At 53.1% G+C, this 70,520-nt stretch overlaps 1 protein-coding gene across 1 annotated transcript; it reads right to left on the bottom strand.

Moving 5' to 3' along the window:
* Positions 1–9,692: 9,692 nt before the first annotated feature.
* TRIM29 (tripartite motif containing 29) lies at positions 9,693–33,299 on the bottom strand. The gene is made up of 9 exons (XM_035008735.1): positions 32,499–33,299; positions 24,464–24,559; positions 23,428–23,661; positions 22,085–22,283; positions 19,384–19,485; positions 16,950–17,042; positions 14,762–14,857; positions 11,967–12,043; positions 9,693–9,755 (listed from the first exon to the last, which is right to left on the bottom strand). The coding sequence occupies exons 1-9, from the start codon at positions 33,297–33,299 to the stop codon at positions 9,693–9,695; spliced, it is 1,761 nt and encodes a 586-aa protein (XP_034864626.1).
* Between the last annotated feature and the right edge of the window lie 37,221 nt (positions 33,300–70,520).

A 70,520-nucleotide genomic window follows, 5' to 3' on the forward strand; every position in this document is an offset into this window, starting at 1 on the left:
AGAGCACCCGAGTCCGCAGCCCCCCCCTCCAGACATGGTGGGAAGTCCGCCGGCCTGCAGGAATCATCCTGCCCCAGCCACCTCACCACAGCAGGGGTCCCAGCGCAGGGGCCCCCTTCGGTCTGCCTGTGAGGAGTCAGGCTGGGTGGGACAGGCTGGGACTGCCACCTCCTGCCTCTGGGACTGAGACCCTGAATAATCCAGGGCCTCCGGCCGCGTGCTGGATGCCGAGGGAGCTCCCCCCTGACACCGGGAGCCTGGAGAGCCATCGGTTCCAACAACACCCACCAGTCAGTGTGACAGTCGCGAACCTGGGGCGGAGGTCAGGGAGAGCCGAGCTCGAATCCCGCGCCTGCAAGTTACTTCACTGCCCTGGCCTCAACTCGCGTGTCTGTAAAGTGTGGATGTGTGATGCTTACCTCATCACCTCACAGGAGTCCTTCAAGCCAATCCCAAAAGCCGACATACCCTGTGATTCTAGATGTGTGATTGCTTACCTCGTCACCTCACAGGAGTCCTTCAAGCCAATCCCAAAAGCCGACATACCCTGTGATTCTATTTGTTTGGCATTCTTAAAATAGCAAAACGAAAGGAATGGAGAACAGATCAGTGGTTGCCAGGGGTCAGGGAAGAGGGGGGAAGGGGAGGTGAGGGTACCTACGGAAGGACAACAGAAGAGACCCTCGTGGAAAGAATGGAAATCAAGAGGGCGCCTGGGTGCTCAGTCCATTAGGCATCTGCCTTCAGCTCAGGTCATGATCCCAGCGTCCTGGGGTCGGGCTCCCTTCCCTTCTCAGTGGGGAGTCTGCTTCTCCCTCTGTCCCTCCCCCCACCCCCATGCTTGTGCTCTCTCTCTCTCTCTCTCTGTCTCTCTCAAATAAATAAATAAAATAAAATTTAAAAAGAATGGAAACCAAGGAAATGCTCTGCACCTGGACCACATCACTGTCCATAGCCTGCTTGTGATATTGTATTTGGGTTTTGCAAGATGGTGTTATTGGGGGCAACATGGGATCTCATTGTGTTATTTGCTACAACTCCATGTGAATCTTCAACTGTCTCAAAAAGCTCAATTTTTAAAAAATAGTTATTTTATGTCTGGCGAAGATTGAGCATCTATAACATTCACTATTCGTGCTCCCTATCCCCTTGTGTTCCTTTATGAACTGGTGGGCCTGGGGAATTGGCATCATATAAAACTGTCATGGCAAACAGGGGGGTAAGAAGAGCCTGACTAGGTGTTTAGCATTTTTTATTTCCCTGCCCTCCATGAGTGCCTAATAAATGCGCAGGTGATGGAATGAGTAAGTGAGTGAATGAACGAATGTCCATTACAGCAAGACAACTCATAACCTTTCAGGAGATGAAATGAAATGGATTTAAAGCAAGAGGTACTTAGGATAGACACAGGAGGGATCTTGCAGCCCCGAGACTGGCCAGCCCGAGTCCCTGCCTGGCTGTGTCCACCCCGGGCTGCACCATGGGGCGTGTCAGGGGAGGGGAAGTGGGCGGCGGGCCTCCGAGGACAGGAGCGCGACACACTTTAATTAGCCCAAGAGTAAATTACATCAGACGTAGAGAGCCCCGACTTCTCCCGACGGCTTGGGGAAAATGGAAGCCTAGCATTTTCAATTTAAGGTTTAGTTAGATAATACCTATTGGTGCCAGTAGATTACAGAGTGGATATTAAATCCTTCAGGATTTGGAATCAGAGCGTACAAATGGAATCCATAAGTAGGCGGAAGCTGCCAGAAGGAGCGGGCCCTCTGTCCTCAGCTAACGAGAAAGCCTCTCTGTGAAGGCTCAGTCAGCACAGACCGGGGTCCTAAAGCTCCTACCAACGGCTCCAGGGCGGTGAGGGAGGGTTGGTGATCATTCTGGGGGCTCCCTGAGCAAATTCTTCCCACGTTACAGGCACGGATGCCGGGCCCCCGTGCACCCCACATTTTAACAATCAGAATTGGAACTCACACCTCAGCTCCATCCAGCCCTTCCTCTCCTCTTCATCTGGTCAGCTCCTACACTACCTTCAAACTGGCTCAAGCCTCCCTCCTCCAGGAAGCCCCGAACTCCACTCAGATTCCTCCCTGAGCCCAAGGAGCCTGGACTTCGGGGTGTTGCCTTCACCGACGGTTATCTTCTTCAAGGACGACCTCGTGCCCTCACCTCTCAGTCTTGGAAGGGAGTGACATGATCTATTCTGCACCCTCACTCCTAGGTGCACAGCGAGATCCAACACACATGAGCTGCACAAAAGGGGTGTTTACGTTACATTTGTATTGATTTTGGGGCAGCTGATGCATTTTGAATATGCAATACATTCACAGCCTTTGAGACTCAGAAAGTAGAGAAGGATCTGGGGCAGAAGGCTCCCTCCACCCTGCTTTGCAGGGCCCCAGCTTCTCCCCCGGGTAGCCAGTCTCTGGTGTATCCCTCTGGGCTCCAACCTCCAAGCAGATCGGGATGTCCCTTTGCCCCTTTCTTAACAAAACAGTAGGACACATTCCACGTTATTTCCCTCACCACCTTTCTTGGAGACTGTCCTCATTCCTGCGGGGGATATCTTCAGGTTTCCATCATCTTTGAACCAGGAAGACCCTGCAGCTCCAGGACGGGGAGCCAGTGGGACAGGGGGCTGTGAGGATGGACTCCAGGGTCCCCCCCTCTGCCCCCAGATGGGCGTGAGGTTGATGGGGCGCCTTGAGATGGCCTCTGAAGCTGACCTGGACCAGCAGGCTTGGGAGCATGAACACAGGGCCTCGGAGCCTTGGGCAGAGCCCGTGGGATGGCAGTGATGGTGTCATCATGGCTGGATGACATCCCTGGCAGGCCCAGCACGAAGTCTGGGGCTCGGTGAAGAAGGAGGATACAGCAGCTTATTAGTTTAAGCAGGATGAAATGTGTAAATTAATTACCCCGGCCACCCATGCGTGTAGTGGCTGGCCCCGCACTTGGGGAAGACAAGCATTAGCGTCCGTTCCTGCGGCCTGGTAACCCTGGCAGACGCGGCTAGGAGGGCTCCTGGCCCCCTGCCCACCTGGGGGAGGAAGGGTCCCAGCTCAGCCCTGCCGCAGGAGCTAGAGCCGGGTGGTCCTGCCGGATAATCGGGTCCTTCCCTGGGATGGTGAGCTTGAATTCTGCCTCCACCAGCAGCAAAAGCAGGGGTCAGAAGAGAACGGGCAGAGGGGGTAAAGGGCCCACCCTCTGTCCTGTTCTGGGCACCTGAGCTCTTATTTATCAGGTGATACAAGGTGCCAGTCACTGTGGTGACCCTTTACTAGCTTCCTTTCATCTGATCCTCACAAAAACCCCGAGTGGACTCCATTATGAGCCCCATTGCACAGACGAGAAAACCGAGGACCAGGAAGAATAAGTAACTTGTTCTACTGACCCAGCGGCCAACTGGCCGTGTCGGGATTCAGATCCAGGACAGCACACGGCCTCCCAGGGGGACAGACAGGCAAGGAGCCATCTCCGGGGTCATGTCACCCAAATGTGCCCTCCCTGCTTCCACACCCCTTGGCAGGAGTCCCTCCCCACCTCCACCGTAGCCCGGAAGCCCCCGCTGTTGAGCTGTGGCCTCCCTTCCCCCACAGCTGGGACCTGCTCGCCCACCCACCTCACCAGCCCAGGGGCCCTCTGCTCTCAGCCGGTTTCCCAAACTGCCTCATCCTCCTATACTCCTAGCCTCCATGGCTCTGCCCGTTCCTCCACCCGGACGGTCTACCCGCCACAATTGGCCCCATCGTCCGTGTCTCCGGCCGCCGTCATTGTCCAGCTGGACCTCCACTGTCCACAGCATCACCATCCATCCCAGAGCCCTCTTCTTGGGGCGCTAATCTGATCCCTCACCATCCTGCGGTGGCAACACCACACTTACAGGAAACCCCAACTCTCCGTGAGAGTTGTGTGATGGGACCCCGCCTCCCTCACCGCTGCCCAGTGTCCCCTCCTCAGCACCCCCAGCCAGCTGACCCCTGCCCTCCCCACACTTGCAGAAAACACTCTCCAACGCAGGTCCCCTGCTGGACGATCCTTACCCCCAGGTCCACCGCCCCCCCAGGAGAGCCCGCCTCCCTCAGCCCTGCTCCCCCATGTCCCTCTGCAGGGTACTTATCACATCTAAATCAGCCCGCATTCATTTATGACTTTATCCTCCGCTTCCCTGACGGGCAGTGCCTCCTGTCTCCCCGTGCCGAGGTCTTGGCACGCCATGAAGATTTAGGAATGGACAAGGAAACCCCCTCTGTCCCACCATCCTGAATCCTCAACCCAGCCCTCTCTCTCACCTGGGCTTGCACAGTGGACCCAATCCTGGGCTTCAGGTTATCTGGTCCACGTCCCCCTCTAGGCAGGTCCCCACCTGAGCCATCAAAGACCCACAACCTCACCTCCCAAGGAATAATCATGAGTCCTTCTCAGGGACAGGCTCTCAAGGCCACGCCTTCCACTGATGGATCCGCCTTCGGCAAGTTGCCTGTAAGGACCAGGGTTTGCAGTCCACTAAGGGTCTTAACACGAAGATGGAACCAACCTCAGAGAAATGCAGTTTGCCCCCCCCCAGGCCAACCAAGAAGCCAGTGGGGAAACAAATTATCAGTCCACTTAGGATTAATTTCTTCACCATGTGTGAGCCAAAGACCTCCCCAGCCTGGCTTCTGTCCTCCCTGGAGAGCCCCAGGGACTAGGGTGTCGTTCTCAGCCCTGGGGAGGGTTCCTGCCTCCCCACCACTCTCCCTCTTGCAAGAGGGTCTAGTGGTTCCCACGACCCTCAGCCCCACCCCCTCCTCCTTGCCTTTGCCCTTCTCAGCCTCCGCCTTGGCAGGGTGATGGGTTAGGAACCAGGGGCTGGCCCACGCACCCAGCAATTAGTGTTTATCTCCCTCGTATATGCGGCTGAACAACAGTTCATTTTCAAACTTAATAGTCAACATTCAGAAAGATAAAACTGCCTGGGTCCCTCCTGGGAGGCAATTTGAGGATTTGGTGGGAAGACCTGGATAGGAGCTGGGCTCACATCTCTGCCTCCAAGACCCTGCCCCCTCTGGACGTGCGTCCTGGCCCCAGCTTTTACCCTTCTGATCTCCCTGCACAATCAGGAGCAAGATACCGATCTCCCCACCTTGCAGGCAGGAAATCTGAGGCTGAAGGAAGCCAAGGGACTCTGCCCCTCAATTTTCTCCTGCCTTGGATTTTGAGGACTCTGGCTTTCTATTTACCACCTGGCTTGGTAGGCTGACCTGTAGAGTCCCCTCAACCTTCAGGGGCTGCAGGACTCAACCTGACATGGCCACCAGGCCCCCTCCCTCAGCATGCCCGCCTGCAGGGAGAGTCCAAGGGTAGCAGCCCCCCACATGGATGAGACCCTTCCCATGCCCCACACTGCAGTCCCCATGCCAGGCTGGGCGGGGTGTGGTGGGGTGAGCAGCAAGCCTCTCATTCCTGCTCGGCTGGGGGACTGCCGGCCTGTAATCACACATTCCACAGCCTGGGGCAAGATCTATTTAGCTAATGAAGAAGGAGTGGAGAAAGGGGCTCCCCTGGTGGGAGGGCTGTGGGGCCCCGGTCCTGACAGTGGCTTGGGGAGGGAGGTTGAGTGCCCATAAACTGCAGCGAAATGCTGCCACCTGCTGGCCATGTCTCAGACTACAGGGAGCTGTGGAGCTGGTTCCGGGGCTGGGAAAGTGGAAACTGGCCCCCTTCCCCCAACCCCCCCATGGTCCCGAAAAGGCTGGGGAAATCGAGCTTGGTCCCGGGTTGGGATGCTGTTGTTGCTGCTATTGTTGTTGTTAGTCCGACAACAATAATATTACTGTGCCTCAGTTACTGAGCACTTGCTGGGGCCAGGTGCTTTGCACATTGTTTTTGTGTCCCCAGCAATCCTCTAAGATGCTGTTTGCTTCTGACAGGCTGGGTAGCTAGCCGAGGTCACACAGCTGGTGAGTGCCACAGGCGGGATTCTAACTCAGGCAGTCTGGCTCCAAACTGTCGCCCAAAGTCTGAATTCCAAGTGTCAGCTCCCCACAGGAATGTCCCGGATTACCCGCCCCCCCCCCCCATAACTGCTTCTTAGCCTCCAAGGCCTGCCCACATGCCCACACCCTTCTAGAACAAAAAGGAATAACCCCTGACGTCATGGAGTCCATATTGCAGTGGGTCCTGGAGATCCAGGCCCAGAGCAGGACTCAGATGTTTCTGAGGCCCCCAGGCCCCCTCACCCCCTGCCCTTGTGAGCAGGGGAGGCTTCTGCTTGGGGAGGGGCCCAATCCCTGACTGGCAGGGCGTGGAGCTGAGGAGGGGCAGCTGGGCTGGGTAAGGGGCGCCTCGGGGATTTGAGAATCCAATCCACCTGGCTCTCAACCCCGTCCTGGTCACGGAGCCCCAGCTGGGATGGGAGCTCAATTTTCCAGTCCCTCCCAACCACCCTTGCTGCTGTGATCCTTACCCCACAAACTATTACAGCTGGGAGAGGACCTCAGGAATGATCCAGTGAAAACACCACCAACTTCTGTTGATGGAGAAGGAATGATCCAGTGAAAACACCACCAACTTCTATTGATGGAGAAGGTCAGGCCCAGAAAGGGCAAGCGGCTGGCTCAGATCACACAGCCCAAAGTGACTGAGCCAGGAAGAGAACTCCCAACTACCTGGCTAGGGCTCCCTGCTGAGCCCTAGTTCTGCTTCCCTCCTCCCCCAGCCCAGCCCCCTGAGGGTCCTCCCCCATCTGCCAGCAGGCTGCCCACAGCATGCCTGGAATTGCCTAAAGCCCAGAGCTAGTGGGGACCAGACACAGGGGAGCATGGACCAGGCTTGGCTGGTGCTGAGAGGAACAAGAATGGAAACAGTCTTGCTTCTCTCCTTTCTCTCCCTTTCTGGGGAGAGATGGCTCCCTTCCCCTCGACTCCCATCCCGGAGCCTGCAACGGTCCGATGTTTTCACTCGCTGAGGAGGGAGGCATTCGCAAGAAATGGAAGAAAGGATTCCCCCAGTTGCTTTCGAATCACAGCTCCAGTGGTAATGGAACTGGCGGGGAATGATGGGGAGAGCATGGTGCTCAGGGGACATCTCCACCCAGGCCCCAGCCAGGGGCCCAGGGCCCCTGGACGCGGCGGTCCTCCTGTCCTCCCACCATGCCAGCCTCCGCACTACCAGTAGTTCCTGGTGAGGCCCCGGCCCAGGACAGGCAGGGGTCCAGGGAATTCAGCTGGACTCGGTCCCTCCCCTTCTTCCCTCCTCTGGAGCCGCGGCTTTGGGAAGGGCCCCAAATGTGGGGGGGCCAAGGCCTTTCCCCGAGAACTGAGCATCCCTAGAGCCCAGGAGCGTGACCCTCCTCCGCATCACAGCCACGGGGATTGCAGGTCCTAAAGCAGGTCTGGGAAGCTGCAGGGCACCGAGTGCTGGCCTGGGGAGGTGCTCCAGAGAGCATTGCTCATGGAACCAGACCCGGAGCAGGGGCTGGGGAAACAGCAGCAGCCGATCCAGGGGACACTGTCCTCACAGCTCCCAACGGAAAGCACGGGGGGGGGGGGAGCATGCTGGTTCCATGGGAGGCAGCCTCCTTCCTGATGGCGCTGCACTGGGCCCCCTCACCATCCTCTCCTCTCCTACCCGCTCCCCTCTGCCCTCTTCGTCTGGCTCATTTCTCCCTTTCCTTTTCTGATCCCAAGGACCCCCCACCTCTACCTCCGGAAGCCTGGCCACTGGCCCAGCAGGGTGGGGAGAGGGAGGAGGGAAGGGGGTTGCCCCTCCACGATGCGCCAGCAGCTAGCTTATTTAGGTACTTTTACTAGGTGGCAGGGGAGAGGGCTGCTCCCCTGGTGTGGTTTGGCCTCAGGTGAGGAGCAGAGCAAGGAAGGACAGTGAGAATGAAGGGGCCTGGGGGGGCGGTCCTGGCCACACCAAGGAAAGAGTGCGTTTTGCTTGCACCCTCTTTCCCTCTCTTCCAAGTCATGCTTCCTCCTGTCTTGCTTACCTCTTCCAGGAAACCTTCCCTGACTACCCCTCCAGGCCTCTCTGGGCTCCTCTCCTTCCTGCATGCCCCAAGCCCAGGAGGGTGCTGCCCTCAGGAGCCTGGTGGTTCTTCTGCCAGGCCTTGGCTGTGGGGTCCCCCTGCCCAGGAAGCTCTCCCCACCACAGAGAAGCCCCTGACCAGTCTCCACTCCAGCCTATACACAGCCATTCCTGGGGTCCTGCTCCCTGCCGGGGATGGGGACAGGGACAGGGGATGGGGACAGGGGACCCAGGATGGGGACAGGGATGGGGGTGGGGGATGGGGACAGGGGACCGAGGATGGGGACAGGGGATGGGGGCGGTCTGAGCACTCACAGGCCTCAGGGTATTCAGCGTACCCCAGGGTGCCCTACTCCCCCCATCCTCGCTTCTGTTCACTGTTAGTGAGGCCCACCAAGAACAAAGGTCCAGTCTCCTGCACTGCACCCCAGGGGCTCTGATGGGGTGAGAGGGAGACTTGATGGAGCCATGTCTTCTGGAGGAAAGAGGAAAGATGACCCCACACTAATCAGTGGTGGGAAAGTGTCCTGAAGACCTGCAACCAGTCCCTCTGGGGACCCTCTAGACATGTTTGTTCAATACAAAAGAAGTCCATGATCAATGGTTTATTCCAGAGGGGAAAGCCCAAGCTGAATGCCCCCCTTCTCCCCCTGGCCAGCTGGCCCCCGCCTCCTTGCCCCCAGGGCCCTTGGGAGGGATGGTGAGAGGAGGAAGGGCCCCACCTTGCTGCTCTTACTTTGGTCCCTCTCCAGGCCCTGCGCCCCATGACAGCGTGTGACATGGAAGGTAGTCAGAGGGAGGAGGAAGATGGATGGGGGCAGTGGATGAGGGTGGGCGGCGGTGGGTAAGCTACCCTTAGAAATAACAGCAGCAGTTACCTGGAAATTGCAAGTGACCAGCCGAGACACACCGTCCCCGGCCTGCTCACTTGCCGTCGCCAGGGAGGACACAGAACAGCAGAACAACCAGGATTCCAGAGGAAAATGGCATGTCCCTTGGGCAGCTGGGCCAGGAACTATGTTCATGGATGGATTATATCATGTTGAGGGAATTGCTTATCTCAGCAGGTAGAAGAGGGACCTATCTTGGCTAAGACCATCCTTGCAGCCAGGAGAGCCCATCCCCAGGGACCTCGGGACTCCGCGCGGTTACGGTGACGCCCGGCAAGGTGGGGATGATGCTGAGACCCTGAGAGCTTCCCCTCCACGGCGGCCCAGGGCTGCAGGCTCGGCCTCCTGTTGGGGCCGGGCTGGTGGGAAGGAGAAGTTGGGCCCACGTGGATGAGAGACGGGCAACTATCCTGGCCAAGCACCTACTGACCACATCACGGGGAAGAAGCCTTGGAGAGAAACGGCCAACAGGCCTCATGACAGCAGGGGCATGGGTGGGAGAGGCAGGCTGCCACCACGTGGGCCCCAGCAACCCCACCCAAGAGGAGGGTGGTGGATTAGGGGAGAGAAGCCAACCTATCTCCCACCCCTGCGATGGCTGGTCTCTGAGCACAGGAGAGATGGTGACCATTAGAAGTCCCAAAGCTGGAGAGGGGCCTGGATGGGGCCTGGCTGACGGGGGGACGGAGGAGGGGGTCCCCCTTCCACGCAGATGAGCACAGTAGCGAGAGCAGCAGGATCAGCCGGGGAGGGCAGGGGTGCCAGGGCCTCGGTGTGCTGCCTGTCTGGAACTCACGGGGCCTCGTTGGACCCCATCCCATTGCCTTTGTTGACATAGAAGGGCCGGTAGTGAGACTGTCGGGGAGGGGAGGGAAACAAGAGTAGTTAGGGAGGGCAGATGGCAGCAGAGCCGACCAGCCAGACCCACCCTAGCCTCACGTCCCCCCGGGGAAGCAGCGGTCCTCTGAACCCATGGTTCTAGGGGCCTGTGGCCCAACCCGCAGGCTCTATCTACCCAATATTATCAGAGTCTCCGGGTTCATATCCCACTCAGAGTTCATTCCCGCCAGCCGGCTGATGAGCATGAACCTCAGCCCCTCATCCAACCTTCTCTCCATGGCCTAGGAGCCCCCCTCCCCGCCCCAGCACCACCAGCTCCCTTTCGCACAGCATTGTCACCTCTCCAGAACTGCGCTGTGCTGTTACGTGTGCCCTGTATGGAAGGACTCGTGGGGTTTTTACAGCCGCCCAATTAAGTGGGTTCCTATTACCATGTCCATTTTATAGATGAACAAATCAAGGCACAGAGAGGCTAAGAAACTTGCCCGAGGCCACCCAGCTGGTGAGTAGGGGAGCTGGGATTCAAGCCCCGGCAGTCCAGCTCCACAGCTCCCCCACGACCCCCCGACCCCCACAACCCCATCCATGTCTCCAGATTGCTCCTTGAGTCTCAAGGGCATCAGGCATTTGCTTCTGGGCTCTCCGCATGATTCCTCTGACAGAGAGGGTGAAGAGAAGGCAAATAACTGCTCAGCCCAACACGGAGGTGGGGTCCCCAAGCCCAGGCCCTTCGCCTCTCTCATCCTGGCCCCTCATTCAGGAAGCAGTCTCAGCACAGAGCCGGCAACAACCTTCCCAGCTCTGCTCTGCTCCCAGTCAGCTCCCTGGTTCAGGGTCATAGCACGTCAGAGCTGGATGGGCTATAGAATTATCCAGGCCCCCGACTCCTGTTACAGTTGTGAGAACTGCAGCAGAGGAAGAAAGGCTCGCAGGAGGCCACACAGCAAGTGGGTACAATGGTGAGGGCCACACCCCAGGCATCCTGACTCCCAGGACAACCTCCCTCCCACGCGAGCACCTGCATCCATTCTTCCGGCGCTGCATGCTAGCCACAGACATGGGAACCCTGCCCTGCCAAGCAAGTGTCTCAAGACGGTAATGAGCTTTCTCTGCTGAGACCCAGGCCCTGGGAGGTGGAAGAGTGTGTGGTAGGGAGGGCAAGGACTGAGTCCAGGAGCAAAACACCTCTTTTTTTCCTCCCCATATCTGCTTTTTGCAGTCCTGCTCTTGCAACGCCCCTGGGCCCAGCTCCAAATTACACACGCAATCACTTAGCTCCCATCACCAGCAAATTAAAGATTCTCTCCAATTAAACCAGCCCCAGTCGCCATGGCCCGGAGCAAATCACCTCCCCATGCTCTGACCTCCAAATGCAAAGATGGCAGGGAACTGGGGACCTTAGCCCCTGTCCCCGGCTGAGCCCCTGCTGCCACCCATATCCCCCGGCAGCTGTCTGTCTGCCTCGGCCCCAGGAGAGAAGCTTTCAGGGCAGTGGAGTCAGCCTGTGAAGGAAGGCCCTGCTCACTGAGGTCCTGGGTGGGGGTCAGGTCGGAGGGGCATCAGGGACCACCGTATCTCAGTACTGCATTACAAAACTGCAGAAACAGAGTCTCAGAGAGGGAATCTGACTCACCTAGGATCCCCTGAGCTGGCCAGACCCCAAGGCCACGCTCCCCTCTTGTGTGGTTCTTCAATTCCCAGTTCAGGGACATTAGCCATTGAGCCCCTAAATATCTCTATTCCTGACTTTACAGGCTCTGCCTCACCATGTTATCACCCCAACGTCCTCTGTGCTGTCAGAGCTGGGGAATGGCCCCAGGAAGGTGGGACCCATCATTAGGATGTCTGTCCCCTGGACTGAGCATTTCACACTCGCAGAGCTGATGGGGACAAAGTCCCCATTCAGCAAGTACAGACACCCAGCAACCATTTGCCAAATTAAAGAATCAGGGCTGCCCACTTTACAGATTAGAAAACTGAGGCCCAGAAAGGGCATGCTTACCCAGATGCACTGCCTGTTAGCCCTGGGTCTCTGCTACCTTTCACTGAATGCAGGAATTCAGGCCCTGCTGCCCCCTCCCTCTGTCCGATGGCCCGGGGAGGTCACATCCTCCCACCACCTCCCCTGGGTGATTGATGACCAGCTGCCCCCCGGGGAGCCCCGTTCAGTGCCCATTCGGGACATGCCTATGCCCAGACAGGCTGTCCTGGCAGCCCTTCACTCACCAGCAAAGTCTGCTTGCCAGATTTCCAAGTCTGGGGCTGGGCCTTGGGGCTCTGGCTCCTGATGAGGGAAGGATAGCCTGCAGAGACAGGAGGCACTGGTCGGAGGAAGGAGGGCTGGCTGCTGGGGCCTCCGGGGAACACAGCAGCATGGGTACCATCTCCAAAGTGACCACCAAGCTCCAACCAGCCCACTACCAAGGGCAGCGACCCCTGAAGAGATGTGCAGCAGCTGGGGGGTGGGCACCGGGGGAAATCCTGGGGAGGCTGGCCAAAGGGAGGAGGCACCCAGGCAAACAGAGGGCGGAGGAAAAGGCCAGGTGGGCTGGGCCAGGCGGCAGGGGAGTGTCGCCTCCAAATCCAGGTCCGGATCAGGATCACATTATTCCGCAAGGATGTCCCCCCATGAGCCCTGAAGGTTCAGACCGCGGACCCCGCCCCTTCCCATGAGCACAACTGGCCAGGGTCTCCACCAGGAGGCGCCCTTTCCGACGGACTATGCTGCACGGCCAGGGCTCCCCCTCCCCACCGTGCAGACCTTCGCACAGGTCTTCTCGTTAACCCTCACCCCGTTTCTGGGAGAAGTTTGCCCTGAGCTGCACCTCCAGGAAGCGGCAGTCAGGATGCGAACCCAGGTTTTGCTGGATGCTGAAGCCCATCCTCATGTTCCTCCTGCCCGGTTCCAGGGCCTCTCGCCCGCCCGTTCTAGGAGCAGGAGGCTGGGGCCAGGGACAGGCAGTCACTTGCCATGTGGCTCAGGTCCACGGTTAAGACCACAAGCCCACGGGGCCCGGAGCACGTGGGTGCTATCTGGGCCTGGTCCTCCCACCTGCCCTGCTCCCCCTCAGCCCAGTGGGATCTGTAAGGAGCTCTGGGCCACAGAACTGTGGAAAGCACTCCTGGTCTCAGCCATGGGCCTGCAGGGACAGGCCTCGGGGCCTGGGAAGGAACAGACTATGACCCCGACAGGAGAAGCTCAAGAAATAAATAGGGTCTGTCCTTGGTTGGGGCAGCCCAGAGCCCCGTTCCGGCTGCTCTGAGGGAGGATGAGCCAGCCAGGCTGACCCTTCCCACCGTTTGCATTTAGCAAGAGGGTGGAGACGGAGCAGAGAACCCGGGTCTCTCCCTGCATTGGGGGTGGGGGGGCAGCCTTGGAAAGAGGGTTTCATGGGTCCTGAGTGGGAGGTGGAGAGAGGAGGAATTCAGATCTCAATTCGCAGTTCCCAGAAAGAAAAACCCACGCCAGCCACGCAGGAGAGGTGAGGATGGGGATGGGGGCAGGGGGTGGTCCAGAAGACCAGCCTTGTGCAGCAGACAGAAGTCCAGTGGAAGGGTGAGCTAGGGATGGTGCTGGGGGTGGGGGGGATGCATCCCTCTTCCAGCAACTCTGGGGAGGAGGACCAGGACACCCTAGAAGTGGCAGAGAGCCCCAGAGGATGTCCCATCTGCCCTGCTGTGGGAGAGAGAAGGGGAGGGAAGACAGGCAGGTACCAGGATTATTTTTAAACCGCCCACTGCCGTCCAGTGGTTTGGAAAACTCTGTGGTGGCCTGTCCCAAGGTGGTGAACTGATAGGGGGCTTTCCCAGTGCCTGCTGGGAGAGAGAGAGGGATTAACAGCACAGCCTGGTCCCAGAAGGGGCCAGCAGCAGTCACACCTCAACCTGGGGTGCTGAGATGCGGGAGCCTCCCTCCAGGACTGCTGGAGTAGGAACAGGTGGGGGCCAGCCTCATGGGCGGGGCTCGGTGTATTTGAGGAGGGGCTCTCCTAGGGCAAGGTCTTTGCGGGGCGGGGGGCGGGGGGGCGCTGCAAGCCGATGGGGAGATACTCTGGAGCGTGAAAGCTCCAAATCACACCGGGGGTGACCGTCTTCCCTGACCTGTAGCCTTTGATCTAGGCTTGACCAGAGAGCAGGGAGGGACTGCTGGGAGCCAGACAGGTCAAGGCACGTGCCAGAGTTTCCCAGGCCTGGCTTGGGGAGAGGACATCCCCCGGGGGTCTTGCAGGCTGGGTCCCTCCAGTCATATTCACCTTCTAAGGTGAGCAAGGTGAGCTGGTCCTTCCAAGAATCCCTGCCCTGGGGATAGGCTGGGATTCCAGCCTGGAAGGGACAACTGAATGATAAAGCCACCTTCGAAGGCCACTGCTTGGGGGCCTGCCTGCCCTGCCCTCTCTCTTCCCTCTCCCTGACCCCAGCCAGCCCGGTATCCTTGCATCCAGGCCAGATGTCTCGGGCGTCAGAAGACAGACTGGCTAACACCACAGCCCACAGAGCTGCCCCTAGGGCCTTTCAGAAGAGACAGGAGGGGCCTGGCCAACTCAGCCTGGTCTGGGGAGCTGAGTCAGACTTGGGAGGCTTTAGAGATCTAGTCTAGTCCTGCCTTTCTGGAAAAGGGCCTGACAGGACTCTGGCTCTGCAGGATGTGGCAGGCTGCTACGTGGCCACAGTGTTCTAGAGTCAACGGAGGCCGGCCGGCACTGGCTGAACAAAGCTAAACTTTCTGCAGCAGGAGGACTCAGGCCTGATGGAAGCCCGCTGGGGATGTCAGGGGCAGGGGTGGGGTGTGGCGTCCCCACCTCCCTGACAATGCAGCTCATTGGGACCAGCATTCGCTGAAACAAGCCCTGGGCCCAGGCTCCCCTGACAGCTGAGACTCGGATGGAGGAGGCAGCTCCCTGGCTCTCAGGCCGGGCGGGGTCTGTCCCCTCCAGGGTGGGTGGCTGGTGAGGGAGGGAGCGGAGGCTAGAGCAGAGCTTGGAGAGGGACAGGAAAGGCAGGACGGGGCGGGGAGAGCTCACCTTTCAGGGAGAAGGAGGAGCTGCCTTGGACTGCAGGCCCCTCATCAGAGTTCTGAATGGTGGAGGAGTATTCCCAGACCCTGGAGCTGTAGTTACCTGGGGGGCACAGCAAGGCGCATCAGACCCGCGCAGCCTGGCATGGGGGTGGCGGGCAGGGCGAGACCATTTCTGTGAATCTGCCCAGCCCCTCGGCACGCTTCCTGCCAATCCTTCCCACCATCAAAGTTGTCCTAAACCACCAAGTGTCGGCCAGTCCCTGACGCCCCTGAAGGCCCACGGTGCTCAGACTCAGGTACCTAGTCCTTAACCAGCACACAGCCGATTTCGGGGGCTGCTGCCTGCCTGCCCCCCTCACCACCACCTCCACTTCCTGGCTTCACCTCCCTCAGCTCCCCTCCGACACCCCACCTTCCATCCGGGCTGCCTCTGAGCTCCCGCCAACACCCCAGGCTCTCTCTTGCCCTAGGCACGATGCAGATACTCCACCTGCTTCCCATCCTTAACAAATGTGCTGGGTCTTCTGGTGTCAGCTTCCCTGTCCTCTTCCCCCAGTCTGTGTGTGCCTCAGCCCCAGGCCTCACGTCACTCTGCTCCCCATTTGTCCCCCCGTGTTATAGTGGCAAGTTTAATTGGGGGCAGGGGACACACCTATCTGGCCCAGCATCACATCCAGCGCCTGGTGTGAAGCCTGGTCCCTAGGAGATTTCATTGTATGGTTGATGGGTGAATGAAAGAACAAATAAATAAATATAAACACATGCTAAAACTTGGGGACAGAGGCAGTTGGTACAAGTCCTGACACTCTGTTTGCCAAGTGGAAGAGGCTGACGAGGGTCCGCTTAGAAGGACGCCCCTGCAGTCTAGAGGAGAGAGGCACTGGGGAGGGTGTGGAAGGAACAGCAGGAGCACCATGAGGGCACTCAAGTCTGGGGGCTTCAGAGCCCCCCACAGATGACGCACCTGCCCCGGGCCCACCCTCTCAGCAGCCCAGAGCACTGGGACTGTCCCCAGTCAGCTCACTCCGTGGCGGAGGGCCCAGTCCTGGTTGGTGGTCCTCTCCCACAGCCGCCTGCAGGAGGGCGGGGGCCTGACATTGGGGCTCAGGAGTCAGAGGCGGCTGGGGGTGTCTGCCCGCCCCACTGTGAACCCCTGCCACATCCCAGTGGGCCCATCCACCCAGAGCTCCAAGGGGCCAGAGGCCCACCCTTTCATTCACTCGTTTGTCCACCCCTCCTCTCTTTTGACTCATGTTCCCTGAGCCCCTCCTTCTGGGCCCTGGGATTGCAGTAGTGAGCCAGAGAAACCCAGCTTCTGCTCTCCTGGAGTGCGCAGCCTATCGTGCATGTGGGAGTAACCATGGGCATCCAACCCTGACACAGAGGCCTGGCCATTGCCCTGTCTACAGGTGCCCCTGACCCTCCAGATCTCTCAGGGCCCGTGTCCTCACTGAAGAAGCCCCCCACTCCCCACCTGCGACCTCCCGGGGCCGTGTCTGGTGGAGCTGCCCCAGGCCCACCCTCCCTGCACATGTCTGGCAGGCACCCCAGAGCCTCCAAAACCCTGGGCTCTTCGAGCGCATGGCCCTACACTTGGCACAAGGGTGCCCTCGCCACACTGGGCAGAGGGGTGTCTATGCTCAGTAGCTCTCCCTGAGGAAGCCACGGCTCCACCCCTCAATCACCTTTTCTGGGTCTTAAGGACGTGTCCCTCACCTGGCATGGCAGCAATACGTCCTGGATCTCCAGGGACGGCCCTGCTTTGTGTCCTACCATCCATCCCGCTTGCAGAAACTCTAGTCTGTCTTAACCATCATGATTTCTCAACACAGACGTGCACCCATCAGCAAAGGGCCCAGGTCCTCTGCAGGTCCTTGGGTCACAACACTTGCTAAACATAACCCCCCCTTCCAGTTTCCCTGACTCACTGTTCAGGGAGAAGAAGATCCTATGGACTCAGGGATTTCCAGGCTGCCTCCCCACAGCCTAACTGATGATGTCACACACCATCACACACACAGACACACACGCACACACACTTTGAGCTCAGTAGGACTCCTCCCTGCCTGTCTCTGGGTCCCTAAGCCCATCCCACCTCTCCACATTCCCCTCACATTGGGGAGTCCAGCCCCCCGGCCCCTGGCCCACCCCCCACAGGCCCTGCCCCTCCTTGTGCTGAGCCACTCTCTCACCTTTGGTGCCATAGAGATTGTTGAAGTTCTTCTGGTTGGTCTCCTTGGAGAGGCGGCTGGGGGACCCCGGCTGGTAGGCTGTCCTGGCCCCACCTGTGAAGCAGATGAGCTGAGTCAGCTTCAAGGCAGGCCCGTGGCTTCTGACTTGAGGGGGTTATGGGGGACTCCTTGTCCCCAGACAGCTCCCACTGCCTGTCCCAGGACCCGGGGTTCCACCACTAAGCTCCTCTGGGTCTAGATTAGGCAGCTGCTTAATTTTCCCTCCTGATCAGGACACTTAAGAGTGAAAGGAAGACTATTAGTAAGTAAGCAGGAGCACCTGGAGCCTCCTGCATAGACAGGGACGTATGGTCACCCTACTTGGGCGGCTTTGAGGATCACCAAGGCTGGAGAAGCCGACACCTCCCTCCTGAGCCAGTTTCTGTGTGACGGAGACCCCAGAGGCTGGGAGATGGGGTGCCTGTGACAAAGGAGGATCATGGCAGCTGTGGGGGGCACAGGTGTTGGGCCCTTGGCCAGGTGAGGGCTCGCCAGTGATGATGAACCAGTGGCCACAAACATCTCCCAGGTGCTCCCCCTCCAGGAACAAGACCTCACATTGCTCAGGAGCCTCCGAATTTGGGTTCTCAGAACAATCTTGAGAGGCTGGCAGAGTGGGCTCCATACTCCCACTTTACAGATGAAGAAGGCATGCTCCCCACATGTGTCCGGGTCCTTCGATCAGCTCCTCCCCTCCCACCTAACGAACACCCCGCTCCCGGATCTGGCCTGCCTGGCCAAGCACCTGCTGGTCCTTCTGTAAGCCTCTGCACCTATGGGTCCTCTCACCTGGGTGGCCTCTGTCCATCACGGTCATGCCTCTTTACTGAGCACACTGCCCGTCTTTCAGGGACCTGGAAACCAGCCTCCACTGGGAAGTCTTACTGCCTGAGCTCACTGCCCCAGAGCCCCCAGACTCATGCCAGTGGCCCTTGGGTGGCCTTATCTCCCAATCCCCTTGCTGACTCTCCCTGGCCCTTCCCTTGCCTCTACCCTGAGCCTGGGAGCTCCCAGAGGGCAGATTTCCTCCTTCCTCCTGTTCTCAATGCAAGGGCAGGGACACCGGATGAACCTGTTTCTTCCACCTACAAATATCACCTCCTGACTCAGTGACAAGCTGAAAGACTTCCTAGCATCTGAGCTGAATTTCTCTCCTCTCAGGCCCAAGGTCCCCAGGTCCTGGCTCAAGGACAATATCTTGGCAGGTGTTCCTCCCTCTGTCCCCTGTTGCTGCTCTGTTCCTCTCCCCACAAACTGCAGTGGAACCCACACCCCCCTCAGTCCCCTACGGAGCTGGGGGAACCAAGCAGGGACCAGCTGAGGGGATCAATGCACATCGGGGTCCTCAGAAGGACCGACCAGGGCAAGGGACACTGGGGAGGCTGGTTAATGCCGCTCACCGGCTCAAGGATTGGGCTGCAAGGACAGCGCCCTGGGAAGGGAAGGGGCCAGGCTGGCTGGCCTGGCCCACGCCAAGAATGTGGGGCAGGGGGGACTCGGCTGCCCAGGTGCCTCACCAGGCCTCTGCCAGGGCCCAGGTGTTGTTTTCAAATTGGGTGGAGCAACAGAGGTTCCTCCCGCTGAGCTCATCTCTAAATCCCCTACGCCCTTCCCATGGTGTGTGTGTGTGTGTCTGAGGTATATGAATCAGCGCTCAGGCCTGGGCGCTCCCCTGTCCCCAGCCCCTTCCCCACATCTCCCTGCCTCCTTTCTCTCTTTTCCCCACACCCCCACTCTTCTGAAGACCACTCCATCACGCGTGCACACACACACCCTCTATCTGAGGGCTGACACACCTGGCTCACCCCCCCACCCCTTATGTAACGGTCATTGTTGTGGTTTGTTGCTGGTGCAAAAAGATGCAATAGGTTTCCCCAGGCCAAGGACAGGCAGGCTCCGGTCTATACTCCACCCAGGCTGGCACAGGCCGGGACCATCCAGGATCCAGAGAGGGAGGGCTAAGGGCCAGGCGGCATGCCGGGAGGGAGAGGTGAGGAAAGGTAGACCAGCTGGCTGTCTCCCTGTCCTTGAGGAGCAGAACGGCCCTCCCCCAGGACTACAACAACGCAAGCAGGAGCAGAACACAGCTCAGGCCCGGCAGATGGTTGCTGGAGAAAATAGCAGCCAGAAGACCCTCTGGAAGGAAAGGGAAGGATGTGTTCAGACTGGAGGCAGGGACTGGAGGGGAGGGAAGCAAGGAGGGGCAGGTGCCGGTAATTTATCTCTAACCCGGATGCTTCTGAGGGAGGAAGAGGGGACTGTTTTTGCTTCCACCGGGACAGCAGGTATGCGCCCGGACTTCCACGGGCAAACCCAGTGACGGTCACTCTGGCACGGCGGAACCCGGCTGAGTCTCCGGGCCCATGGCCCTGAGGGGCAGGCTGCTCTCTCTTACCCTTGGGTGTGAGGTACATGGAGTATCTCTTCATGGTATCAGGTGTGCCCCACTCGCTTGAGTAGCTGTTAGTGTAGGTGCTCATATAGCGGTGGTCAGCCCCTGGGAGAGACAGAGACCGGTCATCAGAGGGGCAGGTGGGGAGAAGCGGGCCCTTGGGGGCACCCTGGGCTCTGCTGAGTCAGCCCACAGCCCCTCAGTCCCAGGCAGAGGCGAGGTTCTCCAAACTCAGAGAAGACCACACCCTGCCCAGCATCCCCTCTGCTCCTGAGCTGCTAGGACGTGAGAGAGGGTCTGCAGGGAGCCATCTACTTCCTTGGGCTGACCCCCATGAGTAAGACCGTAGGCACAGCACCTCGCAGTTTACAAGGTGCCACCGACATCCATCTCTTATTTGTTGGAGATCCTCACGCGTCAGACCAGGAAACTGAGGCTCAAGAGGTAAGTGAAGTTATTTGCCCAATGTCACATGGCCAATAAGGGCAGAGTTGGGGTGTGAGCCCTCATCCCTACATCCTCACTTTGTCCCATCCACTGTCAGCAGCCCACGGGGATGGAATGAGGTCCGAGCGTCGGCCTCCGTGGCCAGGGATCCAGCCAGCTGAGCAGAGGCGCACAGAGGAGAGTGAGCTGTGTGGAGGGGCCCTGACTCTCCCCACTCCACTCCCCAGCCACCAGTATACCCTCAAACCCAGACAAATCGGTGGTGCCACGCTTGCCTTCCCCCAGCTGCCCCGCACCCCATTCCTTCCCCATCTTCCACATTCCCTCTGCCCCTCCCTCTCCCCCGGGCAAGAGAAGGAATGAGTGGCTCGGGCCCTCATCCTTCATCTCCACCACCTGTACCTAGCAGGGGTCTGACACACAGGAGGGCACTCCACGACAAACACGTGTCCTCCCAGGTGTTGGCCCGGCCCTTCCCACAGTGCTCCCCACCCCTGCCTGTCCCACAAGCTCAGGATGATGGTGGTCAGTCCCTGGGCCTTTGGGGTTAGGACTGAGTCCCTGGTCTGATGGGTAGGCTGGCATCCAGGAGGAGAGGAGGTCTGACTCTCTGGCCTCCCATCCCCCCCACCCCGCCCTATAGCCAGACACACTCCCAAGAGACCAACATGGAGGCCCCGGGGCCCCAGGCCCAGGTGCAAGGCTACTGACATGATCAGCACCCACCCTACTCCTCGCAGCGCCTCCCTGCACACTTTGCACAGGGCCCAGGGCCACAGCTGCTCAGAGGCCATGCTCAACACAGTTATGACCTAGAAATGGCACAGCGCATGGGCAGCAGGCAGAGGTCCCCGCAAGGCTCACAGGCCACCCTGGCCCAGTCAGGGCCACCCTCCTCCGTCTGGACAGACCTCAGCGGAGGGGCTCCACCCCTGGGTTTGTACCCCAAGGACCGTGATCCTCACACTCCCCAGCCGCTCCGCTCGGCCACCAGCCACAGCAACTTCCCGGATGGGAAGACACGGGAGGCCGAGGAGCAGAGTGTGAATCCTAACTACTACATCCCCTGCTCAGCTGCGTGCCCTTTGAAAAGCTACTTCTCTGAGCCTCAGGCTTCTCATCTGTGAAATGCGGTGCATCCTGCAGGGAACGTGAGCCACGGTAAGTGAAGCGCTCACACAGAGCCGGCGCACCGGGAGTCCTCGGTCACTGTCGGCCACCACAGCTAATGCCATCGTAATTGTCATCAGAAGGAGGATTTCCGGATCCGAAAGCCACTGGAAGCCTAACGATTGTCTTGCTGCAGTGCCTCAGGGATCCTCAGGTGTGACTGAATGTCCCTCACATTTCACAGGGACACTGTGTGATGTCACCATCACCAGGATATATGGATGCCCCCCTAAGCCCCGGCACATCGGCACACTATTATCCCCGTGTCATCCCCAAAGAATCACACGCTCCGCCTGGAGACAAAACACAGGGACCGCTTCCTTTTGGGTGTTTGGGGCCAGAAGTGTCTTAAAGCCCTGTGCTGGGCCTCGGCCACCGGGTGGGGCCTTGGGGGAAAGTGCTCCAGCTTCAGGCCCTGAAGGGACTGCGCTGGGCTGCTGAGAAAAGACTTAATGGATTAGTTTCTCAGATGAAGAGGCTTTCGGTGAGGTGATTCACCTGGCCTCAGTGGGGGACGGGACAGCGTGACTCAGAAGAGAAACTGTCTTCAGGGGAGCGGGTGAATCACTGAGACACATGTGTCCCATTGTCCCCAGCCCAGTCCGTGAGGCCAGGTCCAGCCTCCGGGTTCAACACCACTCAGTGCGGCCATGGTGACAGGTCAGGTCTCCTTCCCAGCGTGATGCAGTTCTAGGTCACGTCTACTGGAGTCTGCAAAGTCAGCAGGTTAGCACCTGGCCCTTACAAGTGGCAGCATCCACACAGCTGCTGGGCTGGGCCCCATAATCAGATGTAGCTCTGAACGAAATCAGTCCCTGGGTTTGATGGATGACCCACAGAGAGGAGACATCTGTGCAGCTAATGCCCAGATGCTTGCTGCCCTTGGGGGCCCTCGTAACACCACATAACCTTGGCAGCCGGTTCAATGGAGGGTTACAATCCCTGAATCCTAGTCCCAACACCTTGCGTAGGACGGGCGGTTTGGGACAATGAGAGGCCGGCTGGCTAGATGCCAGCCCAGGCAGCAGGGATCGGCCTGGGAGGAAAGTGCCCATGGCCGTGGGGCAGGCCCACAGAGGACACCTACCGTTCTCCATGTGGTTCCTCTCGATGAAGTTACGGCTCAGTTCCGCCTTGCACATCTTCTCAACATGGCGCATGCACACATTGAGCAGGTCATCCTTGAAGTTGCCAAGTGACTGTCCCAGGCCCTCCCCCTCCAGCAGAACATGGTAGGTAGGCAGGGGTGGGGGGAGGGAGTAATTGCTCATCAATGCACCAAATTCCTACCAAGGAAGGAAAGAAGCCATTAACTTTCTAGGTCTTTAGTAGCTACGGGGACACTTCTCTGCAGGGAGCTCTCAGTCCAGCTGGAAGGCTCAACGCTGGGAGCCTTGTGGGTTCTAGACACAGCTCGGCTATGAAGTAGCTCCACTTGTCCTCACCTCATACCTTTCTCCTTCTGTAAAATGAAAGGGTTTGACCAAACTCCACTAGATGCTAACATCCCTGATGGTGCTAGTAGTCAGATATATGACTCCACGGTTCCCACCTCTTCAACCGGACATGTCATCCTACCTCACAGGGGTTTCTGAGAGCAACACAAGCTGTGACATCTTTGGGAGTGAAAGCACTGAGGAGATGCAAGGTATTTCTAGAATGTTCTGGGTCAGTCATGGTGCTACCGCCACCTTTACAAACTACCCTCTAAGCCTGCCTCTGCACTTTGTGCTTCTCGCCTCCCTTCTCCCCTCGCCGGAGAGTCCCTCCTCTTTCTGAAACCTTTATGCGCCTTTAAGACCCAGTTCAAATTCCACCTTCTCCACAAAGCTGTGTTACATTACTCCAGCATGCTTGCCCTTCCCAGAGCTTCCATGGGCACTTATCTCCTGAACCACACGCTTTATCATTTAATTACATACTCTTCTATATTGCTCTCTAATTGTACAGGTCTTATCTTCGCAGCTGGATTGCAGCTCCTTGGGGGCAAAAACCATGTCTTATACTTCTCTATTCTACACAGCACCTACCAGAGTCCTGGGCATGCAGTGGTACCCGAAACACTCTAGCAGTTGGAAGGATGAGTGGATGAATAGACAGACAGATAAGGTCAAGGATAACACATAGGCAGCACTTCTATGCCACGCCCCATACCCAAAGCAGACCTCACTAATCAACCCCACAACTCTTTCCTACTGAGCCTGGAGCACCGTTAGTACATATCAACTGAAGTTGGTACAAGGTGATATTTGCGTGCCATCTTTGGGGTAGGTAGGGAAATGGCTCAGATGGAAAAATTAAGTGGGCAGATGGAATGGAGCTTGGAAGGAAGGAAGGATGGATGGATGGATGGATGGATGGATAGATGAAGGTTCTGGGAATGTGGATGTAAGGATTGAGGGATCGAATGGTAGAGGAGTTGCTTTGTACCTGCAGAAACAGCACCGAGTCACTGATGCTTTGCATCTGCTCCCTCGTCTGCTTGTCCTCATGCAGCACCTTGGCCCTCTCGTCCAGAGCATCCACGATCACCTTTATTTGGTCCACGGCATCCTGCTCCCGCTGTTCCAGTGTAGCCCTCACTTCCTCCTTTTGCTTCTCCAGGTCCCGCACCAGATCCTGGAAGTTTTGCTCCAGGAGAGACTTCTCACTGGTGGTGAAGCTCTGGGTCCAGAGTGAGAGGAGAGAGGAAGGAGGGTTTGGGGAATTTTAAAAACCTCCCGAGTGGGGTATATCTTTAGGTTCCCAACCCAGAGTCAGAACCAGGACATTTCTACTGCCCCAACCCAGCAAGCCTGTTTGGCTAAGGATCTCATTCAAAGGCATCTTTGAATGTCAATAGAGATGGCCAGGTTCATTCACAGTCCACTCTTCTTTATCTGTCTGTGACTCCTCCCCTAGGTGGGTTGACTTGAGCCATCATTCCAACCTTGGGCAACTCCATGGACCCAGAAGATCCCCCATGAGTCAGGTGGCGCTCAATGAAACCTCAACTAGTACCAAACATCGTTCAGAAAGTGAATTGACAGGCTGTTTATGTAGCCAGGGTCAAGAGTCAGTGATTTCAGATAGTGGTTTGCAATTACTCAAACCATGGCAGACATGTATCCATCCAGCCATACTAGCACCAGTAAAAGGACAACGTCATGCATTTGGTGGCTGGGTGGTCTGGTGGACGGAGTAGACACTGGAGGACACACCGGAGGACAGGTTGATCTAGGTTCTTTATTTGCTGGGATGGTGTCAACTGAGCATTAGCTGACAGACGAGATTCCACCTGAATGCCTGGCCCGGACTTAGAAAGGGAATTGGTGGGGATGCCAGGGGGGTGGGAGAACCCAGAAGAAAGAAGTGTGGAGTATAAATGGGGGCCTGAGGCCTGGAACAGGAGGCAACGCCTGCCCCCTCCCAGGTAGGACAGGCGGGGTGAGCATACAGCAAGACCATGGCCCCAGGGGCAGCTCACCTTGATGCGGTCCTTCTCCTTCTGCCACTTCTCAGCTTCATCCTCAATCTCGATGATCTTGAGCTGCAACTGTTCTTTTTGCAGGGACAGCTCTGTCTGCAGAGAAGGAGGCAGGGTTAGAGAAGTCCGGCGGGGGTAGGGAGGTGGAGGAGCATCAGAGAATCAGGGAGTGGGCCCAGCCAGGGAGCCAACTTGGGCAGGGCTCACCACTCAGCCCTTCAGCCTGTATTCTGCAAACAGTCACTGGGACCTCGGATATGCCAGGCCCCAAGCCTGTCACCAGGGATCTGGCAACAAGTCAAACTGTTGGATGTATGTCGCTATAAACTCGGGCCTCAGGGGCTAGGCGTCCCAGCCATGTCTTTATAAGGACTAAACCTCTGCCACGTCCCCCCACCCAAAGTGAGCAGGAAGGTTAGTTCATTTATGGGGTTCCCACTCCTTTCAATGGACCTGAGGCCACCAGGGAGGGAAGGAAGCTTCTACCTCTTTCAAGCTTCAGGGAGAAAGGGGACCCAGCCCAGCCCAGTCCAGCCCAGGGAGTGTCCCATGGCAGGAACAGTGTGCAGCATTTCTCTGCCATGACGTGGGGCCTGTGTTGCAAGCAGGAGCCCAGGCTGCAACCAGCAGGGATTCCGTCTGGACAGGCACAGCTGTAAACCTGTTTATGGGAAAGGCCGTGCAGTCCGCAGTTTGGGCAAGACAGGGACTTCTTTTCGGGGTCGGTGAGGTGGGGGAGGCAGTGAAGGGAGGAGGAGAGAAGACAAACAGACTCCAGGGATTCCCCGCTCAGGGGAGGACGCAGCCTGCTGGGGTCTGGGGGTGGGGTTGGGAAGAGGACCGACGAGGTGCCTTGGGATGTGGGCTCTAATGGATACGGAAAGTACGGATAATATTTTCCTTCCATTGGGTTAATGCCTTCTCTGGAAAGCAGCTACAACAGAGACAGAAGGGGAGGCATGAAGCTAAGGCCAAGCCGATTCAGCCAGGCCAAGAGGCACCTCTTTGTTCTGCTGGGACCCCTGCCAGTGATCTCAAAACATCTTCCAGCTTAGAAAGACTGGTGGGTGATCTCCACCCCGCAGGCAGGAAGACTAAGGCATCCAAGAACGCCTTAGGGTGCTCACAGTCTCCCCACTACCTTTTGAGCAGAGTTCCACGCCTTTCTCCAGCTATCTCTTTGAGGAACCCACAAGAAAAGTCAAGATGAGGAAGCCACAAGCCACTAGGAATGTGAGCTCTGTTGGCAAGGAGTCCTGAGCGGGGTACAGATATGTCGCACCTCTGGAGGGCTCCACCAGGCCGACGGGGTGCTGACTAGGGTCCCTCCACAGACACCCAGGGAAGTGGATTGGGAGTGGAGAGAGCTTCCCTGGCTTTCTTGGAAAGGCTGCCCAGAGGGTCAGGGAGCAGGTGGAGAAGATGGGGAAGGCCCGGACGAAGAGCTGTGGAGGTCCCGGACAGAAAACCCCTGATCCCACCCCACAACCCCTCTCTGCCCACACTCCTGGGCTCTCCAGGCAAGGAGACTCCAGGTTCTCAGGTAGCATCTGCCCCACCAGCAATGGGCAGCAAATCCCGCACCATGGAAAATGCTATCACCAGAGATGGACAATGATTGTCAGGAGGAAAGGAGTGAAAGGAGATGAGGGTGGGATTTGGCCTAGTTTCTGGAACAAAGCTGGGGAGAAGCCAGGAGCCAACAGACACAGTGCCGGGAAGGTGGAGAGCAGAGGACAGAGAGCTAGGACACAACGGGTGGCAGATCCAGTGGCCTGGAAGGATCTGAGCCATAAAGAAGAGACAAACGGCTGGACAATGGGTCTGTGCCAGGCACCTTGCCCATCCCAGGAGAGCTCCCAGCAAGGCCCCAGGTGAAGGGGAGAGCCGGAAGCCACCCCACTGCAGCTGACACCTCCTGACCCGGCTAGAGAGGGGGCATTGGTCCCTGGGTCTCTCAGCCCTACCTCAGCACCCCCAGAACAAGGTCTGATGGATGGGAAAGCAGAGAACGAAAGTTCATTCACTCCCATGCCCCAGGGCCTGTGGCTGAGGGTGGGGGAGGGCAGCCCTCCCATGAATGAGCACGGGTGAGCCAGGAGGGACCCCACCCAGAGCTGGGACTGGGAGTCCAAACATTTGAATCCAGTTACCACCACTTCTAAGCAGGTGGCCTCTGCAAGTGACTTAAGTTCTCCGTGCCTCAGTGGCTCTATCTTTTGTGGACATAGTGAGAGGTCTGCCCCCAGAGGCCATGGATGAGCTGGGAGTTGGGAGGTGAAGCTCTCAGAAAGTGCCCGGCACAGAGAGAGCCCCGGCCAGAGGTCCAGCGTCACGCTGTGCGGGGCACAGTCCATGGGCTAGGAGCCGTGCCGGGTGCTCTCCCTCCCGCCGGGCTTGGAAGAGAGGGAGCAGGCCAGTGGGGCACAAGTGAGCGGGCGGGAGGGTGGGGTGGGCAGGTGTGATCAGGGGAGGCCTCGGTGGTGTTCAGCAGCGAGGACGGCAGGTGCCGCTGTATTGGGTCCGGGGATAGTGTGTAAGCTGTCGGGGTACAGGGAGAAGTGTGGGCCCAGAGGCCTGCATTGTGGAGAACTGACACTTGGAGGACAATGGGGAGAACAGAGCAGAGGGAGGGGACGGGAATGAGGGTAGGCTGACCTTGCCCGTGGGAAACGGTATGACCAGAGAAGGTTAAGGCCAGAGGACTCATGTGGGGTGAGCAGAGGTGCCGGGGCTACCTGCCAGGAGCCATGGGAGCATGAGGCTGGGTCGGGGCCTGCAGGTGAGAAGTCTCACCCGACAAGCGCAGATTCACTGGCCCCAGAGCGAGTGCAAAGGAAGGGGGTTAGAACAATGAAGAGCCCAGGCCAAGGGCAGAGGGAGTCAGACACTGGGGGTCCATCCTGCAGAAGAAAAGGAAGGAAGCAGGCAGCAGGGCCGGCTGAGGTGTGACGAGGAGGGCCAGAGGTGTTGGCCAGTGACCCAGGAGGGGAGGGCGGGAGCAGCCGATCTGGAAGCATGCAAGGGCAGGGTCGAAAGCGGAGACACACTGTCTGGAGCAGTGGGCGGAAGACTCAGTCAGGGGGGAGGAGAGACTCGGCTCCGTATTTCTTTGGGGCACGGGGGAAGTCGGACCCAGGCTGGGAGGGGGCCTTGCAAGACCAGACTTGCAGGACACAGTGGGCCCGGGGAAGGGGCCTTGGACTGGGAGCTCCGTGCGGCTACAAGGGTCCCTTCTTGCCTCTGGGATGAGGGCTCCCCTCTGCGGAGGAGGCTTTGGGGTGAGACCCCTGGGGGTGTATGCAGCATCTGTGTGGCTCTTGGCAACTTTTCCCTGCTAACAGGGCTGCCTGAAGCTGGAAAAGGCAGATGTGGGAAAGAATATAACATAGGAAGGCTCCAAGATAGTGGGTTCCCCCACAAAACTAGGAGAAGGAAGGACACTAATTGTATTATTGAGCACCAGCCTTTTTCTTCTTTCATCTGCAAGTGGTGTTACCCCATTTTACAGATGCAGAAACTAAGGCCTGAAAAGATTAGGAACTTTGCCCAAGTTTTCAGAGCTAGAAAGCCATTAAGGCCAAAATGTAACAATAGGAATCAGATCTCATTATGTGCCCTCTTAGCCTCTAGATTCTTCTCTGAATCTTCCAGACATTGTCCTCCCCTTCACGCCTGCTAACTTAAGCCTGCCTAGACTCCCCCAACCCACAGATGGTACAGTTTGGCCATCCTGCCTCTTTCCTCGTCACCCCTTTTTCCTCCCCGCACCCTCCTTCTCGCCCCCTGAGGCCCCAGCTCTCTCTCTCCCTCTCCCTCCTCCCTTGGCATCTGACGAAAGCCCCTGATATCTGATGGGACCTCAGCTCCCCCACCCCTCCATCCCCATCTACACCTCCCTCCTCAATTCCTCCCACTCCCGGTTCCTTCCCTCCACCCTGCCCAGGCCCGTCCCTAAATGCCTCCTTTGTTCCTTTCTCCCACACTCGTCCAGTTGCCTCTCGTTCTGTTGCCTGGGATGGGCACGGAGGAGGCCACCCTGCCCGCAAATCCCTCTGGCCTTGGGGGAGCAGAGGTTTCCCTGAGAGCAGAGTGATGGCACAGCAGCGGGGGGTGCCCCAATCCAATGGGCCTTCCGCTGCAGACACCCCTGAGCACTCACTTGAACAGGTGTTACCTGCATGGCCCCCAGGGAAGGGGGGATGAGGCTGTGATCCTCCTCAGGCTTGATTTAACCACATGGGCCATTGGCTCTGATATTTGCCAAATGAGCCAGTTAATTGCCAAATTTGTATTCTCAGGCATACGGTAATTATCTGGATAAGAATCTGAAATGCTGGGTAGATTTCCCCATTTCCACCCAGATGTCAAATAGCCCAGTACTAGTCTGCGTGATGGGGGCTCCCAGTCCCTTCTGCTTCCTTGGGTGTTGGGACAGGGACCGCGCAAGACGGGGTAGACAGAGTAGCACCCAGCTGTCTCCAGACTGGCAGTGGGCCCTTGAGAAAGTCACCCCACGTTTACCACGCCTCGATTTCCTCCTGGTGATGTTGGACAAGATACCTGATTCCCAACCTGGCTACACATCAGCATCACCAAGGGAGACTTAAAAATACAGATCCCAGGCCCCAACCCCCTGAATGAGAACCTCCTGGAGAAAGGCCCAGGCAGCTGAGTCTTGATTCTCCAGGTGATTCCAATCTGAGGATGCGCTCCCCCCCGTCGCGCCCCCACGCTCCCCAGGATAGCCTGCCATCCTGTGAAAACAAAGTGTAAAATGGTAGAGAGGAAACTGCCATCAGAAAAGTCTGAATCCTGGCTCTGCCACTCCATGCTGGGACTCTGGAGAAGTCTCTTGGCATCTTTGGGCCTATGTCTTCATCTCTAAAATAGATGCGGTAGCCCACACCCTGTGGTGATGTTGTCAGGAGTGACAGGTAAACAGCCGGTGCTCCATAAAAACCGGAATGTCTCCTCCCCTGCCTCCTGTCTCTAAAGAGGTTCCAAGATAAACTGCTTCCCCTCAGCATCCATGGAGGTCACCCCTCTCTGTTCTCGCCCACCCTGTCCCAGAGCAGGAGCTCCCCCACCAGCCCCTAACAGGATCCTTCCTGATACGATGCAGCAGGAGGGACTTGGGATAGACAGAAGGATGGGCCATGAGACACAGAAAAGGATGGGGGCGCCTGGGTGGCTCAGTTGTTAAACGTCTGCCTTCGGCTCAGGTCATGATCCCAGGGTCCTGGGATCGAGCCCCGCATCGGGCTCCCTGCTCAGTGGGAGGCCTGCTTCTCCCTCTCCCGCTCCCCCTGCTTGTGTTCCCTCTCTCATTGTGTCTCTCTCTGTCAAATAAATAAATAAAATATTAAAAAAAAAAAAGAGACACAGAAAAGGATGGATAGGTACACTGTAATCTCATCAGCCTAATCCAGCCTGGGGAATGTCCAGAGGCAGAGGAGTGGACATCTGTAGGATCCCTTCTAACATTTGGAGTGGAATCGGAACATTCTGATCTTGGATCCACCAGAGAAGGATGGGCATGTTTTCACATCAAGTGGCCTTTGCTCCAATAGGGCCCCCGCTCAGAGGCTACAGGCAGAGTCGAAACCCAGGAGATGAGCACCCACGGTCCGGCTGTCACCTGCAGCCTCGTGCAACCATTCAAGATCGGTCTCAGATGACCTCACCCAGGCCTTCACCAGCTGGCCTGCTGAACAGGTTCTGGACAGGGCTCCTTGCAAAAAACTGTGTGTGGGCTGATGTTTGGGTCTACAGGGGATGCCTCCAAAGGAAGCCAGGATTGACATGCTTATTCATTTCAATCAGTCAACCCACTAACCCTGCTCGGTACCAATGTCCCCCACGTCTGACATTCCAGCAGAGCCAAGCCTAGACAAACAGCTGTGCTCCAGCCCAGTCTCCTGGCCACCCTGCACCCCTCCTTGACCACCCCTATGCCTCTGGGGTGTGCGTGCAGACAGACAGACACACACACACATGCACGTGCGCACGCGCACACACATGCTGTCTGAAGCTCCCGCTGTTTAAGTCACTCCAATTGATCAGACATTTTCCCCTGAAACCCCTGTAGAGCCCACATATCCTGAATCCCATCTCCTCAATGCCCTTCCCCTCAGTTGCTCTCAAATATTGGAAGAGAATTAGGGAACTTCTTCCTTACCCTCTACTAGCTTGGACAGGTCCCTCCCTCTCCCGGGGCCTGTGTCTGCAAGGTGAAGGAGGAGACGGAGGAGATTGCTAGGACTCCAGCCAGCCTCCATCCTGCCCGCTATGGTTTGATGTTGATCTACAGTTGCTTCTGTGTAACTGGGTGGATGCTCCCCGGGCTTGTTTGTGCGTCTGAGCTTTGCCTCCTGACCTACATCGTGAGCCCTCGAGGGCGAGGGCTCTGTCTCTGAGTCCTACAGTGGCTCCGAACACCTGAAGGTGAACTCCAAGTTCCCAGCGCCTCCACAGAGGGCTGCCCAAGACCCTTCAGCCCTCCAGGGGTACTCGGGTATTCTTTAGGTGACACTCTGGTTTCAGATGCAATTTGCGTGCAAACCCGACATATAAAACAGATAAATAAGCGTGTATATTGCTTGAAGTGGAAGTGGGCACCTGAGGCCACCGCCTTCTTGGCACCAATTTGCCCCCCTCCTCATCCCTGACATTTCCAAGAATCCTGGGACTCCGTGGGGGAATTTGAAGACCACCAATCTAGTCCAACACCTTGGGTTCACACACATAGGGAAACCAGGACTGAGAGAATGCAAGGGACTTGTCTGTGGTCCGATGGCTAACTAGAGGCAAAAACCAGGGCTGGAACTTGGTTGGCTCTCCCAGAACCTAGTCTGAGGCTCTGCAGTTTTTTGGGTTGCACCAGATGAAGATGATTGCCCCCTTGATTCTGTTGTGGTTTCCCAAGGAAGCTCCTGAAGGATGGGTTCCACCGCCCTGCCCCGTCACTGTCTCCCAGCCCGAGGCTTGAGGCCAGACTGGGGTGGGGTCACCGGGGAATTGGGAACACCTTCCTGGGCCAAACAAGGCTCCTGAAGAGGATCTTTGCGTCTTTTCCCATTTGTAACCCGTCTCTCTCTGCCCACGGGTGTGGGTGAGGGGCACAGAAAAAGGATCAGCTAACTCTTGGCCAGGAAGCCTGGGCGGGGAGGGGTCCCGGGCTGCCCCAATCAGAGGCGTAGAGAGAAGCTGTTGAGGAAGACCACGTCCCCCGCATTGAGCACCAGGAGGTTCACCCCAGTGGGGGGCTGCCCAGTATCTGTGGGGCAAGGGGCAGCAACCCCAGCTGAGCCTTTGGCCCAGAACGCCTTCTCTCCGTGTGCAGCCCTTTCACAAGCCTCCACAAGCTTCTGCTCCTCCCCAGGGAGGTCCGGGCACCATCACACGGACAGCCATCATGCAGATGCACTTGCCTGTCTCATATACAAACACAGGCACCAAACACCCGCTGCATATACAATACAGACACATATATGTACGTCCCACCCACCCACAAACTGCAGCCCTCCCCGAGCAGCGTCCCCTGACAGGCACGTGCACCTGCAACCACACACATTGAGCGCCAGGAGGTTCACCCCAGTGGGGGGCTGCCCAGTATCTGGAAAAAAAGCATTTAAGTGGACCCCAAATTCCCTCCTCCTCACCCACGACCCCTGCCCCAGCGCTCAGTCCTGCTCAGGTGGTAAGAATTCTCTCTCCCTAAAATAAAAAATAAAAAAGAAGAAACACTGCAGCCAGGCACAGAGCCCAGGCTTGAGCCCGGATGGATTCTCTGATCCGATCTGAACTTATCCTGTGACCTTGATCAAGCCCCCAGTCATTCCTGAGCCTCCATTTGCTCATGTAGGCAATGCCCCTGTCTCCTGAGGCCTTAGAGGATTAGGGAAACCCCCTCTGGCCCCCAGCGTGCAGGTGCAGAGGGGCGACAAATGGATTCGGAAAGAGCCAGGGACAGCAGAGACTCAAGGCCCCAAGCCCAGGAGCACCCAGGGGAGCAGATGCCCCTGCGAGTTACCTCCTTCTCGGCCTTGGCCTCTTCGACGGTCACCGTGCTGTGATTCTTGTGCTCTTGGAACATGCAGAGGTAGCAGATGCAGGTCTGGTCCGTCTGGCAGAAGAGCTCCATGGTCTTGCCGTGCAGGGGGCACTTGCGGGCCTCGAAGTCCCGGATGGGCTCGAGCAGCTTGTGGTCGCGGAAGGCGGCGCCCTCCAGGTGGGGCTTGAGGTGCGGCTCACAGAAGGAGGCCTGGCACACCAGGCAGGACTTGACGGCCTTCTGCTTATTGCCAATGCAGGAGTCACACAGGACCTCCTCTGAGCCCGACTTGGAGCGCAGGAGGCCGCCGTTGGCCCGGGGGTAGCTGTTCCGCCGGGCCTCCCCGGGCTCCACGATGGACACCATGGGCTTTCGGGGCTCCGAGAAGATGGACTTGCGCAGCTCCCCCTTCTCGGCGAAGGAGAGGGGCGGCTTCCTGCTGGCCCCCAGCTGGAGCCCGGCGTAGGGGGACCTCTTGCCGTCCCCAGAGTCCATGCTGAAGTAGCTGGAGCCCTTGTCGTCCACGGACTCGACAAACTGGATGATGGGCCGCCGCCACTCGTTCCCCGAGAACAGGGAGCTCTTGCCCTCCCCTGTCTTCAGGGCACCGCCCAGGCTCTTGCCCTCGGCCGCCTCCCCGCCGTGCCCGTTGGTGGTCTTGGCATCTTGGCCTTCGGCCTTGGCCCCATTCTCCAGGGTACTGTTGGGGCCCAGGGGGTTGCGGGCATCCCTGGCTTCCGGGCTGGCCCCGTTGCTTCTGGAGGCATCTGTGGCTTCCATGGCCCGTCACTTGGCTGGTGTGTTTGGGACTTGCTGGGGCTGCAGGTGGGTGACCTCTCGGGCTGGCGTCTGCGCGGGGAGTGGGTCAGGTAGCCAGAACCCAGAGACACACCTATAGGGAACAGGGGGGAGGAGGTGGAGGAGGAGGGGGCGGAGGAGGGGGCGGAGGAGGAGGAGGGGAGAGGAGGAACAACCAGCCCAAGCCTGACGCAACGGGCCTGGAGAGCCGGCGGCTGGCTCCCGGAGCCAGCAGAGCGCCTCATTACACAGGGGGCCACGCCCTGCACATTCATACCTCACCCGATTTCTAAAGGACGTGGGGTTTTGTTTCTCCCCTGGTTTAATTATTTTCCACAGCTCAGCAACCAGTCTGCCTGCTCCTTTCTGACACACCTTCTTCTCCCGAGGAAGCGGGGGACCTCTGTCCTCCTAGGTGGGCAGGCTTTGCTGAGCCAAGGGGCCCCTGGGGCGAAAGGTGAGGTGTCTGCCGAGGTCTACGGGACAGAGGGCTATTAACTGGGTCACGCAAGCCAGATAGCCTTATAATTTGCGGGCCCGGATTTCAGAGGAGAGATTTCCCACCCTGGGACAGTGGAGTTCCTCCTCACCTTAAGGAGAAAGGTGGGTCTGGTTGGATTTGGACTGGAGGATGGGCAGTGCAGTGACCTCTGATTATTGAACCCTATTTGCCAACTTCCAGGCACTGTCCTAGGTCTGTCACCTGCAGAGGCTCCTTTCCTCCCCACCACAACCTGTTCAAGTATCCTATTTCATAAACAAGAAAACTGAAGCTCCAAGAAGCTGCCTTACTGGCCTCAGTCAAGTGCTAGGGTTGAGATTTGAACCCAAGACCTTTGAGCTGCCAAAATCCCTTCTTTAGCTAGGGTGTCAGGGAGCCGCCCGAATGTCAATGACGTCTAGAAGTCCTGCCTGGCCCAGCGGCCCTAACGAGATGCATGCGGCCCTTAGGTCATTTCTTTCTTTCTTTTTTTTTTTAAATTGGAACTTTTTTCATATTTTCTAATAGTTATTTTTTTACTAAGTTTTTTTTTTTTTTAAAGATTTTATTTATTTATTCATGAGAGACAGAGAGAGAGAGGCAGAGGGAGAAGCAGGCTCCCCGCCTAGCAGGGAGCCCGACGCGGGACTCGATCCCAGGACCCCGGGATCATGACCTGAGCCGAAGGCAGACGCTTAACCATCTGAGCCACCCAGGCGCCCTTTACTAAGTTTTTTATTTTAATTCCAGTTAGTTAACATCCAGTGTGATATTAGTTTCAGGTATAGAATTTAGTGATTTGACGCTTCCGTAACAACACCCGGCGCTCCTCACAACAAGTGCCCTCCTTTCCTCATCCCCCTTCTTCCCCCCTTCCCGCCCCCCCCCAACTCCCGTTTTAGGAACCAGCAGTTCGTTCTCTGTAGCTAAGAGTCTGTTTCTTGGTTTGTCTCTCCTTTTTTTGTTGTTTATCCTTCTCTGCTCTGTTTTGTTTCCTAAATTCCACATAGGAGTGAAATCACATGGCATTTGTCGGCCCTTATGTTACTGCCATCAGAGCAGGTCAGAACCTGTTTGGACCGAAAGGACAGAGCAACATTCATGAGGAGAATGCAGGCAGCAACAGGCCAGGTGGCTGAGGCCCCAGGGCCCAAACACTTCACTCTCCTCTGTCTCCACAGCAGTTTTGCTGTGTGACTCAGAAAACCCGCCTGCCCTCCCTGGGCCAGGCCACAGGCAATACCCTCCAACAAGCAGCTGGTGAAGTGTAGCACTCGGTCAATCTCAGAAGTGAGCTGTTGGACTATGACATCATATAAATACAGACCTCAGGGAGCAAAGTGAGAAAAACTGCTCCCTCCGCTTTCTCTCTCTGACCACCCGCAGGAATACTGAACCCTCGGCTCTTGCCAAGACATGCCACCTCGTCACCTCTGGCGACAACCCACTGCCTTGCTCCTGGGCAGCCAGCACCCCCATCGAGGAAAGGGCTGGATGGGGCCCAGCTGCGGTGGCAGGCTCTGGGCTGTGTGGAGGGGAGTCGGTTTCCCAGTCCTCCCCTACCGTCTGGGTCGAGTTCTGGGAGCCCTGCCTCTTTGGCTCACTAGGCTGAACTCACTAATCCTTTGCAATAACAGCCTCTGGGAACAGGAGCAGAGACAAGCTTTTCACAGAGCAGCCAGAGTTTTAAGAAGAGGTGTGGGATGGTGCTGGAGGGGTGGGGTTTCCTCTTACTTGAGGACTCTGTCCCCAGGCCCCACCAAGCCCCCTCTTGTTTGTACTCACTGGTTAAGTTGGCAGCAAAGGAATGTTTTCGTTTCTAAAGGCCTTGAAAGAAAGGGATCCCATGAGCAACCTCGGTCACTCATGTCTCATCTTCTCCTGTTCACCCTCCAACCTCGCTTAAAGCCCTCCTGCTGCAACGCTTCTCGCTATGCCAGGTGCGGGTGGACTTTGGCTACGGCCCCTACCCTAGCCCTTGCAGGTTTAGGAGGTGAGAAGAGCGGGCAGGTGGGGCCTTCAGGGAAGTGTCCTTATGGAGCTGGGATGAAGTCAGCTCCTTCAGACGAGGCAGGCCCAGCCAGCCCCCATGGAGTCCCTTTCTCCCACGCCCACCTACCTGCCCACCCCAAACTTCCTCCCAGGTTTCTTTCATGAGGCATCTCAAAGCTGTTCCCCTCCTAGAAGACTCCCCTGATTCAGCAGGTGGCACGGCCTCAGCCACCTATAGCTGTGGCCTGGTAAGCCCTGACTCCATCACCAGTCACCTCCAGATGAAAGAAGAAACCCCTTACAAGGAGGAAACTCCTCTGGCTTCCTTGGGATCCCAGGGTTGGGCGGCAGCTGCTGCCTCTGAACAAGGCTGTATCTAGAAACGTCCTCTAAAGGACTTGAAAGGGAAGAGACTTCACCACCTCCTTCAGCCATCCACATCAAGCTGGAGGACTGTTCACTGCCAGAAGTTCTTCTTTGAGTCTAACTTAAATATTCTATAAGGAAGGGAGTTAGCAATGAGGAACTGACCCTCCAGCCCAACAAAGGGCGAGATAGGGGACAACTGTATCCAGGAGGGGACAGATCTAGTCCAGTCTGAGTGCTTTTATGGTTCTTTTGACTTCCTGGCCTCTCTGTCCTAGAGTACCCCTAGTTGTAGACAGCAGCAAGAAGGCTGTGGTGATTCAAAACTTTATAGCAGTAAGAAAACTTCGGAAGTCTCATTTTCTCATTCTGCTATCTTCATAGTGTGGAGTTTATCCTGAAATCGGGAGGGTGGACTGTATATTAAGAATTCTCTAGATTGGGTGGGACTATTCCTGCCTTCAAATTATCTTCTTAGATGAACTTTAAAAACAGGACTGATTTCTACCTGCCTAGATTGTTCCAGGCCTCCACCTGCGGGGGAGGGGGCAAGGGAAGGGGAAGGGCCAGAGACCTATGCACATTTTCAGTGAGCCATGGTCCCAGCCTGGGGTGCAGAAGAAATGAGACACTGTCCCCGCCTTCAAGGGCCCTTTGGCCTACTGGATCCTCAGGATTCAAGCAATAGTCTTCTTACACTTCCTCCTACTCCAAGAGCCCCTCCTTTGCTCCTTCCAGGCCTTTCACCCCGTGAAAAGACACTGGGTCTTAACTGTAACTCTCAAGTTAGCAGAAGCAAGGAGGGGCCTCACCAGGGGCAAGTGGTCAGGTCTGGGTCTGGTGGCATAACCCTGACCGAGGACACCTTCAAGATGAGGAGCTCCACAGAGGGATCCGCCATCCCCATGTCCCCTGGCTTGGCACCTACCCAACACTTGCCTAGGACTCTGGGAAAAGGCCCATTGGATCAGATGGACTTCTCACCGTGGCTCCCCATCAACACCCATAAAGGAGGGGTGTGATCATTAGCTTTATGCGTCAACTTGGCAAAGCTGTAATACCTAGTTATTTAATCAAACACTAATCCAGGTGATGCAGTGGAGGGATTTTGTAGATGTGGTTAATACCTATAGTCAGTTGACTTTAAGTGAAGATTATCCTCTATAAAGTGGTTGGATCTCATTGAATCAGTTGACAGGACTTAAGAGTAAAAACTGAAGTTTCCTAGAGGAGAAGAAATTCTGCCTCAAAACTATATCAGCAGCTCTGGCCTGAGTCTCCAACCTGCCAGTCTGCCCTCTGGATTTTGGACTTACCAGCTCCCACGATTACATGAGCCAATTCCTTGAAGTAAATCTCTTCATATAAATATATATCCTGTAGGTTCTGTTTCTCCATGAAATCCTGGCTGAGTCCTGCCACAGCCCCGCTCTGGTCACCTGGGGGATTGGAGAGGCTTCTCATGAGAAGGGGCCCTCCATCAGGGCCCTCAGACGTCGGCTTTCTGTGGGTATAGCTGGGTTGGGGTGAGAGTAGCATGCAGGGTAGGGGGTGCAGGGTTGGGGTGAAGGAGCCCTGGGACTCTCTTGGTGTGTGAATTTGGGCAAGTTACTTAATCTCTTGGAGTCAATTTCCTGGCCTACAAAATGAGGCTAATCACAGCTCCTTGGAAGGACTGCAGAGGGATTAAGGAGGTAACAGTTGTGAACATGCCAGGCTGGTGCACAGCTCACAAGAACTGCTCGACAGGGTTCTGTTTAAGGAAACACGAGCAGGGCTTTCCTCTGCTGGAGGAGGAGCTGTCTAGGGGACACTGGGCTTCCTTCCCCACTCCCCCCAGCCTGGGTGGGGCGAGGCCTTTAACCCTCTGTGCCTGGCTCTCCCTCGTGCATCTCCCAGGTACCTTCCAGCTCTGAAATTCTATGATTATAGGGTTGCATCCCACAGAGAAGGGCAGTGAAAATAATTAAAGACTTGGAAAATGCAACCGGAGAGGAAAGGGTGAATGAAGGCACTGGTATTATTTAGCCTGGAGACGGGTGGCTTAATAACACCCTTCTTAACCAGGGAGGGTTATTTGGATGTAGGCGCTGGCTGGCCAACTTCTCTCCCCTTCTCCAGAGGGCAAACAACAGCGAGCAGACACACAGCACCAGCTAGAGGGACTGGAGTCGGTCAGCGGGGTGTCTGTCCCACCTGAGCTAACGTATACTCCTTTAGAGGGTGGGGGAGGGGGTGCTGCGAGGGTGCTTTGCAGACCCGCCTTGTGGTTGGCCATGGATTGGGTGACCTCTGGGTTTCCTCCCTGCTGTTTGATTTCTGGAAACTAATTTCCCCAGAACTGTGAAATCTAGAAGGAAAAGAAAAACCTGAGAGCAGACAACAGGTGTGGTGAGGCCGGCCCAGAGGTTGGGAGGGGGTCAATCAGCTTGAGCCCCATGGAGCAGGGACAGTCATCAGAAGAATTCTGTGCCCTGGGCTGCTTCTAAGACCTCAGGAGGCACCTGCCCTCCCCATCCCCCTCCCACACACATTCAACCCGAACCTGCCCAGGTTCCGGCAGTGCTAACATCTCAGAAAGACATTAAGGAAAATAAAATGCACTTTTCATCCTGAGGCTGTGGTCAGTAGTTCTCTTCTTCCAGGGAACATGCAGACATGTCCAGTGCCCTCCCGGACCCCTGAGCTTCTTCCCCATCTCCATCATCAGTGATAATACTCTTACTATTTCTAACGGAGGGCAGACTCTCTGCCCCGCACATTACACAGATTACCCCTGATTTCACAACTCTCCCTGGTATATGATTCATGGTTCAGCTGAGGAAACAGGACAGAGAAGCCCAGAGAGGTGAAGCGGCTTGCCCACAGTCACGAAGCAGAGCTGGGACTCAGTCCTGTGCCATCCATCCACGCCATACCAAACTTCACCACTAATCACCGAGATAGCATTATCCCCATCTTCCCAATGAGGAAATTAAGACTGAGAACTGGTCATGAAGATACCCCAGCGGCCAAACCTGAACATTTCCCCTAAGAACCTGAGGATGATGGAGGGCACCCCCCTCCCCCATCTGCAGGTCTCTCATCCCCACATAGGGAGGCAAGAAATCCTGCGAAGGTTCTCCAGTGGATGGCAGACAAGGTCACTCCCCTGTCCTTCAGAGGGATTGGACAGAGTAATATTAACAAACAGCATTCCTATCACTGCTTATTAAATATGTACCATGTAGCAGGCACTGGGCTCAACCCTGAACGTGGATTAGCTCACTCAGCACTCCCGTGATCTCACAACGTGGGGACTTCCATCCTCCCCATGTTACAGAGGAGGAAACTGAGACATGGAACAGCTAAGTCACTTGCCCAAGGTCACAAGGTTAATAAGGAACAGAAGTGGGTTTTGAGCCCCACAGAATCTGGGGGCCGAGCTCTCCTTCCTACCCCTTAAACCGCATGATTAATCTTTTCCTCTGCAGCTAAGCACGCTAACTGATTTTAGAGTCGTACAGCAGCTACCTCGGTGGTGTCCAAAAATTCCTTCCGTGTCTTCCATGTTTTTCCAGTCTCTACTCCACCCCATGGCTGCTGTGGCCGCCACCCCGGCTCAGGCGTGGGGGAGGCCGCAGGAGAGGCCGTGAGGTCAGATCTGCCCTCCCGGCCCTGGCAAGGTCTGGCTTCCTGGGGACGGCCTCACCTGTGGGCATGACTGAGCCCACATTGGAACCGGAGCCAGACCCCCACCCATAGCACAGTCAGACCTGGGGCTAGAGCCACGGCCAGAACTAGACCCAGACCCAGAACCAGCGCCACAACCGGGACCAGAACAGGGACTGGAACTAGACACAGAGCCGCAACCAGAACCCGAACCAGGGCCAGAGCGCTCCCCGAAAGGCAAGGGGGGCCGAGGAGGCCGCCCGACCCCCCAGAGGCAGAGGCGTAAGTCACAGGGAAGAAGATGAGGCCAGCTCCACCTGAGCCACTGCCTGGCCGGAGGGCTATCTGGAGGGAGGACTGGTGGGACAAGGACGGGGCACAAACTGGGGAGCACCCAGGCACCAGCTCGGCACAATCCCACGCCAGTCCTGTGCTGTTCCAGGGGAGGCCGGCCCACCTGGGAGTCCTCCCGACCCGGGCAGAAGCACCAGTGCCCAGGGGAAGGGGGTGCACAGGGCAGGCTGGGTGTGGCCGCTCCGGCGGGGGAGCCGTCCTCCTCTCCTGGCCAGGCCCACCCTTCACACTCAAAGTCTAACCAAACGGAACTTTCCAGAAGGCCCTGCCATTGAGGACTCACCCTGGGGCTGTTTCACCTGCTGCAGCTTTGCCACTCCACCCACTTTGGGCCATCTCTATGGCCACCAGTGTCTAATTCAGTGCCTGGTACACAGTGGGTGCTCAGTAAATTCCTGTCGAGTTAATGGATGGTTAGAACCGAAGAAAAGAGAGAGCCAACTGTAGGCATCTTGTGTCCTGCCCTAAAACTCGAGGGTTCCGGAGCCGTCCCAGGCGCTCAGCTGGTTGGTGGCAAGAACAATGGGGGAACAATGCTGACAGCAAGCATAAGGCAGTTACCCCCATGGAAGACGGGGTGGGGCGGGGCGGCTCCGGGAAGGAGGTGGACTGGGGCGCAGGGAGGGGAACCCGGCTCAAATTCCCCTCAAATCTGACAGTTTCCAGGGAGGCCAGGTGAGGCGACATGTCTGGGCAGAGGCAGCCTGCCCGTCCTGTTACAGAGCGCCGGCTCGCAGAGAGCCATGTGCAACAAGAGCAGCCTGCCTCCTCCCAGGGGAGGCGGGAGGTGACAGAGCTGTGGGGAGCAAGAGAGGAGAAAGGCAAGAAGCAGCGCCTTCCGTAATCTCCCCAAAGCACGGCGCTTGCTGCGCAACCAACGACATCAAGACAACGCCCTGACCCAGACTGCGGCTGCCAGCGCCCTGGCTCAGCAGCCAACGGGAGCCATGGGCGGATGAAGGGCAGTGGGGTGGGGAGGGGAGGTGGCCAGGCAGGTGAGAAAGGGAAAGGGACGGGTCGGAGAGCAGTAGGAACGATGAAGCAGAACAGGAATGCAGTAGAGAGCAAGAACCCGAGTGCAGAAACGAGAGGGACAGGGAGGCAGATCAACGGGACAAAGCTCACGTCAAAATGAAATGTGCTTCCCAGCCTACAAAACCCTTTCCCCAGCATTGTCTCACATAACGCACAACAGCCCCGCAAGGCACAATTATCCTTTCCTTTCCTTTTATTTCACTTTTTATTATGGAAAACTTTCAGAAATACACAATGTAAACGTAATAGTATAATTTAGATCCCTAGGTACCCATCACCCCACTTCCACAATGATCAGGCTGTGCCATTCTCTGCATTTCCATTACATTTTCACCCACTCAATTTTTATTATTGACATTGCTAGTTTTTAGAAAAATTTGCATACATTAAAATGTACAAATATTAGCTGTGAAATGTTGATAAATCTTTTATCCAAGTAACCCACATCCCTGTCATAATATGGTACATTACCAACTCACTGGAAAATTCTCTCCTGTTCCTTCCCAGTCAATTCCACTACCCACCTCCACCCCAAATTAATCTCTTTTTTAAATTATTATTATTATTACTTAAGACCTTTATTGACAGGTGTTTGCTGTTTGTTGACTTTTTAAAATCAAATTGTAACTTTTATTACAAATTAAAACTGAGGTTCTTTAAAAAATCTCAACTTGACCAGATATAAAACGATTTAAAAACCTTTAAAGACGTATTGAGAAAAACCAGGCTTTAAACACACACACACACACACACACACACACACACTTACTTGTTAATTACTAAAAAGAGACCTCTTTAGATAAAAATAATAAAAACCCCAAGCTGCACAGACATCACAGATAGTTCTAGTTATCCAGTCAACGGGGAAAAATCACGCAACTTGAGGTCTTCAGCTCCAACCTTGTTCATTTCTTCCAGCTGAAGTTAATGTTCATTTCCTCTTGTTGGACTAACCCGATGATGGTAGCCATGGGAGGCCGCCATTGACTCAGCCCGCCCTGCTCAGCCTCAGGAGGGATCAGACAAGCAGACGAATTCTTAAGAGTAGAATTACCCAAAGAGTAGGTGTATGTTGAACTTTATAAAAACCTGTCAAACTTTTTTCCAGAGAGGTTACCCTGTTTTGCATTCCCACCCACATGTATGTGCATTCTGGTTGCTCCACAGCCTTGTCAACATTTGGTTGTTGTCAGGCTTTTAAAATTTAGCCATTCTAGGGGCACCCAGCTGGCTCAGTCAGAGGAGCTTGCGACTCTGGATCTTGGTGTCATGAGTTCGAGCCCCACAATGGGTGTAGAGATTACTTAAATAAATAAAAACCTAAAAAAATAAAATAAAATAAAATTTAGCCATGCTGGTGGCTTCACTCCGATGATTAAGGATGTCAAGCAAGGGTTCGTGTGCTTATTGGCATTCACACATCTTCTTTTCTGAAGTATCTGTTCAAGTCTGTTGTCTATTGTTAATGGAGTTGCTTGCCTTTTTATTATTGAATTATAGGAGTTCTTTATATATTCTGGTAACAAGTCCTTTATCAGATATTGTTTTCTGACTATTTTCTCCAAATTTGTGGCTTCCCTATTAATTTTCTCAACGGTGTCCTCTTATCAAATCTATTAAGGCATAATTCACATAAGATTCACTAATTTTAAGGGAACAATTCAATGAGTTTTTAACAAAAGTGTAAAGTTCTGGAACCACCGTAAAATGCATGATCTGGAACTCCAAAAAGTCCCCTTGTGCTCCTTTGTAGGGAATCCCACACCCCTAGCCCCTGCAAATCATCAATCTACTTTCTGACACTATAGTTCTAACTTTTCTAGAATGTCGTATAAATAGAATCTTGCAGTATATAATCATTTAGGTCTGGCTTCTTTCATTCAGTATAATGTTTTTGAGATTCATTCATGTTGCCTATACAAAAAGTTCCTTTTTATTGATGAGTAGTATCCCACTGTATGGATAATCCGCAATTTACTTATCCATTCACCACTTGATGGACATCTAGGTATTTGCATTTGCAGCTAATATAGATAAAGCTGTTGTGAATACTTACAAAAATGCCTTTGTGTGTTTATTTTTATTTCCCCTGGGGAAATACCTAAGAATGGGTTTGTTGGATCATATAATAAGAATGTGTTTAACTTTAGGGGCACCTGGGTGGCTCAGTCAGTTAAGCATCCAACTCTTGATCTCAGCTCAGGTCTTGATCTCAGTGTCGTGAGAGAGAAGAGTATGTTTTACTTTATAAGTAACTATCAAACTGGTTTCCAAAGTGGCTATGCCATTTTTCATTCCCATGAACTAACGTGACTTCCAGTTGCTCCTCATCCTGCCAACACATGGTAGAATCAGTCTTTTTAAATCTTAGCTATTCTAGTGGTTTTGTAGTGGTACCTCAGTGTAATTTTAATATATGTCTATCCAATGATTCGTGATGTCAAGCTTCTTTTCATGTGTTTGCCATCTGCTTACATCTATGGGTGAAATGTTTCTCTAAATCTTTTGCCCAGTTTTTATTTTTATTTTTTTATTATTATATTAATCACCATACATCACATCACCAGTTTTTGATGTAGTGCTCCACGATTCGTTGTCTGCATATAACACCCAGTGCTCCATGCAGAACGTGCCCTCTTTAATACCCATCACCAGGCTAACCCATCCTCCCACCCCCGTCCCCTCTAGAACCCTCAGTTTGTTTTTCAGAGTCCATTGTCTCTCATGATTCCTCTCCCCCTCCAATTTCCCTCCCTTCATTCTTCCCCTCCTGCTATCTTCTTTTTTTTAACATATAATGTATTATTTGTTTCAGAGGTACAGATCTGTGATTCAACAGTCTTGCACAATTCACAGTGCTCACCATAGCACATACTCTCCCCAATGTCTATCACTCAGCCACCCCATCCCTCCCACCCCCCACCACTCTAGCAACCCTCAGTTTGTTTCCTGAGATTAAGAATTCCTCCTATCAGTGAGGTCATATGATACATGTCTTTCTCTGATTGACTTATTTCGCTCAGCATAACACCCTTCAGTTCCATCCACGTCGTTGCAAATTTGCTCAATTTTTAATCAGGTGGTTTGTCTTCTTATTAAGCGAAGAGAATTTTTTTTTTTAAATATTCTGGAGCCAAGTCCTTTATCAGATACATGTTTTGCAAATATTTCTTACCCCATTGTCACTTGCCTTACCATTTTTTAAAATGTGTCTTTTAAAAAGCAAATGGTTTTCATTTTGATAAATCTAATCTATTGATTTTTTTTTTCTTGTAAGAGTTGTGCTTTCTGTGTCCTATCTAAAAAATCTTGGCTAACCCAAGATCACAAAGATTTTAGGTCTTTGACCCTCCATTTCAAGTCAATTGTTGTTTATGGTATAAGACAAGGTTCTTTCTTTCTTTCTTTTTTTAAAAAGATTTTATTTATTTATTTGACAGAGAGAGAGACAGCCAAGAGAGGGAACACAAGCCAGGGGAGTGGGAGAGGGAGAAGCAGGCTTCCCACTGAGCAGGGAGCCTGAAGCAGGGCTCCATCCCAGGACCCTGGGATCATGACCTGAGCCAAAGGCAGACACTTAACAACTGAGCCACCCAGGTGCCTTCCTTCCTTTTTCTTTCTTTCTTTTTCTTTCTTTCTTTCTTTCTTTCTTTCTTTCTTTCTTTCTTTCTTTCCTTTCTCTCTTTCTTCCTTTCTTTCTTTTTAATATTTATTTATTTATTTATTTATTTATTTATTTATTTGAACATTCAGCTGTTTCAGCAGCACTGTTTGTTGAAAAAAACTATCATTTCCTCCACTGAATTACCTTGGCACCTTTGTGGAAAATCAATTAACCATCTACATGTAAGTCTGTTTCTGGACTCTCTGTTCTGTTCCACTGATCTAAATGTCTACTCTATACCATAAGACACTATCTTAATTACTGTAATTTCACTGTAAGTCTTGAAACCAGGTAGTAATTCCTCCAACCTTGTTCTTTGTTTTTCATATTATTTTAGCTATTATAGTGCTTTGCATTTCCATATGAATTTTAGAATCAGCTTGTCAATTTCTCACAACACCTACTGGGAGTTTGGCTAGGAGTACGTAAAATCTGTAGATCAATTTGGGAGAATAGACATCTTACCGATATCAAATCTTCTGTCCACATACATGGCATATCTCTCTATTTAGATCTTCTTTAATTTCTGCCAGCAGTATTCTGTAGTTTTTAGCAGCTATATAAATTTTGCTAATTTGTCCCTAAGTATTTCACATTCTTATGCTATTGTAAATGTTATTTTTAATTTAAATTTTCCAGTTGTTAATTTCTAATATAGAGAAATACAACTAATTTTTCTAAATTGAATTTGGATACTGCAACCTTTCTAAACTCACTTATTAGTCCTTAGTACCCTAGCTTATTTATGGGCTCCTTAAGATTTTCTAAACAAAAAAAATCATGTTGGCTATAAATAAAGACAATTTTGGATCTTCCCTTCAAAACAACATACCCTTTATTTCTTTTTCTTAAATTATTGCATTGGCTAGGACTTCTAGTACACTGTTGAATGGAAAAGTTGTAATGGCAGGAGTAAGGGAGATGGGAGAAAGTGGTCAACAGGTACAAACTTCCAATTATAGTATGAATAAGTTCTGGGAATGTAATGCACAACATTGTGACCATAGTTAATAATACTGTATTCTATATTTGAAAATTGTTAAGAGAGTAGATCTTAAAAGCTCTCATCAAAGAAAAAAAGTTGTAACCATGTGAGGTGGTGGATGTCCACTAAACTTATTGTGGTAATCATTTTGCAATATTTATATTTATCAAATCACTATTCTATATACCTTAAACCAATACAATGTTATATGGCAATTATATCTCAGTAAAATGGGGGTAGGGGGAATAGTTATAACAGATATCCTTGCCTCTTCCTGATCTGAGAGGGAAAACAATTAATCTCTCACCAAGTATGATGTTAGTTGTAAGTTGTTGTTTTTTTTTTTTTAAGATTTTATTTATTTATTTGACAGAGAGAAACACAGTGAGAGAGGGAACACAAGCAGGGGGAGTGGGAGAGGGAGAAGCAGGCTTCCTACAGAGCAGGGAGCCCGAAGCAGGGCTCGATCCCAGGACCCTGGGATCATGACCTGAGCCGAAGGCAGATGCTTAATGACTGAGCCACCCAGGTGCCCCTAGCTGTAGGTTTTTTATAGAAGTCTTTTTTTCAGATTGTGTAAATTGTCTTCTGTTCATAGTTTGCTGATGTGTCTTGATGTCGTTTTTCTTATTTTTATTCTACTTGGGTTCATTGGGGGTTTTTTTTGATCTGTGGTCTTAAGCTTTTTATCAAATCTGGAAACATTTTAGTCATGAATTTTTCAAACACTTTTTTCCTGCCCCCTTATGAGACTCTAATTACATGCATATTAGACTGCTTGCCATTGTTCCATAGATCACTGAAGCTCTGTTCATATTTTCCCAGTGTTTTTCTCGCTGGGCTTCATTTTGAATAATTGATATTGCTGGATCTTCAAGTTCATTGATCCTTTTTTCTGCAGTACATAACCTGCTAGTAATCCCTTCCTATGTATTTTTTATTTCAGATATTACATTTTCATCTCTGGAAGTTCCATTTGGGTCTTTTTATATTATCCATTTCTCTCACATTATGTTCGTGTCTTCCTCTACCTTCTGGAACCTGTGCAGCATCTTTATAATACCTCTTTTAACATTCTTGTTTGCTAATTTTATTGTATATATTTTTCTATTGGTTGATTTGTCTCCTGATTATGGGTTGTATTTTCCTAATTCATTTATACTTAGAAATTTTTATTAAATGCTAGGCATTGTAAATTTTATGTGTTGGGTGGTGGTTTTTGTTGTGTGCTTTTTGTTGTGTGCTTTTTAACTTGTAAGCAGTTGGAGCCTTTTAAGCCTTGTGTTTAAGCTTCATTAAAGTGGATCCACAGCTGCCTTTAGACCAGGGTTAATTTAGCCCCACTCCTAAGGCAATGCCCTTCTGAGCATTCTAGCCAATGTCCCATTATAAGGTCTCTCCACTCTGGCCAGAGGGATAACAACTTCCAAGTTCTGTGTGGACTCCAGAACTTGTTCTGCTCACTCCTTTCCCCGGTTTTGGGCCATTTCCTTTCACATAGTATAGATCAGTAACCAGTCGAAGACTGAAGGGACCCCTCTGCAGATCTCCAGAGCTCTCTCTTTCTGTGTAGCTTCCTCTTCTTTGGCACCCTGCCTGTAAGTCCACCACCTTGGCTCCCTTCTACACCAGTCACTTTCTCCTCAATTCAATGAGGACACTAGGCTCTATTCAGCCTCTCTCTCCCTGTTCTGTAATCTGGAAGCTCCCCCCAGGAAATAAACTGAAGTATTTGTAAGGTTCACTTCATTTGTTCCCCTCTTCTCAAGGATCATGGCCCTGTACTGACTGTTGTCTAGTATCTAAAAAAATCTTTTATTATGTATTTTGTCCGGCTCTTTATTTATTTATTTTTTTTAAGATTTATTTATTCATTTGAGAGAGCGAGAATGAGAGAGAGTACATGAGAGGGGGGAGGGTCAGAGGGAGAAGCAGGCTCCTCCCCGAGCAGGGAGCCCGATGTGGGACTCGATCCCGGGACTCCAGGATCATGACCTGAGCCGAAGGCAGTTGCTTAACCAACTGAGCCACCCAGGCGCCCTTGTCCGGCTCTTTAATTGTTTAGGGTGTCATGGTAGATCTGGTCCCTGTTACTCCATCATACTGAAAGCAGAAATATTTATTGATAAACACAGTTTTAGTTGTTGTTGTTTTAATGAAAGCTAATTTATTATTTTTTTCTTTTATGGTTATTGACTTATGGGTCCTGTTCAAGACTTCTTTGTCTACCTTTGGATTTCAAAAATATTCTCTCTTATGCTTGCTTTAAAAAGTCTTTATAGTTCTTTTTTTTTTTTAAAGATTTTATTTATTCATTCGAGACAGAGAGGTACACAGAGAGAGAGAGAGCATGAGCAGGGGAGAGGCAGAGGGAGAGGGAGAAGCAGGCTCCCAGCTGAGCCAGGAGCCAGACATGGGGCTCGATCCCAGGACCCTGGAATCATGACCCGAGCCGAAGGCAGACGCTTTAACGACTGAGCCACCCAGGTGCCCCAAAGTCTTTATAGTTCTAATTGCTATATTTAGGTCTGTGATCCAACAGACTCTAATTTTTTTTTATATATGGTATAAAGTTCAGTAGTCAAGGCTTACTTTTTTTTCTAGATAAAGATGTGCAATGTTTCAACACCACATGTTGAAAGGTTTTCTTTTCTCTATAGAACTGTTTTGATACCTCCATCCAAAATCAATTAGCTGAGTAAGTATAAGTCTATTTCTACAAGCTCTTTTGTGTTTCATTGATCTATTTGTCTATCCTTATGCCAATACAACACGGCTTTGATTGCTACAGCTTTATAGTAAGTTTTACAGTGATCTACCATAAATTCTTAAGCTTTGCTTTTCTTTTTCAGGATTATTTTGGTTCTTTTGAACTTCCACATAAATTTCAGAATAAGCCTATAAAATGCTACCAACAAAGCCTTCTAGGATTATGATGGGAATTACATTAAATCTGCAGATTAATTTGGCAAAAATCACATCTTATCAATGTTGAGTCTTTACAAATATTGTATATCTCTTCATTTATTTGGGTCTTCTTTTTTAAGATTTATTTATTAATTTGAGAGAGAATGCACACGGATGCTCACTTGCTCATGAGTGGGGCAAGGACAAAGGGAGAGAATCTTCAAGCAGACTCCCTGCTGAGCATGGAGCCCAACTTGGGGGTAGATCCCAAGACCCATGAAATCATGACCTGAGCTGAAACCAAGAGTTGGACACTAACCTGACTGAGCCACCCAGGCATCCATAGGTCTTCTTTAATTTCACTTAACAATGTTTCATAATTCTCAGTGCACAGTTCTTGCATATCTTTCATTAAGGGCTTTCCTAAACATTTTGTTATTTATAATAAGTGGAATTTTTTGTTTTCCAATTTTTTGCTGCTAGTATGTGAAATTACAATGTACATGTTTATATTGACCTCGTGTCCTACAACTTTACCAGATTCACTTATTAGTTCTAGGAAGGTTTTTATCCATATAAACTATGATGTCATCTGTGAAAACATGCTGTTTTACTTCTTCCTTTCCAAAATTTATATTTTTTATTTATTTTTCTTGCCTTTTTGCAGTGACTATGATCTCCAGTACAGTGTTGAAGAGAACTAGTAAAAGTAGACATCCTGCTCTTATGGGGAAGTGTTCACTTTTTTGCCAGTAAGGATGATATTAGCTGTAGGTTTCATAAAATGCCCTTTATCAGATTGAGAAAGTCTCTTATTTTCCTAGTTTACTGAGAGTTTTTATCATGAACAGGTGGGATTTTGTCAAATGCTTTTTGCACATTTATTGAAATAATCATGAATTTTCTCCTTTATTCTGTAAATGAGGTGGATTATAATAATAGATTTACAAATATGAAGTGGACAAACCTTATATAGTCAGATATGTTTTATATATTGTTGGATTCAACTTGTGAATATTTTAATACATTTTTTACATATTTATATATATTGTTGGATTCAATTTGTAAATATTTTTTTCAAGACTTTTGTATATATGGGGTTTTTTCTTTCTAATTTTTATTTAAATTCTATTTAGTTAACATACAGTGAAATATTGGCTTCAGGAGCAGAATTCATTGATTCATCACTTACATACAACACCCAGTGCTCATCACAAGTGCCCTCCTTAATACCCATCACCCTTCTAGCCCATCCCCCACCCACCTCCCTCCATCAACCCTCAGTTTGTTCTCTGTCTTTAAGATTCTCTTGAATGGTTTGTTTCCCTCTCCCTTTTTTTCTTTTACCCCCCTCCCATATGTTCACTTGTTTTGTTTCTTAAATTCCACATACGAGTGAAATCATATAGTATTTGCCTTTCTTTGACTGACTTATTCCACTTAGCATAATTCACTCTAGCTCCAACCATGTCGTTGCAAACAGGATTTCATTCTTTTGATGGCTGAGTAATATTGTGTGTGTGTGTGTATACACACACATATATGTATATACACACATACCACATCTTCTTTATCCATTCATCAGTCTATGGACATTTGGGTTCTCTCCATAGTTTGGCTATTGTTGATAATGCTGTTATAAACATTGGGGCTCATGTACCCTTTAAAATCTGTATTTTTGTATCCTTTGGGTAAATACCTAATAGTACAATTGCTGGATTATAGGGTAATTCCATTTTTACCTTTTTGAGGAACCTCCATACTGTTCTCCAGGGTGGCTGCACCAGCTTGCATTCCCACCAACAGTGTAAGAGGGTTCCGTTTCTCTGCATCCTCACCAACACCTGTTGTTTCTTGTGTTGTTGACTTTAGCCATTCTGACGGGTGTGAGGTGGTATCTCATCGTGGTCTTGATTTGTATTTCGCTGATGATGAGTGATGTTGAGCATCTTTTCATGTGTCTGTTAGCCATCTGGATGTCTTCTTTGGAAAAGTGTCTGTTCATGTCTTTGGCCCATTTCTTAACTGGATTATTTGTTTTTTTGGGTGTTGACTTTGATAAGTTTTTTATAGATTTTGGATACGAGCCCTGTATCAGATTTGTCATTTGCAAATATCTTCTCCCATTCCATAGGCTGCCTTTTAGTTTTGTTGATTGTTTTCTTCTCTGTGCAGCTTTTTATCTTGATGAAGTCCCAATGGTTTATTTTTGCTTTTGTTTCCCTTGCCTCTGGCGACGTGTCTAGTAAGAAGTTGCTACAGCTGAAGTCAAAGAGGTTGCTGCCTGTGTTCTCCTCTAGGATTTTGATGGTCTCATGTCTCACATTTAGGTCTTTCATCCATTTTGAATTTATTTTTGTGTATGGTGTAAGAAAGTGGTCCAATTTCATTCTTTTGCATGTTGCTGCCCAGTTTTCCCAACACCATTTGCTGAAAGACTGTGTTTTTTCCATTGGATATTTTTTCCTGCTTTGTCGAAGATTAGTTGACCATATAGTAGTGGGTCCATTTCTGAATTTTCTATTCTGTCCCATTGATCTATGTGTCTGCTTTTGTGCCAGTACCATACTGTCTTGATCACTACAGCTTTGTAATAGAGCTTGAAATCTGGAATCATGATGTCTCCAGTTTTTCTTTTTCAGGATTGCTTTGGCTATTCAGGTTCTTTTGTGGTTCCATACAAATTTTAGGGTTGTTTGTTCTAGCTCTGTGAAAAATCCTGGTGATATTTTAATAGGGTTCACTGTATATATGTTTATGAGAGATAGTGGCCTATAATTTTCTTGTCTTTGTCAAATTTCTGTCTCAAGGTTATGTTGGACCCTGATAAGACTTGAGAAATGTTTCTGCTCACTATATTTTCTGAAAGACTTTGTATAGTATTCGTATTATTTCTTAAGTGTTTGATAAACAGTGAAACCATCTGGGCCTGGTATTTCCTTTGTGGAGAAGTTTTCTGTAACAAATTCAATGTACTGGATAGGTATAGGACTCTTTTGATTTTCTATTTCATTTTATGTGTGTTTTGATAGGTTTGACACTGTGGTAATCAAGAAGTAATGGAGTAGCAGGATGGCCAAAAAAGAAGAGATAGAATGTTTCCATGAGATCCAGCAGTTCCTGGAGGAGACCTATCATATTTCTCCTGGGGGAGAACAGGGGACATTTCAGGCACTAGGGAAGCAGGTCCTATTGGAGGACAGGGGGAATTCACTGGGTCTCACTAAGGACTTCCTGGTGACACTTTACAACACTGGATGAACCATCATGTATTCTGAATACAAGCCCACAGAGAAACCTCAAAACTTAATCAGCATCCCAGAGAAGCGCCATATTTGGTAGACCCAAATATTACACATGCTTTACGGTAATAGCTGCACATTCATTACGGTAATAGCTAACTTTCTTGGTACAGCTGTGTGTGTGTGTGTGTGTCCTCAATATTTGAGTCTGCCAAATATGGTGTGAGGATGTCTTACAACCTGTGAGAATCTTATATACTGCATTGATATTATGCTTCCTGTTTCAGTCTCCTGTAAGTTTGTTTATCATGAATTGGTTTCCTGGAGATAGATTGCCTCCAGTTGCACTGACAGAATCAAGCTTCAGGTTGTGAAAGCAATGGACACACTACAGATTTCAGTGATACCCCTCCCCCCCACACACACACATACACATAGTAGGTACTGCTCCCTTTTGAAGGCCTGACACGGGATCTAGCCTGGCACATGGTGGCTTGAGGTGGTACAAGAAATGAGGAGGGGCTGGACCAAGGGCTGAATCCCACATACACATGTCATCTTGGATATTGCATCTGTGTGACCCTGTCCCCATCACCACCCTGGACTTGTCAGGAGCCTCCTGCTGCGCTCCCCACAGTGACTCTGACCCACTCCAATTCATTCTCCATTAGGCAGCCAGAGGGAACTTTCTGAAACAAATTTGATCTTGCATTCACCTCCTTCCTTCACATGCTTGCCCAACCGAAGTCCCTTCATGACTTCCCATCTCTCTCTTGGGTAAAGACCCAAGTCCTTAAGATGGTCCAAAGCCTGCAAAGTCTGGCTGGACCAGTGCATCTTCAGAGCGTAACACACAGCAGAAGCTTATTGAATGAATGGCATCCTTAGGTGACGAATGCTCTGAGTGCCATCCTAATACCCCCTCAGTCTGTGGTGCAGATTAAGTAACTCCGGTGAAAGTGCTCCCTAAAGCGGGAAAGCGCTACAAAGTAGTGTGCATCTTAATGAAGTGGAACGTGGGAAGGATGGAAGCGGAGGGGACGGGCCCGGGCGCGCGGGCGCCCCCGTGTGGCGAGGCCGGGCCGGTGCGGCGGCGGCGGCGGCTGGGAGCTGGGAGGGTGGGAAGCCGGCGGCGCCCAGGCTCTCAGCGCTCCCGGGCCTGCCCCGGCTCGCTCGGCTTTGATGGCTGTTTCCGCCCCCCCACCCCACAAAGGCCTGTTTCATGCCCAACGCTGGAATGGGCCTTGTGTTTGCCCTCGGGCTCCCGGCAGCCGGCGGATAGGGGACCTGAGTTCGGTGAAGAGTGAGCATCTGGGGGTGGCAGGGGCCTGAGCTCCAGAGGTTCTGTGGAGCATGGGAGGAGGGGCGTGGGGAGGACGAGGCCCAGCCTGAGCAAGGCGGCTAAGGGCTGTTCTGAAATCCACCGTCCAGCCAGGTCACCGGAAAGATAAAGATGGTGCCCGTTTTAAGCGGCAGTGCAGCTAGTATCTGCGGGTGGTGTGTTTTGTACTGGGCTCTATGCTGAGCCCCATTCATTAAGTGTCTCGGTTTCTGTCTCTGGGTCTGCTTCCCTGCCCTGGGTCCCCTTCCCTCTTTGCAGGCAGCCATCATGTAGTATTAATTCATTTCCCATCCCTAACACCAATGACCACCCAGCACAGCGCAGGATTGCAAAGGCTTACTGAATGAGCAAATATACTCATATAATGCTCACAAGTATCCTCTGCCATGGGGGCGGGGGCCTGATGAAGAATCTGGGGCCCAGGGAGGCCACCTGCCCAGGATCGTGCAGCCAGAAGTGAGCAGGTGCAGCAGAGCTGGATAGATAAAATGCATTTCTCATGGGAGTTCCCCTGAGCTCCCTGGGCTCTAACTGGCCAGCTCCAGGGCAGAGAGCCCACCCTGACCGACGGGCCCCCAAGCACTGCAACGTGGGAATGGCTGGTGGCGAGGAAGCAGTCATGGTGGGGCTGAGGCAGCATCTCACGTTCTGAGCTCCTGGAAGGGTGAGCGGTAACCTCAGCCTCACTCAACCTAAGATGCCCAGCTCGCCCTTGGATCAACGCCCTCATCGCTGAGGTCGGGGCACATGGGCAGAGCAGACAAGAACCCCGGGGAGGCCCACTGGTTACACAGTAACCAAGAACGGCTGGGACTTGGGCTGGACATTTAAGAGCTGAGGACTAAGCAAAGCCTCGGTTGCCCGCTGTGTCCACAGTGTCCATCAGGACAGCAGAGTCAGGCTCTGCACGGAGGGGACCAGCCTCTGGTGGTCATCTGAGCACCCCAGGAAATAGTTCCCTTCCTTTGCCCTTACCACTGAAGGTGGCCCAGACAGAGATGGTTTCTGTGCCATCATGGATCCATCTTCCACCCAGGAAGTCCCTCCTGGTATCCAACCGCAATGCCTCCTGCTGACGTTAACTCACTCATCAGGTTCTGACCTGAGAGGTGATGAAGGCTGCCTCTCCACTCTCCTCCCTGCCCTTGGCCCAGGGAAGGTTGTCATAAAGCTGAGGAGGGGAAGTGTTCTCGAACATCAGACTTGACATCCAGCTGGCCGTTCCTTGAGGTTCAGGAGCCTGGCAACCAGATACTGGACTGATGCCCTACAGCTCAGCCTGACCAGCTCTGGGACTGACCCATTAGGCCGAGCAATCTGGCATATCGGGGCCACATCCTGGAATCCCTTATCCATCACAGACATGCAGGAACACGTCGACATGCAGACTGGCCCTGCCAGTGTCACATTGTGACAGGTCCCTGCAGCGGGGAGCTAGGGAAGCAGCTGGGGCCTGTGTGCTAAGATGCTGGCCTGGGGGCCTGGCCTCCTGGGGCTGGCTCTAGCATGTTCCAAGGTGAGGTCCTACCCTGGTCCCTGGGGACAGGATCCCAGCCCAGCCAGGCCACACCCACACCCAGGGACGGGAATCAAAGCAGGACCCACCCCCTGGCCGCCTATCCTGCCCAGCTGGCTCCAGAGGAGGAAGAGACAACCCTGCTGTCCCTTTTAGGGGGAAAAGAGAAAGCGAGGGGAGGTAGCAGAGGCAGCTCTCCTGAACACAGCTCAGGCGCCAGATGCACAAGGCTACACTCACCCTCTTCTCATGAACAATCCCCTAGTGAGTCTCCTTGGAGAACCAAGAACAGTGTGGAAGAAAAGTGGGTGCCATTGGGAGCCTGCTATAGCAGTCCCAGTAGGACAGGGAGGGCCTTGAGGAAGGCCAAAGCAGGGGGGGCCGGGTCTGAGAGTCCTTGGAGGAGGCACAACCCGCACCCGAGCCCTAGTCTGGAGACAGGGCAGTCGGAGCAGTGCCTGAGCCCAGGGATGCAGAAGGGCGTCCCACAGCTCCGTCTCAAGCTGCCCTTTGCCGGTCCCCTCTTGCCCAGGTCGCCTGGATTCACCAAGCCAATGATCTCCTCTTTAAAATGGAAGGGAAATGCCCCACATCTGCTCCAGGTGCCTGGTCCTGGGTGAATGGAGGGGAAGTGGCAGAGAAGGGAAACAGGAGCGCTGGCAACCCACCTCTTCCCACCTCCGGTTCTGCCTCAGTGGCCTGAGTTGGGCTGGCCAGAGAATGAGGTGTGGCCAATCAGCTCTCTTGCTACCACCCCCCCCCCCCGCCCCCCGTGGCCGAGATGAGCTCTAGCTCCCACCTACTTCATGTCAGGAATAAACACTCAACAGTCCCCAGTCCACTGCTTTTCGTGGGGGAGCGTGGCAGAAAGCCTTGTTGAGCATGTGCTCTGTAGGTCTGTGCTAGCTTCGGGACGGTGGGCCTGGCAGAACCCCTCTACAAGTCGCCAACCTTGATTTGCTTCCTAGCATGTGCCAGATGTAAGGGTAAGCACTTTGCCCTCAGCCCTGCAGCAACCCTCTGAAGTATCCCATTTCACGGGGTCCAAGAGGTTGCGTAAGCTGCCTAGGTCACGCAGCTGGTAAATGGCAGAGGTAGAAGGTGGACAGTCCCACACTGAAGGAGGCATTGGGCTCTCTACCTCCCAGAGCTTCTGTGTTCAGCAGATGAGATCTCAGGTGGGAAGCACCTGCCCAGCACAGGTGAGAACTCAAGTAAGGCTCATTCCCCTTTGGCCCCATCACCTTTTTTTTTTTTTTTTTTTTTTGAAGATTTTCTTTATTTATTTGACAGAGAGAGAAGCAGTGAGAGAGGGAACACAAGCAGGGGGAGTGGGAGAGGGAGAAGCAGGCTTCCCGCAGAGCAGGGAGCCTGATGTGGGGCTCGATCCCAGGACTCTGGGATCATGACCTGAGCCGAAGGCAGACGCTTAACGACTGAGCCACCCAGGGGGCGGCCCCATCACATTTTTAAGGGACCCAGACTGTGGTTCCTCGTTCCGACCACAGGGTGTCTCCACGCCCCTGCTTGACCAGCCACCCCAGGGCCCTGGCTGCCTTTGACATAGCCCTTCATGGGTCTGGCCTAAATCCTTCCTGCTACTAGTTAGCATGTTTCCCCCTGTTTGGTCTTCAGGGGAGAAGGTCCTGTAGACTGTTGCAAGCACAAGGTAAGTCACCCTCCACACCCCACCTTACTGGGTTGAGCTGAGTGGCCTGGAGCAGAAGGTGTTGTTTTCCATGTGGCATTCTGTGGACCCCTGGGTGGTGGGTGACCTCCTCAGGTTCCAGCACCCCCTCTGTGTCTTGTCAGCAACTCGAGAATCATGGTGCAAGGAGCTTTTAGGAAATCCTGCGTGTGCGCATGCTCACACACACACACACACACCCGGTGGGCCTTGACCAGCCTGGAGAGAGGCTCATGCCACCTGCTCTGGCGACCCCTCCCCAGTCTGGCCCAGTAACCGGTGACCTGGGTACTGCTTTCTAGTCTCCCCCAACCCAGGTTCTCATGAACTTCTCCCTGGGAGGGTAATTAGAAGAGCCATAGTTATCTCCTTTTGGAAGATTAAGTGAGGTTAAGTAGGTGAAAAATATTATGTAAGCTTTGGTGAAAAATATTATGTAAGCTTTTTATTACAATTTAAACGTTGGTTGCCAAAGATAGGGAAACTGAGGCCCCACAAGCCACACAGCACGTTAGTGGTGGCCGCAGGGGAGAAGACTGGGCCGCCGGATCCCAACCTAGCAATTCTGCCAAGAAATCACATTCGGCTTTGGAATGGTTCCCTCTGTGTGACCGTAGTGCAGGGGTTTTGAAAGGGAAGCAGAACAGAGTTCCCAGGGGGAGAGAGGAAGCCAGGGACGAAGGGGTTAAGGGGGCCTGGAGCTGGAAGGCTGTAGGCTATTAACAGACCAGTAGGAGAGGAAGAGGCCAGAGAAGGGGTCTGGCTTTGATTAGGTCCCAAGGCCATCTGGAGAGTCAGACTCTGGAGATTGGTTGGTTTTATAGGGGGCAAATGGCATGAATTATAGGGGAAGGGGGCTCTCCCCATAGTGTCTCTGAAAGGGGTCGGGGTGGGGCCTCTTCCCTAGCAGCCTGAACCAACTACATCAGCTCCCGCCCCTGCTGTGCCTTCCTGCCCACAGGACGGTACCCTCCCCTCCACGCCCCACAGTGCCCACCCCCTGAGGAGTCTGGGAGGATGTGCCACCACTCAAAGGAGAAAGAGACCCTCTGTTCTCTCTACAGAAGCGACATCAGCAGGGGTACCAGCCAGGAGCCACTGTGCGATGGGTGAACTACCACGTGGCCCAGCGAAATACGAGCAGCCAGCTTGGCCCCGAGCTAACTGCAGACCTTAGACAGTAATCCAGCCATATCCCTGTTGGTGAAGCTCGGAGACCATCCTGTCCAAACACTTCCACAGAGGCCCAAGGCCACACAGCTAACCGCTCAGTGCTGGACTTGAACCTTAGACCCCCAACTCTTGAACCTGTTCCTTTTCATGACAACACTGCAGCACCCAGCCTCTCTGGGTCTCAGTTTTCCTTCCTAACCAACAATACCTGTTTGGCCTCCCTCACAACTGAAACAAAATGAAATGTTGAGTGCAAAAGGCTTTGAAAAATTAGATCCACCATGCATATGATTGCAGTTGTGTGACCAGAGCTGGGAAGCCCATGGAGCCCCCCGGGGGCAGGCCAGCCAGCAGCCCTGCTCTGAGGAGGAGCCCACCTGACACCCACTGGCACCCACAGTCCCCCTTCAATGTGGCTCTGCTCAGGGGAAGCAAGCAGTGGTCAGCCTAAGCAAACATCATTACGGGGAGGGGCCATTCTGGAAAACAAAAACAAAAAAACAGCTCACATCCTAAAGCAAGAGATGATTTCTTATCACCCTTGGGGGAAGTATTCCCCCCCAACGCCCCGGTGTCCCAGATGGGTAAGGGGGAGGGATGCAGGGTTGACAACCCATTCTCCCACCACTTTGGATATAGTTTTGGCTAGGCAGAAAACAGCCTGAGGATTGTCTCCCACCCCGAGGTATATTTCTCTGACACAATTCCTCTTCTACAAATCTACCCCTCTTAGATTCCCACAGATGTGTTTATAGAAGGCTGTCCATTACAGTTTTGTTTGTAATAACTAACAACTATCATTGTTGGGGTAAATACATTATGGTACATCCATACTATATAATACCAAAGAATGAAATAGATGTTTATGCGTATATAAATGAATATATGATCTCTAAGATACACTGTTAAGTCAGGGGGGTCAGTAGAACGTGTAGCTCTTGATCTTGGGGTCATGATTTCGAGCCCCATATTGGGCATAGAGCTTACTTAAAAAAAGTCAAAGAACAAGTCATATATGGAAGAGTATGTATAATACGTTCCTATTTACCACCAAAAAAAGGAGATGCATATAAAGCACAGAAAATCTCTGAATGATACACAAAAAGTTGTTAATAGTAGTTGCTTCCCAGTTGGGAGGCAGGTGGTCTGTGGTAACAGAGGACTTACTTTTCAGTATCGTCCTATTTTAGCATTTGTATATGTGCTGCTTATCCAGTTAAATGAAGAAAAAAAGAGGCAGTCTAGAAAAATAACTGCTTGGACTCAGCTACATCCCTCAACCCCATCCCCTTTCCAATTTCCAAAGTTTTACCTCTGCTTCCTTCCCACCCAGCTGTGACCCACACCAGGCCAGAAGGATGTTTCCACTGGAGCCACAGCCCCTGGGGGCAGCCACCCTTCATTCTGTGAGGCCCAAGGCCTCCCTTTCATGCCCGGCTGGAAGAGGCATACAAGGCCCTCAAATGCTTAGAGAAGGGAAATTGCCCCAGGTGGGAGCCGTGGGAGCAAGCCAAGGGGCTTGGTTTCCTATTAAGTGCTGGAAGGAGTGGCAGTTAAACACCAAGCTTCAAAGAGCCTAGGATTTTCAAAAATTGCTTTTGGGGAATATGCAGCTTTTATTGGAGGTGTCAGACATTAATGAGAGTTCTGGATCTTTCCCAGCCTGAAGAGCCCTCTCCCTCTCTTCCCCACCCCCACTCCTTCCAGCAACCAGCTAGCCCCCCTTTGATGAATGGAGAGAGCCTGAATGTTCCAGGGGTATTCCTGTCCCACTCTTGAGCCCACCTCCTTCCACCCTCTTTCCTTCTAGAAGAAGGTGTGGAAGCTGAGAGGATCCAAGGGGAGGGGAGTGGGAACCCAAGGGAAGGGCTGGGGGGGCAGGTTGAGACAGAGGCAAAAAGACCAGCCTTGCTTACCTTCTCCTTTGGAAAAGGTTTCATGGCCAATGATTAGGAATTCTGAGGCCTGCCCTATGCCAGTTGGATGAAACCCTCAACACACAATTGCTCCCTCTGGGAAATGATCATGCTCTTAGATATTTTGAGATCCTTAAACAGAAGGAATTGTGGGAGCTCCATTTTGTCTGAATATGTAGAGTTACGACTGAGCCTTACTTGACCACATTGTTAATGCTAGCTCATTTCCCCATCTTGGAATGTACCTAGCGTGCTTGAAAAGCAAGCAGGATGTCCAAAATAGAGGGGTGTCTGCCAATAGACTCTGAACAGAAGACACCGCAAAAATATTTGTAGGACGAATCTATGGAGAAGTGAATGAGCATCTTACCTTTATCTTTATTTACAACAGGAAGACATGAGATTATACATTAGAACTTATACATTAGATGATATTAGATATGTAAATTAGACATTAGAAATTACTCCTGTTAGGCACTGGAACCTCTGAAAAGACTATACCATGAGTTCTTAAAGGAAAGGATCCTTGTCTTATCTTTCAATAAATGATGGATGGATGGATGAATGGATGGATGGATGAATGGATGGAGGGATTGAGGGGTACATAGTCTCATGATTCCTGGAGATTCCTGGAGATACTGGGTAAGTAATCTATATAAGACAGTAAGACAACAATATATGAAAAGTTACTCTGGGGGCGCCTGGGTGATTTAGTCGGTTAGGCAGCTGCCTTTGGCTTGGGTCATGATCTCAGGGTCCTGGGATTGGGCCCCTCATTGGGCTCCCGCTAAGCAGGGAGTTTGCTTCTCCCTCTCCCTCTGTGCTCGCTCTCTCTAATAAATAAATAAAATATTTTTTAAAACGTCTGCCTAAGACAGGGGGAGGAGGAACAAGATGAGCTATTGGGTCTGTTTCCAACCCAACTATCTACAGCTAGAGTGAGTATTCAGGAATATTTGTATCTAGACTCTGAGCATATGATGTTACTCGGGTTTCTCAGAAGTTATTCCTTGCCAGCCTACGAGCAGCGTTCAGGGAACTCAGTCTCTCTACTGAATGAGTAGGGTAGAGTGGTCATTGCCAACTACTGGCCCCTGCATCCCTCTTCTGCTGTCAGTAACCATGGTAACTCTACCTGGTAACCCACCAGGAGCCAGTGCCCTCTAGTCTCATCTCAGCAAAATTCCCTGCGTGAAGATGGGGAAAGAGTTCTGTCCTTTTCTCAGTGCCTTCTTCCCAGAGAGTGTCTCAGGTCAAACAGAGAACTAAAATGGAGATATGCAAAGTTGATTTGTTCATTTCATTCAAGGATCAGGTAGATCTTAATAGCAATACAACCTTAGAGGAAAGTTAACTTGTTAATTTCCAAGTACCAACAAAGAAAGGAGGCAAAACAGCCACCTGCCTTGAGATACACTTCTGTCCCCTTCCCCCCAGATCTCTTTGTCTCTCTTCTTAATTTCCCATCCTTTCCCTAAAGTCCCTTCCTTCAAGGACCAGTGTCCCTACTCCTTCCTTCCCCACAGAAAGCCCTCGTATTTATGGCCTCAAATTTAGCCTGATGCTCATGAAGACTCTCCTCTTGGCAGTAGGTGTTAGTGGGTCTCCCATGGGAGAGCTGTGGCCAATGTCCTCATTAGCCAAGAAGCAAGCATGTCTCCAGTCCTGGTGAGCAATTGGTCTTTTCCCAGAGCCAACACAGTCTGGTCTCATAGGAGGAAGGGATATTTTCCCTCTTAGCTTGTCTTTGACCCTGCCCTTATAGAACAATAACTCCAGCATTAATTTACCTAAGAAAGCATCACTCATTCCTGAGCTTGGCTTACAGTAGAAGCGTTACCACATCAGTTGCTAAGTGTTCTCAGCACCTCGAATGACTAATTAGATTCCTTCTAATTTCTAATATCCCCTTGATTAAAAGTGGGGAGGCTACCAGGTAGTTCATTCTGCCATAATAATAGTTATCATCTAGAATGGTTCATCCAGCTAGATCCTGTCTCTGACCAGGGTACAGAGAGTATACTGTTCCCATATCACCAGTGGGATGCTAGTGGGGGGAGGGGGGGAGTGCATCCAAACATCCCTTATTCCCCTGGTGGACATTTACCAATGACTTGACCCCTTACAGTCTGCCAAGTGTGTTAACGTGCATTATCTCTTCTAATCCAACTCCTGGGAGGATGATAGTATTGTTATCCCTATTGCCTAGTTAAGGAAAAAGCAACTGAAATTCAGAGACTTGCCCAAGGTCATATAATTGGTAAAAGACCAAGTCAAGCCGAGAACACAGGCCTCCTGACCCTCCTGCTTTCTCCACTTTACCTTTTTCAAAAATGTTTTATTTTCATCCAGGCACCACGATTGGTGCAGAGATTGCTACTGTGCATAGGAAGAGTTACAAAAGCATTTCCCTCTTCCCGAGCCAGGGCTGGATGCTGGATGTCCTGAAACGCAGGGAAGCAAATGCCAGCATTTCTGATCTTCTAATGCCTAGAAGGAAAACAGGCCATGAACAAAGACAGCCCATTACACCCTCAAAAGGGGAGAGAGAGGAGGAAAGGGAAGAGAAGGAAGGAAGGAAGGAAGGAAGGAAGGAAGGAAGGAAGGAAGGGAGGGAGGGAGGGAGGGAGGGAGGGAGGGAGGGAGGGAAGAAGGGAAAGGAAAGGAAGGGGAGGAGAGGGGAGGCCAGTAGAAAATCCTGTAAGGATTTCTGCAAAATCACATACACTCCAATGCACGAAGCTCACACACACACACACACACACACACACACACGCCCTGCGCATCTGTATGAGGGGGTAATGGAATGAGCACAGGCTTCAGAGCCAGGTGGACCTGGTCAGTTTCCCAGCTCTAGCATTACTGGCTGTGGGTAAGTAAATCACCAGATCTTTCTAAGTCTCTGGTTTTTTCATCTGCAAAATGCGGGAAGTTAAGCCCATCCAAAGACCGCAAAAAGCTCAAGAAAAATGTGGAGCCAGAGGCTGGAGAGGGGGAGTCGAGGAATCTGAGCAGAGGGAGAAAGGGAGGCCCTAATGGGAAAATGTTCGAGAACCTCCGATAAGCATCTAAGAAGTCCTATTGAAGAAACCATTCTCTAGAATTCACAAACCCCAGAAGAAAGTTCAAATTCTTTTCTCCTTACGATTTTGATATCAAGCCCAGCTCCCCTCCCTCTTGAGAATCCTTTCCTTCCATCCCCACCCTAATGTGTCCTCCAGACTTGGCAAGAGGACTCTCCCAGCTGCCTCTCTGTGGCCATGCCTCCTCCTGCCTTCACCCCCATCTCCCGTGCCAGGACCTCTCCCGGACGGGAGAGCCTGAGACAGACCTGAGCCTCCTGACCCCGGCTGGCTTCCCTGTGGTCCACCGCAGACACAGCAGCCGAGGGGAAGAAGGCTCAACACAGGGAGGCCGATGGTGGGACTTGGAGGGGTCAACCTGGAATGAAGCTTTGAGAAGGTCCAGGGTGGGGGAAGGGCCAGGCCCACTGTCTTCAGTTTGCCAGCTGGGGCAAAGGCCAAGGGCAAAACTGAGAGGCAGACGCTGAGGTTACTGAGCCAGACAAGCTTGGCTGAGTCCAGAGCCATGCTCAAGGACGAAGGGCGGCGGAGCTGGTGCTGAGGCCCTGAAGACACCGTGGGCCAGAGAAGGGAGCATGGCGTGGATGAGGTGGACGGTCGGCAGCCACAGGTGGCCCTGGGCATCCACACAGTGGACTGAGTCAGCAACCCAAGCTGGAGGCACGGAGAGGGCACCTGGGCCTGGAACAGGCCTCTTCAGAAGTAAGCGCAGGCAAGGTGCTGGGTAGGACAGAGACCAAGGCCATTCCATCAAGGAGGCCCCATGAGAAGCCGAGGTGGTAGCAGGCCCAGCGGTCTTGCACCATTCCCAGCGAATGATGCCCAGGGCGGCTTTGATCCCAGCAGCGTGGCCTAGCATCACGGGGGTGGGCGGCCTCTGTCCAGGGAGCCAGCCCCTCTCCTCTGCTGCCTCATTAAAATGGATCCTCCCTCCCCACCCCTTCCTTGTGCAACATCCTAGACTCTCCTCTGCCCCCGGCTTCCCCACGACACCCCACCCTCACTCTCCCTCTCCTATTCCACCTGCTGCGATCCACCGCTCAGCCTTTCTTCGGCATGAGTCAGCAAGCGTGCAAGCTGCCTCCTCCAGGCCTAGAAGGGCAAGAATGGACACCCTTTGAAGGCTTCTCCTTGACAGCCTGGCTCTCCTCCTGGCTGTGTGATCTGGAGCTTTCCACATCATCTCTCTGTGCTTCATCCCTGCAGGGAAACAAGGAAGGTTCTTGTAAGCCCCTGTGCTCTGCAGTTCTTCTTGCAATATTAGTACAGCTGGGATCTCCTGCATTCTAGACACTGAGCCAAGAAGTCTTCAAGGCAATTGAAGTTCAGAGAGGTTTAAACCGATTACCCAGGATTGCACAGCTGAATCTAGACTCTGATCTGTTTGTCTCAGGTTGGATGCACAAGAGCCTCATTGAGCATTGGCTGATTTGCTGCAATGCATGTTCTAACAGTGACAGACGGGAGAAACTCAGTGGAGTCAGCAGGCTAAAACAGCTCCGGGTCCCCAAGGCCTGGGGCTTTAGTGATGTTGCCCCCAGGATGGAAGGTCTCCCCAAAGGCGGCTGAGCCTATTCCCAAGAATCTCTGATGACTGCCGTGCACCCAGCCTGGACCCTCTCTCTCTCCCACTCAGAAAAGCACAGCTGTGCAGACTGGCCATGAACAACAAAGATGGTGGCATGGGGGGCACCCACTGCACTGCCCTCTGGGAGATTCCAGCCCTGCAAACAGCCTCTGAGTCCTTGTGCAGGGACAGGCAAGGGGAAATCAGCCCAGCCCTTGCTTCCTTCTACAACACCCCGGCAGCCCAGAGCCTGGGTCAGAAGCCTAGGTTTAGGAGGTCCTGGGCTTGCTGGGCACTGAGTCAAGGCCTCATTCAGGGGAAAGTTGCCTCTACCGTGCTGGGGCCTCAGCTTTCTCCTGTTAATTGAGATAATGATCCAACTCTCAGGGCTGCTTTAGCTTGAAAGGGGCTTTGAGATGCTGGGATGAAAGGCACTGGAGTTGAGTACAAACCAGCATAAGCTGTCCCAGGGAGTGGGAGGCCTGGCCCTGAGCCTTCTCCAGCCCCCATGCTGAGTCACTTCCTCTTTCTTGCTTGGATTTTGCCTCGGTAATCCAGAGACACTGAACTCTCCTTTCATGACAGTTAGGGGGTGGGGTGGGGTGGGGAGGTCTTCCCAGAGAGTGTATGCAGGACACAGGCCAGGCATGAACCTCAATTCACCATCACTGGGCCCCCGCCCGGGAGATATGCTGGTCTGGATGCTGGTGGGGAAGCTACCGCGCATTTATAGCTTTATGACTCTCTCTTCCCGTGGTTGGGGAGGGTGAGGCAGCTCAGGGAGGGGCATCCTTTTGTTACACCTGAAGAAAGTAAGGAACAAAGAGGTAAGGAAGCTTCCCAAGGTTTCCCAGCACATCTGAGGAGAGAGCAGATCTGAAGCCTTCTGACCCCCTGTGTCCTTCCCTCAGAGGGTGGCCAGACCCCAAGTTACTCATTCTTTTAAATATGAGGCTCTCCTACGAGCTTCTTGGCCCCATGCTTTGGGTTACCAGCACCTACACGGGCTTTGCCTTCAAGGAATATCTTCTCCTGGTCCACCAGTATCTCTTTAGTACATGGAAAGATCACCAGATATTTCAGGATAAAAAACAAAAACCTGAGGCTTGAGCGGGGGAGTGAGGTCTTCCGGAAGGTCAGAGTGAAGAGGTGAGCATTGCCAAGGACAGGATTCTGGTGTTGGCCTCTGCCCATGGAATAGAATTGCAAAGTCCTCCAAGAAAGGCTCCTCTTGCAGGCCTTCAGTTGGCCTCCCTGAGATTCCAGAGGGCTTGGGTTCCCTTCACCTGGTGGACCTCAACTCACCTCCCCCCAAGAGGCTGGGTTTCCAATTCAGCACTCCCACAGGGAGCTAACAGTTAGCCAGACCCCACTCTGGGCCAGTCCTATGCTACAGACATGCTTCCTGCACTTAAAGAAGAAACATGAGTGGGCCACCAGAGCAAGAGAGGGAGGAACAGATGTGAGCTGGCAGGGACCACGCTTTGGGAGCCGAGGAGGAGGACTGAGCGAAAGCCCAGAAGGCTACTCACTGGCCCTTTGGAACCGAACGCTCCCCTTTTCCTTGTTTAGGCAACACCCCCAGTTCAAGGGGGTGGCATCCCTTAAGCCAGCAGGACCTAGCTGAGTTCAGATGGAGCTCTGGGTGGTTCTCCTCCTGTGAGCTTTCTCTTCCCCAGACACCCAAAGAGTAGGGGTGATACCACCAGCTTCAAAAGCAATGGGAGGGGTTTGCGTGATGAGGAAGGAACTCTCAGAAGGAAGGCAGGCGAGGGTGGATAAGGCCCAGAACCACCAGCTGAGGGAGATTGTGTAAGGACTTTATGGGAGGGCTTTCCAGGAGGCTGGGGCTTGGGCCTGAGGCTGGGAGCTGTCCGCAGTGACCTCTCAGGTGTCCTGGGGCTTGGGCACGTCTGGAAGGTGCAGGCAGCGCACAGGACCCAGAAAGAGTGAGTGTGAGGGTTTGCTCAAAGGGTTTGCTGCAAAGGGTTTGTTTTTCCTATTTTTCTGGGCTCGGGGCTCGCTCCTCCTGGCACTGGTCCTTTCTGGGGCCCCAGCTCCAGCTTGTTAGTTTTAACTGGAACAATTTCCTTTGAACTCAGCTTGAATTAGCATCACCATGGCGATGGATCCGAGTTTTCACTAGCCGACCTGGTCTTCACCCTTCAAGCAATTAGCTCCAAGGAGCAAAGCAGAAGGAGGAGGAGGAGGAGGAAGGGAGAAGATGAAAGGGGGAGGGTGGAGGGAGACATGGGGAGGGAGGGGACGGAGGTGGAGGAGGAGGGGAAAGGTAACGGAGTAGGAGGAGTAGGGGAGCAGGGAGAGGGATGGGTGAAAGATGAGGAGAGGGCAGGCAGTGGGAAGCTGGAGGAAGGAGGAAGGAGGTGAGGAAGTGTAGGAGGGGCTCCCAGAACGGCTGCTGGCTGGGCTGCACCTGCCTGCGGGGAAGCCAAGCAGCGAGGGAACCAGCAGATGCACCTTCCTCATGTAGCCTGGGAGGCAAGGTGCACTGTTCCCACTTTCTTAGGGGAGAGCCGGCAGCCAAGCCCCTGGCACAGTCACCCCCAGGCAGTAAGCCTGAATCCTGCAGGGACCAGGCTGGTCAGAGCCAAAACAGAGCCTCCAAGGCTGAGAACTGAGGAGGAGTCACAGATCCCACACTTACTGGCCCCACAACCTTGGTAAATGGCAATGGGGGAGAGGGCCCAGTGGGAGGACTACCCTGGCATGGTGGTCTCTGTGAGGTCATTGCTGGCCTGCTTCTCTGCTCCCTGGCTGGTTTGGGAGCTTCCAGATGTCTTAGTCATTGGTGAGTTCCCGGACATGAGCACCAAGCCTGACACACATTAGGCAAGCAATAAGGGTTTTTGCAAACAAAATAACAAGTGGATGAACTATTGTTTTTTTAATGGGTGATGAGAGCAAGGAAAGGGGCATACCAAACGAGAATCCTCCAGAATTTGATGGAGTCGAGATTCTCTTTTTTGTTCCACCTCCTCCAGGAAGCCCTCGGGGACTTGTCACTCCTCCTGCCACCTCCCCAGGCTCCTCACCTGCCCTGAAGCCCCTGAAATCATCCCCATCACTCATCCATCTCCCCAGCTAGGTCGGGCTCCGCAAGAACAGGGACTGTACCTCGTTCTCCAGCTCCTTGCCTGCTCCAAGTACCAAGTCTGTGCTCTAAAAATGTCTGTGAATGCATGAACCTGAGTATTTGTGGAACGCCTGGACCATCGTTCAGCTGTGGCCCGCGCAGGGCCAGGTGTCAGGCTTCCGGAGGCCAGTCAAGGCGATCCCTGGGTGAAATAAGTATGTAAACAGGACTGGAGGTGCAGCAAGCCAAGTGAAAACCAGGGACCCCAAGAGGGTGAGGTCACGGGGGCAGGGGTTCTGAGGACGCCTGTTCCTGTCTGCTCTCCAGAGAACTCAGGGGGAGAGGTGTTTCTTAGGCTCTTGAGGGCACAGAGCATTCGAAGAAAGAAAAACGTCTGTCACTTCTCAAAAGGAGTCAGATGGGGGCGCCTGGGTGGCTCTGTCGGTTGAGCCTCTGACTCTTGGTTTCGGCTCAGGTCATAATCTCACGGTCTTGAGATCAAGCCCCAATTCAGCTCCCTGCTCAGTGCAGTCTGCTTAAGACTCTGTCTCCCTCTCCCTCTACTCCTCCCGTTCATGCTCACTCTCTCTCTCTCTCTCAAATAAATAAATCTAAAAAATTTTAAAAAGGAGTCAGATGGGAAATGTGCTCTATCAAAGTCTGTGTGGGACCTTCTGAACTGACCCTGAAGGGAAGGACCCAGGTGTGGTTCTACAGGATCAAGAGTGGTCTCTAGGGGATAATGACAGCCCAGGCCCCCTTGGCTGGTTGTGAGGATTGGCTGAGGCAGGGCTGGCGAAGCACCCAGCACAGCACCCGGCATGCAGGAGAGCTCAGTCAGCCTTGGTTGGTGTCACCCGGCATCCCTCTGAGGCTGGTTTCCCATGTGTAAAATGGAAGTAAGATCCTGCCACTTTGTTTCATCCACCCCCTGCCTCCACACAAAGGAGCACCTTTCTTTTCCTCGGCCCTCTATCCAGCGCCATCAGCATTCCCATCCATCCCAAGAACTGCCCTTTTCTCCCTCTGTCCGCATTTCTGGCCCTTAGCTCCCTTGACATTGTTCCACCTCCCTCCCGGCCCTCTCTTCTCCCAAGTCCTGCCTTGGGCCTGTCTGTCTCTCCCTCCCCTTTCCTCCTCTGCTGCTCATTATAAAAAAGAAATCTTTCTAAATACGCCAAAAATGCACTCATCCCCCACGGACCCCAGTCTAGCACAAAGGGCTGGTTCTTTCTGGAGGCTCCATGTGGCCTCCTTCTTGCCCACTGCCTTTGAATCGTGGCCTCGTTCACATGACTGGAAGGGCTAACTGGAGATTTTCCCATGTGGCTGGGTGGGGAGGAGGCTGGGACGGCCTGGAGTTGGTGAAAGAGGGTGGAGACAAGCAGGCTAGGATCTTCCCGAGTTTGGTTTATTCTCCAGGGGAAGAACAAACTGCTTACTTGATATCATGAATAGCTCCTTGAAGCCTGAAGAATTTCACTGGATTTGAGGGAAGGATTCAAGTTAGTAAATCAGGAGGACTGTGCTGGACCAGGCTATCAGGTGGAATGTTAGGTCTCAAGGACAGTGCAGAGTTGGCCCTTCTCCTGGGGCAGGTTGGCAGTCCTTTGGCCTAGAGGCAGAGAAGGGCCTCCTCCCCACCCCACCCCCTCCCCACCCCCAGTGCGCTCTGTCCACAGGGGCACTGACCCAGAGGGTGAGCAGCCCCTCCCCTCCAAAGCCAGGATGACCTTGCTCAGGAAAGAAAGACAACTGACGCATTCAGGAATGGGAGAGGAAGACAGGGGCAGAGGAGGGGGCATCCAAGGCCTTCTCCCAGGGGCTCCGAGACAGACCCGGGTGGGGCTGGCTAGTGGAGGGCCTCAGACTTTTCTGTCCAGGCTGGAGAAGGCCTTGGCCTCAGCATTCCCTGCACTCAGGTCCCCTGTGGATTTCTGAATTTCCCACTGTCCTTCCAACATTTTCCCTCGGCCACCTCCCCTCCCTTCCCAACCCCACCCCACAACAGCTGGGCTGCTGGAAGTTAATGGTGTTTCTGAGTTAATCAAAAACTCCTGTACTTTGCCCTTGAATCAAGGCCATCGTTCCTTTGTCCCAGGGCAATAGGGTCAGCTTGCTCTCCTCTGGCTTAAATAGTGTTGGAAGAGTGAAAGGCGGCGAGGAGAAAGGAACTAATGTTTAGCAAGGCCTCCTGCTATTGGGCCCTGGGCTGGGCGCTCAGCAAATGCTGACCTCATAACTGTCCTCCTGATGGGGAGGGGCAGCTAAATGCAAACTCCAAGTTGCACTTGAGAAACTGAGGTGCAGGGGCGCCTGGGTGGCTTAGTCAGTTAAGCGCCTGACTCTCGGTTTCTGCTCAGGTCATGATCTCAGGGTCATGGGATCAAGCCCCGTGTTGGGCTCTGCACTCAGAGGGGGTCTGCTTGAGGTTCTCCCTCTCCCTCTGCCTCTGCGCCTCCTCCTGCTTGCACGTGCTCACTCTCTCTCAAATAAATAAATAAATAAATAAATAAATAAATAAATAAATAAATAAAATCTGAAAGAAAGAAAAAAAAAGAAAGAAACTGAGGTGCAAAGCCTTACAGAGACTTGCCCCAGATCTCATGAATATGAAATGAAGGATGGAGTGTACCTGGAGGTTTCCAGTGGAGTTCTGAGGGGGTTCCCAACCATGATTAGGTTAGAAACCCCTGTGATTGTCTGTCGAATATGGACAGGAAGCTAAGAATGGCTGCCATGTGGGAGCAGGGAGAGAGAAGGGGGGTCTGTGTGCAGTCTGCACTTGCAGGCAGAGGGAGGCCCCCAAGGGGGATTGGGAAGGCCCACGAGGTTGGACATTCCTTTGGACCTGGAGGCCACCAAGACAGCCCTGGGTACAGATGGGGGGGCTAAAGAGCACCCCAGGCCTCTTTAGGACCCCCCTCCACCAGGAGCTCTGGAGCATCCTGGTCTGGCTTGAAAAGATCAGGAATTTGGGACACATGGCTGGAGAGGCCTGTTCATAGGTCTTGTCCTCATGTGGGCCAGGTGGGGCCTTAAAATGGTTGCCCAGCAAAGCAAGAGGCACTTGGGGAGCACAGCTCTGTCTCTGCTCCCTCCACACCTGCTCCCCTGGCCACCCACCCACTGGGCATCCTGCCACAGC

The sequence above is a fragment of the Mirounga leonina genome, unplaced genomic scaffold (genome assembly GCF_011800145.1).
Source record: "Mirounga leonina isolate KUSES-001 unplaced genomic scaffold, KU_Mleo_1.0 Mir_153, whole genome shotgun sequence".
Taxonomy (NCBI): domain Eukaryota; kingdom Metazoa; phylum Chordata; class Mammalia; order Carnivora; family Phocidae; genus Mirounga; species Mirounga leonina.

Bases quoted from the DNA above. Each gene is read 5' to 3' on its own strand.
- TRIM29 (XM_035008735.1), bottom strand. From the start codon at position 33,299: ATGGAAGCCACAGATGCCTCCAGAAGCAACGGGGCCAGCCCGGAAGCC. The intron at 23,662-24,463 runs GTGAGCTGCCCC...CTCTGGACCCAG, and splicing joins AGGAGAAGGACCGCATCAAG to AGCTTCACCACCAGTGAGAA. The intron at 22,284-23,427 runs GTACAAAGCAAC...CTTCCTTGGTAG, and splicing joins ACTCGGTGCTGTTTCTGCAG to GAATTTGGTGCATTGATGAG.